Source organism: Pan paniscus, chromosome 12, assembly GCF_029289425.2.
Source record: "Pan paniscus chromosome 12, NHGRI_mPanPan1-v2.0_pri, whole genome shotgun sequence".
Lineage (NCBI taxonomy): Eukaryota > Metazoa > Chordata > Mammalia > Primates > Hominidae > Pan > Pan paniscus.
In genome coordinates, this window is record NC_073261.2 from 110,558,563 (window position 1) to 110,629,478 (window position 70,916).

A 70,916-nucleotide genomic window follows, 5' to 3' on the forward strand; every position below is an offset into this window, starting at 1 on the left:
GATGGTCATGGACATTTTTGCCATCCATCTAAGGAGAAATTGATATGATATGCTAAGTCCACAATTATCACCTAAAACTTTCATTACACCTTACAGATGGAGAAAAAGAAACATGGAGAAATGATGATAGCTGTGATCCCAAAGCTAGAAAAAGGCAGGGTGGGGACTCAGTTGCAGGATCCAGAGCCTGTGACCCACCTGCCAGACTATGCATTGACTCTACCTAGAGAAGCCTTCTTTGTTTGTCCACACCCAGACCGGAGTTCATGGGGATCAGTTGCACCTGGGAGGCCAGTAGGTAAAAGAAAGGCAGGAACGGGGGCAGATTCCTTGAGAAAACCCCAACAACAGGGGTGAAATCTCCCTGGGCGTGGGCTGAGGCTGACTGTGAACCTGGGCCTGCCACTGGCTCCCAAAAGTCACATGACCTATCTGCACCTGGCTGTCCTCAACTGTGGCATGCAGAGTAAATCCCATCCTGCTGGCCACAAAGTGGCACAGAAAGGATCAGGAGCCATTTGATGTCAGAAAGGCTTTTGCAAAGGGGAAAGCCCTGTACAAATGCGAGGAGTTGTTCAAACAGGGGAAAAAAAATTAAAAAGTAGAGTTTCAGTGAGATCCCCCTCCCTTTGGTCCCCCCGCCCCACCCCGGGAACATGACTACTTCAATCAAACACATTTCTGGGTAAAACAGTGCATGTTTCAGATTCCGTAATGATGAATTTGCAACCTCATTTAACCACTCTTGAAAAAGACCATGCCCAACACAGACTCACCTGGTTTCTTTGTGGGAGGAATCCAAAGACACATTGTGCATTGTTCTAGTTCCAGGCTCCAGCTACCCTTTTGCTCCCCTCGCCTCCCCAGGCACTCTGTTCCTACCATCCTCCAAGTTCACCAGCAGTCAAGGTAGAGACCTCTTGTTAAACAGAACACGCTCTATTTCAAGGTATGCAGACTGCTTCATTTCACATGGTATGAGTCATGATTCACAGCTCCAGAAAAGAATCAAAAGAATTCATTAAAACAGTAGAAAATGTCACATCCAGCATCTCTAATGTTGATTTTTCCTCTCTCATCTGGGGACCCAGGTACGGAGGGGCAAGAGAAGTGCCTGCACATAGGCCCATCAACCATCCTTCCTAGGCCCAGGAATTGGGAAGGTCAGGGTATAAGGCAAGTTGAGACAGTTGATAAAGAGGGAAGATGTTAGAGGGAAATACTCCCTACTCTGTCTCACCCAGGACTTTTCAAAGTTCTCAATAGGTTTTGACTGAAAGGGAAGTCCAGCTAACTCTCTAGTCCAAGAAGCATTTAAACAAAGAGAGGCTGAGAGCAAGAGAATGCATGCTGGTCAATAATGGCTGTTGCTGAAGAGACCCAGCTTATGGCCAGGGCCGGATCTCCAGTTTGAGTGATTTATGCAAAATAAGAAAGCAGGCCAGGTGCAGTGGCTCATGCCTGTAATCTCAGCACTTCGGGAGGCCAAGGCGGGTGGGTAACCTGAGGTCAGGAGTTTGAGATCAGCCTGGCCAACATGGCGAAACCCTGTCTCTACTAGAAATACAAAAATTAGCCAGGTGTGATGGTGGGTGCCTACAGTCCCAGCCACTCAAGAGGCTGAGGCAGGAGAACCGCTTAAACCCAGGAGGCAGAGGTTGCAGTGAGTCCAGATGGTACTACCACACTCCGGCCTAAGCAACAGAGACAGATTCCCTCTCAAAATAAATAAATAAATAAAAATTTTTTTAAAAAAGAGGAAAACAGACAGAACACAGTGTGGGTGTCTCTTTGCATGAGGCTGTGGGTAGATGGAGAGAGTTGGGGGAAAAGGGGAGAGAGTTAGAGCTGGCAGATTTCACCTCCTGGTGGATTTAGTCCCACAAATGGTGTTCTTGTAATCTGTGAAACTTGTCTTTCCCATCTTTGTCCCTGTCCCTCTTGAGTCACTGGCCTTCCTATGTAGGATGTCACCCCCATCCAAAGGCTGAGAGAGTGGGATAGTGGCCCCTTTAATGAGAGCCCCATCACCTGTGTCTAACCCACTCACAGCCCTGAACACACTGCATTATAACATTGATTCCGACTTGTCTGTCTCTCCCCGCTAGACTAAGCCCCCTAAAGACAAAGACAGACCTTTGCATCTCTGCAGCCCTAGAACTGAGCACAGGGCCTGGCACAGAGCAGATGGCCAATAACAATTAGCTGACCTGGCCGGGCGCAGTGGCTCACGCCTGTAATCCCAGCACTTTGGGAGGCCGAGGCGGGTGGATCACGAGGTCAGGAGATCGAGACCATCCTGGCTAACACGGTGAAACCCCGTCTCTACTAAAATTACAAAAAATTAGCCGGGCGTGGTGGCAGGTGCCTGTAGTCCCAGCTACTCGGGAGGCTGAGGCAGGAGAATGGCATGAACCCGGGAGGCAGAGCTTACAGTGGGTGGAGATCGCACCACTGCACTCCAGCCTGGGCGACAGAGTGAGACTCTGTCTCAAAAAAAAAAAAAAAATTAGCTTACCAGAGGCCCCCTGTTATGGAGTTGATTTGTGTCCCCCCAAAAAATATACTGAAGTCCTGACCTCCAGTACCCCAGAATGTCACTTTATTTGGAAATAGGGACGCTGCAGATGTAATTAGTTAAAATGAGGTCAAACTGGAGTAGAGTGAACCTCGATTCCATATAACTGTTGTCCTTATAATAAAAGGGAATTTTGGACAAAGAGAGGGAAGAGGCCCATGTAAAGACACAGAGATTTAGGGAGAACCGTGTCAAAGGAAGCCATGGAGCAGGAAGGATCACCATCTGTCACCATAAGCTACGGGAGACGCCCAGGGCACTTCCTGTTATGGTCTTCAGAAGGAACCAGCCCTGCTGACAGCTTGAACAGATTTCTACATTTCTGCTGCTGTAGCTCCCCAGTTTGCGGTACCTTCTTATGGTGGTCCAAGGGAACAAATACAGCCCTCCATACCCACCGCCTCCACCTCTTTCTGCTACCAGGGACCTATTCCTTATTGTGTTTTATTGCGTAATCTGGGCTGCCAAAGAGGGGCAGGAATTCGTGTTGTTTAATGGGGCTGATAATGTTTTCTAACCTAGAATATTTAGGTAGGTGAAATATTGTAGGATGTCATCAGAGTTCAAATCCCACAAGAAGCCATTTTTCAACAGCTAAAAGACCTAAAGAAACGCTCAGTATCTAACGACGGCCAATGCCCGTGTCTGAGGGGCTGGGGATGAAGGGCAGGTTCTCCCTCTTCACCCCCCAGGGGGATTTCCCTGTCTCCCGTCGTGGGCTGGTGCCAGGGCGGGGGCGGCCCCGGTGCTGAGATGACAGGAAGCCGGGTGGCATAATCTGTCCTCCACCCGACAAAAGACAGGAAATCCAGAGCTGAAGGTGGAAAATCTGACCTCAGCTCACCCCTGCATTGTGTTGGGCCCAGAATGAAAGAACGGGCTGCACAAAGGCCTCTAAAGAAAGCGATTAGGGCCTGGCCCCTGTGGCGAGGGAGCGATGAGACACTGTCCCCAGACCTAGCTGCCCCAGCTCCGAAGGGCTGGATGGAGGCCTGGCCACAGTGGAGCAGTCCCCAAGGAAGGCCCGCTCTGAAGCCCCAGAGTTCCCTGAGAAGGGCGTCCCATCCCATCAGCTCCTCAGAGAGCGCCTGGGGCCGCCTCCAACCAGACCAGCCTCCTGGGCATGAAGGACAGACGCAGGCCCTAAAGAAGCAGGGAGCACCAGCCTGTCCCAAAACGGGAATAGCCTCTACCCACCTCAGAGGGGGATTATCCAAATCAAATGAGCTAATGGATAACAATAATCCCTTCGATTTGTGGGGCACTCAACAGTTTACATAACCCTTGCAGTCGTTTATTTCATTTAATCCTCCTCGCCACCTTGTGAGGTAGGAATTTTCACTGCCTTTTACAGATGAGGTCACTGGCTCCAGAGTTCAAATGCCCACAGTGCCCAGAGGCGAGGAAGAGCAAGCTGTTTCCACCCCACAAACAACTTGTGTTGTGGCTCTGGACCTGGCTGGCCCCGGAGACTAAGCTTGGTGCTTTCTTGAGGACAGGGCTCCCCTGGCTCCTCTGTCTGGGCCTGGGTGCACTCTGCCAAGACAGGGTGGACTTGGAGTGAACTGATGACAGGTGAAGCTGCCAGGCAGGTTCTGGGTCCTGAAGGTGTGGCTGTGTCTGCTCAGGTTTATCCTGGACTCTCTTAGTTCTGCTGATTGCATTTTTTTAAATTATAAAAATAATCAGTAAAGCCAGGCACAGTGGCTCATGCTTATAATCCCAACACTTTGGGAGGCTAAGGCGGGAAGATCGCTTGAGCCCAGGAGTTTGTGACCAGCTTGGGCAACAGGGCAAAACCCCATCTCTACAAAAATATATTAAAAAAAAAAAATTATCCAGGCATAGTGGTGCATGCCTATAGTCCCAGCTACTCAGGAGGCTGAGGTGGGAGGATCACTTGAGCCTGGGAGGTGGAGGTTGCCGTGAGCCAAGATCGCACCACTGCACTCCAGCCTGGGCGAGACAGTGAGACTCTGTCTTAAAAAAAAAATTGCTAACACTTAACAAATATTTATTATGGGCCTTGCCACAGTATTAACTCTTTTACTCCTCACAATAAGCCAAACAGCTAGATGCTTTTTAGGAATTCCTATTTTACCAATGTGGATACTGAGACCTGCAAATAGCAGACACAGCACTAAGTGCTGGAGTCCAGACCTGGGCAGCGTGACTCGAGGGTCCCTGATATCTTAAACCATGCCAGGAGTCAGGGCCCAGCCTCCAATTATAGCTGTAAAAACCACTGCACTCCAAAAAATATGTCACAGAGCCACATGGCAGAGGAAACCTGGATCAAACCTGGAAGGAACAAAATTTCAGTTCCATCTACAAAATAATGCCCACTACAACAAGTGCCCTGTACCAGAGCTCACAGTCCATTGATAACACATGCTGTTTGATGTGATTGTAGGGCAGGGAGTGTACTTGGCCAGAACCTGCCTCTACCTGGCACCATGTTTAAATCTAGGCACTTGGATCCCTGTATTGACCTGCCTTCAGCCACACCTGGCCCCCAGAAGCCAAGGGGATGTATCTTCCAGGTACAGGATGAAGCTGGTGAAGTGGGAACTATAGGTAAGGTGGGGTGGGCTCCATTTGGGCTCTTTCTCCAGGGCCCAAATATTAGGTCAGCCTCCCTTTCCCTGACAACGCTGCAACATGCCCAGTGGACAAGAGGAAGCAATTCATTTTCCCAAGGGCGGTGCCCAGGTGTCTAAATTGAGTGACCAGGTAGATGGCAATGATAGAGACCAATACAGTGAATGACTCAGGAAAGACAGGTTTCAGGAGGAAAATGATGAGTTTAATTTGGACAAGTTGCATATGCATGCCTTTGGGACATGAGAAAGAATATAATAGGAGGTAGAAATTTGAGACTTAATAAAAACATACAGGACTGGACGTCATGATTCCCAGCCTTGGTTGCACATTGAAATCACCTGGGAAGTTCAGAAAACTTTCCTTGGTCTGTAGTATGGCCAGGGCACTGGGATTATTATTGTTATTTATTTATTTTTATTAATTTAACTTTTTTTTAATACTTTAAGTTCTAGGGTACATGTGCACAATGTGCAGATTTGTTACATATGTATACATGTGCCATGCTGGTGTGCTGCACCCATTAACTCGTCATTTACATTAGGTATATCTCCTAATGCTATCCCTCCCAGCTCCCCTCCACCACACGACAGGCCCCGGTGTGTGATGTTCCCCACCCTGTGTCCAAGTGTTCTCATTGTTCAGTTCCCACCTATGAGTGAGAACATGTGGTGTTTGGTTTTCTGTCCTTGTGATAGTTTGCTCAGAATGATGGTTTCCAGCTTCATCCATGTCCCTAAAAGGACATGAACTCATCCTTTTTCATGGCTGCATAGTATTCCATGGTGTATATGTGCCACATTTTCTTAATCCAGTCTATCACTGATGGACATTTGGGTTGGTTCCAGGTCTTTGCTATTGTGAATAGTGCCACAATAAACATATGTGTGCATGTGTCTTTACAGCAGCATGATTTATAATCCTTTGGGTATATACCCAATAATGGGATGGCTGGGTCAAATGGTATTTCCAGTTCTAGTTCCTTGAGGAATCGCCACACTGTCTTCCACAATGGTTGAACTAGTTTACAGTCCCACCAACAGTGTAAAAGTGTTCCTATTTCTCCACATCCTCTCCAGCACCTGTTGTTTCCTGACTTTTTAATGATCGCCATTCTAACTGGTATGAGATGGTATCTCATTGTGGTTTTGATTTGCATTTCTCTGATGGCCAGTGATGATGAGCATTTTTTCATGTGTCTTTTGGCTGCATAAATGTCTTCTTTTGAGAAGTGTCTGTTCATATCCTTCACCCACTTTTTGATGGGGTTGTTTGATTTTTTCTTGTAAATTTGTTTAAGTTCTTTGTAGATTCTGGATATTAGCCCTTTGTCAGATGGGTAGACTGTAAAAATTTTCTCCCATTCTGTAGGTTGCCTGTTCATTCTGATGATGATTTCTTTTGCTGTGCAGAAGCTCTTTAGTTTAATTAGATCCGATTTGTCAATTTTGGCTTTTGTTGCCATTCCTTTTGGTGTTTTAGTCATGAAGTCCTTGCGCATGCCTATGTCCTGAATAGTATTGCCTAGGTTTTCTTCTAGGGTTTTTATGGTTTTAGGTCTAACATTTAAGTCTTTAATCTATCTTGAATTAATTTCTGTATGAGGTGTAAAGAAGGGATCCAGTTTCAGCTTTCTACATATGGCTAGCCAGTTTTCCCAGCACCATTTATTAAATAGGGAATCCTTTCCCTATTTCTTGTTTTTGTCAGGTTTGTCAAAGATTAGATAGTTGTAGATGTATCATATTATTTCTGAGGGCTCTATTCTGTTCCATTGGTCTATATCTCTGTTTTGGTCCCAGTACCATGCTGTTTTGGTTACTGTAGCCTTGTAGTATAGTTTGAAGTCAGGTAGCGTGATGCCTCCAGCTTTGTTCTTTTGGCTTAGGATTGTCTTGGCAATGTGGACTTTTTTTTTTGGTTCCATATGAACTTTAAAGTAGTTTTTTCCAATTCTGTGAAGAAAGTCATTGATAGCTTGATGGGGATGGCATTGAATCTATAAATTACCTTGGGCAGTATGGCCATTTTCATGATGTTGATTCTTCCTATCCATGAGCATGGAATGTTCTTCCATTAGTTTGTGTTCTCTTTTATTTTGTTGAGCAGTGGTTTGTAGTTCTCCTTGAAGAGGTCCTTCTCATCCCTTGTAAGTTGGATTCCTAGGTGTCTTATTTTCTCTGAAGCAATTGTGAATGGGAGTTCACTCATGATTTGGCTCTCTGTTTGTCTGTTATTGGTGTATAGGAATGCTTGTGATTTTTGCACATTGATTTTGTCTCCTGAGACTTTGCTGAAGTTGCTTATCAGCTTAAGGAGATTTTGGGCTGAGACGATGGGGTTTTCTAAATATATAATCATGTCATCTGCAAACAGGGACAATTTGACTTCCTTTTCTTCTAATTGAATACCCTTTATTTCTTTCTCCTGCCTGATTGCCCTGGCCAGAACTTCCAACACTATGTTGAATAGGAGTGGTGAGAGAGGGCATCCCTGTCTTGTGCCAGTTTTCAAAGGGAATGCTTCCAGTTTTTGCCCATTCAGTATGACATTGGCTGTGGGTTTGTCATAAATAGCTCTTATTATTTTGAGATACATCCCATCAATACCTAGTTTATTGAGAGTTTTTAGCATGAAGGGCTGTTGAATTTTGTCAAAGGCCTTTTCTGCATCTATTGAGATAATCATGTGGTTTTTGTCTTTGATTCTGTTTATATGCTGGATTACATTTATTGATTTTTGTATGTTGAGCCAGCCTTGCATCCCAGGGATGAAGCCAACTTGATCGTAGTGGATAAGCTTTTTGATGGGCTGCTGGATTCAGTTTGCCAGTATTTTACTGAGGAGTTTTGCATTGATGTTCATCAGGGATATTGGTCTAAAATTCTCTTTTTTTTGTTGTGTCTCTGCCAGGCTTTGGTATCAGGATGATGCTGGTCTCATAAAATGAGTTAGGGAGAATTCCCTCTTTTTCTATTGATTAGAATAGTTTCAGAAGGAATGGTACCAGCTCCTCTTTGTACCTCTGGTAGAATTCGGCTGTGCATCCATCTGGTCCTGGACTTTTTTTGGTTGGTAGGCTATTAATTATTGCCTCAATTTCAGAGCCTGTTATTGGTCTATTCAGGGATTCAACTTCTTCCTGGTTTAGTCTTGGAAGGGTGTATGTGTCGAGGAATTTATCCATTTCTTCTAGATTTTCTAGTTTATTTGCATAGAAGTGTTTATAGTATTCTCTGATGATAGTTTGTATTTCTGTGGGATCAGTGGTGATATCTCCTTTATCATTTTTTATTGAGCCTATTTGATTCTTCTCTCTTTTCTTCTTTATTAGTCTTGCTAGCGGTCTATCAATTTTGTTGATCTTTTCAAAAAACCAGCTGCTGGATTCAGATGTTTTGAAGGGTTTTTTATGCCTCTGTCTCCTTCAGCTCTGTTCTGATCTTAGTTATTTGTTGCCTTCTGCTAGCTTTTGAAAGTATTTGCTCTTGCTTCTCTAGTTCTTTTAATTGTGATGTTAGGGTGTCAATTTTAGATCTTTCCTGCTTTCTCTTGTGGGCATTTAGTGCTATAAATTTCCCTCTACACGCTGCCTTAAATGTGTCCCAGAGATTCTGGTATGTTGTGTCTTTGTTCTCATTGGTTTCAAAGAACATCTGTATTTCTGCCTTCATTTCGTTATGTACTCAGTAGTCATTTGGGAGTTGGAGTCTTGCTCTGTAGTGCAGGCCAGAGTGCAGTAGTGTGATCTCAGCTCACTGCAACCTCTGCCTCCTGGGTTCAAGCAATTCTTATGTCTCAGCCTTTCAAGTAGCTGGGATTACAGGTGTGTACCACCAAACCTGGCCTATATTTTTCTTTTGTCTTTATACCTTTCTTGACTATATAATTTTTTTCATAAAGATCTTGATAGGGAGGGAGGGATTATTTACATTTTTCAAACACAAAAATATGTAGAAAAAGCTCTGGGTGAGGTTAGAGGCAAGAGAACAAGCTTTCTGCAGCAGGGAGTCTGGAGGTTTTGTGCAGAAGGTTCCCCTGAGCTGCTTCCTGGAAGACAGGTGGGCTTTGGACCTATGAGACCAGGGAGATGGATAGAGGAAAGAGAGAAAGCATGGGATAGGCAGAAGCTTGAGGTGGAAGAAACTTTAAGTGGTGGCCTCACTGAGCCAGGACCCACCCCCGCCCCCAGAGACCTAGGTCTGGGCTCGCCCCCCATCCCCAGGAGTGCTGGATCAGCACCCATGCAAAGCAGCTGCATGGTTACTTGTTACCAAGGCTGATGCACAGATGGAACTCTTTGAATTGATTCAATATGTCTATTGAGTGTCAATTTCTCCCAAAACCATGAGGAACTTCATCATGTTCCCCGTCCTGGGACACCATGGATGATTCCCCATTGCCTGGAGATGATCCTTAGACTCAGTCCATCTGTCTCACCTCATGCTCCAAAATGCACTTGAGCCCTGAACATGCCACGCACATCCACGCACCTAGGTTCAGGCTGCCCCTCAGCCCACAGGCTTCTCTTGTTTCTCCATCCAGCCAGTCCTTCTCCCTCCGTCAAGGCCACCTCACATATCATCCCAACCAGAGATGGCTCCTCTGGCCTCCTTTCCCACTTTCCATGCTTCCTCCTTACCTAGGTGATGCTCAGGGTCATCTGCACTCCTGGCTCTTCCCCCTCCTTCCTCCATCTCATCCACACACATATAATCTGCACTTCTAGCAGCACTGGATGGAATAGCATGGAGTTTAACATCTCGCTGTGAAGCCCTCTGGAAGCCTCTACCAAGGGGAAGTGTTATATGACTCAGGAGAATTTAGGGATTCTGTCATTCATAAAATTTACCATTTTATTTTATTTTATTTTAATTATTTATTGAGATGGAATTTCACTCTTCTTGCCCAGACTGGAGTGCAATGGCGCAGTCTCGCTCACTGCAACCTCCGCCTCCCAGGTTCAAGCGATTCTCCTGTCTCAGTCTTCCAAGTAGCTGGGATTACAAGTGCCTGTCACCACACTCAGCTAATTTTTGTATTTTTGGTAGAGACGGGGTTTCACCATGTAGGCCAGGCTGGTCTCAAACTCCTGACCTCAGGCGATCCTCCCGCCTCGGCCTCCCAAAGTGCTGGGATTACAGGAGTGAGCCACCTCACCCAGCCAAATTGACCATTTTAATTCAAAGAAATCAAAACAAAATTGCATTTCTTTGATCATGCATTGAGGTATCATCCTATGGGTGGGTGGGGAGCAGGGCACGCTCGGAGCTCTGCACCGGTGGAAAGCACTCCCTGCCCCCCAAAACTGCTGCGTTCTCCACCAAGATAGCTTTATGAAGTAGACTCTTCCAGGGCTCTCCCTCGACACCCCCGTAAGGGTGTCCATCTGCATATTGAAGAATCCCTACAACAAACTTTCATTCCCAAACTCCAGGCCCTTTGACCCTTCTCTTAATAATATGCACATGTCATTAACATGACAGATCCTATCCCCTTCAGGGGGCCCCGGAGCTGGGGAGCATCTTCAACTGTGTACTTCATACTCCTTAAATAGGATTTTCAGGATATATAAGCTGTTGTTGGCTGGGAGATAACGGCAGGGTTTCTCCCAAAAGCTAAATATATGTAAACACCTCTTTTAAAGGTCCCTAAAAGGTCCACTTGACTTTCCATCCTGTCCCTTTTGTGAAGGAACACACCTTCAAAGCCTGAGGAATGTCATCCCTCCACCCTCAACAAGAGATGTCAAAATGCTTTCACACTGCCAGAGCGAAGCAAAAACCCACCACAGGGAGCAGTTAACCTAATGGAATGTGCTAACAGCAAAATTATTCCATCGCCCTCAACCCAGGGAAACAAGGTCTGAACCCATTTCTAGGCACCTGAACTTGCAGCTTCTCTGAAGAAATGAGGCTCGACTACCTACAGAATCTTGGGGAGGATTTTATTCTGGATGCTTCCCTGGCTTCTCCCTAGACAAGCCCACACCCAGAGAGCTTTACGGAGGCCAATGCCCTTACTGCCTGCGAGGGGGTTAGATTTATTTATTTATTGTTGTTGTTTTGTTTTGTTTTGAGACAGAGTCTAGCTCTGTCGCCCAGGCTGGAGTGCAGTGGGGGGATCTCAGCTCACTGCAACCTCCGCCTCCGGGGTTCAAGCGATTCTCCTGCCTCAGCCTCCCAAGTAGCTGGGAGTCCAGGCCCATGCCACCATGCCTGGCTAATTTTTGTATTTTTGTAGAGATGGGGTTTCGCCATGTTGACCAGGCTGGTCTCAAACTCCTGACCTCAAGTGATCCACCCGCCTCAACCTCCCAAAGTACTGGGATTACAGGCGTGAGCCACCCTGCCAGGCCAATTGTTATATTAATTTGAAAACTGCTCCTTTTGGCTCCTTGCAGAGACCTGAATGAAGAATAAAGAGCAAAGCCAGTACCACAGTGCCTCTGAGATGTAATATTTGTCATTCATCAGAAGGAATAGAGTGGGGGGCGGTCAGTGGAATTCTGGTCCCTGGCATTTGTGCAGGACCTACTACCTTTGCACTCATTATTTCCTGAGAGGCCAACAGCATCTCAAAAGGAAAAGAGAGATTTTCCCTCTCTTGCCATCTCAGGTGCTCTGAGTCACTCAATGAGGTTTCCAGAGCTCAGATTCATGTGGTCTAACACCAAGACAATGTTCTTTCCAGGCTTGCTTGGGAAGGAGCACAGGTCTGTAAACAGCTTGGCTGACCCTCCCACACTGCAGCATGGTGGGGCCCTTGGCTGCCTGTGCTGTAGAGTTTCAGCCTGGGTCTCCAAGCCCACCACAGGGAGCCTTGTGAAGCAGGTTAAACTGTGGTGAGAAAAAGCAAACACTGAAGAGAGGGAAGAATTGGGGGGCGGGGTGGGGGTGGGGGGTTGGAGGGCTTTTTTTCCGATTGCCAGAGACTGACACAGGACACAGGACTTTCCAGTTTTGTTTTTGCTTTTGTTTTTGTTTGAGAGGGAGTCTCGCTCTGTCACTCAGCCTGGAGTGCAGTGGCACGATCTCAGTTCACTGCAACCTCCGCCTCTTGGGTTCAAGCAATTCTCCTGCCTCAGCCTCCCGAGTAGCTGGGGTTACAGGCGCCCACCACCATCCCCGGCTAATTATTATATTATTAGTAGAGACGGAGTTTCACCATGTTGGCCAGGCTGGTCTGGAACTCCTGACCTCAGGTGATCCACCTGCTTTGGCCTCCCAAAGTGCTGGGATTACAGGCGTGAGCTACCACCACCAGCCTGACATTCCATTTTAAAACCAGGACAGTCATGGGCAAACTGGGACAAGTCAGTCACCCTAGGTAAAGAGAAAAAGAAACAACATCCCTGCAAAGACACTCCTCCCCCTCAAATGAAGACACTGTGGAGAGAGCACGTGAATGTCAGCTAACATCTTATCATATATGCATTTCATGGCAATTTCCACTCCAGTTAGCCAGGCCTCAGCATCCCATGCCTCCAGTAAAGCTGGGGCTTGATGTGCACTTGGGCTAAATGCTGTTTCTTTTCTCCAACATTTGCACCTTGTGGCTCATCACGGTGGGCAAGTCCTCACGTCGCTGCCCAGCCAGCAGGACCAGTTGCCATAAGCGAGAAGGCCGCCTCCACACAGTTGGCGTGAGCTGCAGCAGGAAACTGACGTGCACATTTGTTACCCAGAGGAATTATCAAGTGAGGTAACACTCCAGGAAAAATAACCTCCCAGAAGTGTTCAACAGAATGTACTCACAGCCATCCCGGAAGTTTATAGTTGAATCCATCCAAGAAAACCTCAGGGTTCATCATTTTAATGAGATGTTTGAGGGAGAGGGCTGCCAGTAGAAAGACGATTTTCCCTCAAAACAGACTATAAAATATTATTTCAGCAAATTCAGAAGAAGGACCAACTTGGAATGAAAACGATATTTCTTTTGAAACCCAAACGTAATTAAGCTATTTATAATAATAAACTCAGGTCTCAATTCTGCCCTCTTTACCAACAAAAATGCATCTAACTAAAGCTTCCTTGGTTTCAAATCTCTAGTTTAAATTCCTTGTTCTTCCTGGCTTTATGCCAAAGAAAAGTGGCTAAACCAACCCAAGCAAAAACTCAGGGTGTTAGATGTCTGTTGCCATATTCTATTTCATTCGAGTAACCAAATTAAAAACCAGATTAATCATAGTTTTCCATAGTTCCAGATGAGACAAGCCTGTGTAACCAGTTTGTCTGCACACATTGAGTCTCTCTATCTGGCTTTGAACAATCAGTCAAGTCTTTTCATTGGTTGTCATTATTTAACAAACATTATGAAGCAGCTATTATGGGCATAGCCGTGTTCTAGGTAGAGGGGAGCACTCAGAGGTATGCTAATTGTCTTTAAAGGAGTTTCCCACCTGGGGAAACCCACTTAGAGATGAATCCAGAAAGCAAAACAGTGGAATGGGTGGGCCGTGCTGGACAAGGGCTGAATGTGTCAATATCGAGGGCAATGAGGGTTCTTAAAAGATTGCCCCATCTTCAAGTGCTAGCACCTGCCTCCTGTATGTCATTTGGTCCTTATGAGAACCTGGTGAGGTGGTGATTATTCTTGTTGTTTTAGAGAGAGACAGTGAGATTCAGAGGGAAGTGACTGACCCTCAGCCATGGAGTTGGTGAATTGCAGAGCCAAGACATGCCCCAGGGCTCCTATCTGAGTCTCTTCCCTGCTGTTGTAATAGAATGCCACAGACTGGGTAATTTATAAAGGAAAGAAATTTATTTATTTTTATTTTTTATTTTTATTTTTATTTTTATTTTTATTTCTTTTTTTGGGATGGAGTTTCGCTCTTGTTGCCTAGGCTGGAGTGCAATGGCGCGATCTTAGCTCACCGCAACCTCCGCCTCCCGGTTTCAAGCGATTCTCCTGCCTCAGCCTCCTGAGTAGCTGGGATTACAGGCATGCACCATCACGCCCAGCTAATTTTGTAGTTTTAGTAGAGACGGGGTTTCTCCCTGTTGGTCAGGCTGGTCGCGAATTCCCGACCACAGGTGATCCACCTGTCTCAGCCTCCCAAAGTGGTAGGATTACAGGCATGAGCCACCGCGCCTGGCCAAGAAATTTATTTCTTACAGTTCTGGAGACTGAGAAATCCAAGGTCGGGAGACCTGCACCTGGGAAGGGCCTTCTTACTGTGTCACTCCATAGCTTGAGGTGGAAGAGCAAGAGGATGCGAGAGAGAGAGAGAGAAAGGCTGCTTAACTCACTTTCATAATAAGCCCACTCACTCCTGAGGTTGTAACCACCCAGTGGGTTCACCTTGTCTGCTGTTTAGACACAGCCAATTTATAAAGACAGGGAAATTGCAATAGAGAAAGAGTAATTCATGCAGAGCCAGCTGTGCGGGAGACCAGAGCTTTCTTATTACTCAAATCAGTCTCCTCAAGCATTTGGGGATCAGAGTTTTTAAGGACAACTTGGTGAGTGGGGGGAAGTCAGTGAGCCAGGAGTGCTAATTGGTCAGAGATGAAATCATAGGGAGTTGAAGCTGTCATCTTGTGCTGAGTCAGTTCCTAGGTGGGGGCCACAGGATCAGATGAGCCGTTTTATCAATCTGGGTGGTGCCAGCTGATCATCAAGTGCAGGGTCTGCAGAATATCTCAAGCACTGATCTTAGGAGCAGTTTAGGGAGGGTCGGAATCTTGTAGCCTCCAGCTGCATGGCTCCTAAACCATAATTTCTAATCTTGTGGCTGGTGTTAGTCCCACAAAGGCAGTCTAGTCCCCAGGCAAGAAGGAGGTTTGTTTTGGGAAAGGGCTAAACTATAAACTAAGTTCCTCCCAAAGTTAGTTCAGCCTACGCCCAGCAAAGAACAAGGACAGCTTGGAGGTTAGAAACAAGATGGAGTTGGTTAGGTCAGCTCTTTCACTGTCTCAGTTACAATTTTGTAATGGCGGTTTCAAGGTCACTAATCCACTCCCCCAATAAGCACATTAATCCATTTGAGAGGGCGGAGCCCTCGTGATCTGATCATCTCTTATTAGTCCCCACCTCCCAACACTATTGCATTGGGGATTAAATTTCCATCATATGAACTTGACAGGGCACATCTTCCAACCAGAGGGTGTTGACAGACACTGCAGTCTTGCAGCCACCTTTAAAGCTGCAGCCATTGCAAAGGACCAATGACTCTGGATCCTCAAAGTTGACAGGGAGCCCCAGAGATCACTGACTTCAGCTCATTCTACTTATAAACAAGGAAACTGAGCAACAAGAAGTTACTTTCCTATTTCAAGGTTGAAAATAGTCAATAACTGATCTAAGACCCAATCCAGGGGCTTCTTCCAAACTAAGTGTTTCTGTGACTCAGGATTGCCTCCCAGTGAACCTGGAACATTTTTCCAGTGGAGGGACTGCTTTTTGTCCTCTCTCAGGAAGATGGCTGAAGATAGCCTGAGCCACAAAACAAGAACACACAAAATTCAACTGATGTCAAGCTTTGTGAAAGAGTGGGCCTGTTTCCCCCACCCTACCCCAAAGGTCTGCTGAGAATCTCAGGCCCACTGGAATGCAGAGAAAAGTTGATTTTGTGTTGCCTCTTCCAAGCAAATCCCATTGCAAATTGTCTGTAGCTATCGGAGGAGTTTGTGCTGTGTGTGCTCTCCAAACGTGCATTGTACCGATAGGTCTGTGTGCTTCAACCATAAAAAGGCTCTGTTACCTCTCCTGGTCAAAGGTTTCAGGATGAATGTCTTGTAGCTTGATACATCAATATCAAAAGAGATCAGGTAACCCTGGTCAGTGGCCTATGAAGAGATTTCCTTTACAAGTAAGGAAAACTAATAAACCATTGTAGAAGGCGTAGATGTTCTGCAGCACTCAAATTCCTAGGCTCCATCTTAAAATAGGCTTCAAAGCTCACATTCATTTGTTTCCAAGGTACCCGTTTTCAGGTTTTGTAAGGCCTCTTTTGAGGAACAAAAGTCTGCAAAGTTCTTGTTAAACTCAGGCTTGTGAATTTGTTCTACCGGTAAATGTTTTTTTTTTTAAAGGTTCTTTGCCCTGGTAACATACTGAGGAAATAGAGAGAGGAAAGAACCCATCAACATCAAATCATATTATTGAGCAGACTTAAACCACACCTGTCACATGCCAGACACTATTCTATGTGCTGTATATAAATCAATTGAAGGCGGGGTGCAGTGGCTTATGTCTGTCATCCCAGCACTTTGGGAGGCAAAGGTAGGAGGATCACTTGAAGTCAGGAGTTCGAGACTAGCCTGGGCAACATAGTAAAACCCCATTCCACTAAAAATGGAAAAAATTTGTCAGGTATGGTAGTATGCGCCTGTAGTCTCAGCTACTTGGGAGGCTGATGTGGGAGAAACGCCTGAGCCCAGGAGGTCGAGGCTGCAGTGAGCCGAGATCAGGCCACTGCACTCCAATCTGGGCAATCAGAGTGAGACCATTTTAAAACATATTAATAATAATGATGCCAACCCGCTAATAATCCCAGTGTTATCCCCTCGTTGTACCAGTTGGGGAGCTGCACAACCTGGAGCCTGTGAGTTTGGGAATCAAATTCAAGCCCAGGGAGTCTTTAACTTTTTTTTTTTTTTCTTTGAGATGGAGTTTTACTCTTGTTGCCCAGGCTGGCGTACAATGGCATGATCTTGGCTCACCGCAACTTCTGCCTTCCGGGTTCAAGCAATTCTCCTGCCTCAGCCTCCTGAGTAGCTGGGATTACAGGCATGAGCCACCACACCTGGCTAATTTTGTATTTTTAGTAGAGATGGGGTTTCTCCATGTTGGTCAGGCTGGTCTTGAACTCCCAACCTCAGGTGATCTCCCCGCCTCAGCCTCCCAAAGTGCTGAGATTACAGGCGTGAGCCACCGCACCCGGCCAAACCCAGGGAGTCTTAACTTCAGATTCATACCCTTTTTTTTGAGACGGAGTTTTGCTCTGTCACCCAGGCTGCAGTGAAATGGTGCGCTCTTGGCTTACTGCAACCTCTGCCTCCTGGGTTTAAGCAATTCTCCTGCCTTAGCCTCCCGAGTAGCTGGGATTACAGGTGCCCGCAACCACACCTGGCTAATTTTTTTGTATTTTTAGTAGAGATGGAGTTTCATCATGTTGGTCAGGCTGGTCTTGAACTCCTGACCTCAGGTGATCCACCTGCCTTGGCCTCCCAAAGTACTGGGATTACAGGCATGAGCCACCATGCCCAGCCCAGATTCATACTCTTAACTACTATGCTCAATGGTTTCTCCTCAAGACAATGAATGGAAATTGGTGGGGTACATTTACCAATGTCCAGAGGGAGATAAGGGAAGATTTTTTATTTTTTATTATTATTTTTTGAGACTGAGTCTCGCTCTATCACACAGGCTGGAGTGCAGTGGTGTGATCTCGGCTCACTACAACCTCCATCACCCAGGTTCAAGCAATTCTCCTGCCTCAGCCTCCTGAGTAGCTGGGATTACAGGCACCAGCCACCATGCCCAGCTAATTTTTGTATTTTTAGTAGAGATGGGGTTTCACCATGTTGGTCAGGCTGATCTCAAACCCCTGACCTTGCGATCCACTTGCCTTGGCTTCCCAAAGTGCTGGGATTACAGGCGTGAGCCACCACGCCCAGCCAGAGATAAGGGAAGTTAAGCACTGAACCGAGAAGCTTGAGGCCTGAGATCTGGTTTCTGAGAAAGCACAAGAGTGCCCAGGGCAGGACGCTCTCCCCACAGGCCCTGCCCTTCAGTTCCCAGGACCAGATGCGCCTTCCCTGAGCCTCCTACCTCCGCTGTTGGCATCCCTGAATTCCTCTAGCCTTTCTACTTATTTTTTACGGCATTTGCCACCATATTAGATGCTGTTTAATTTATTTGCTTATTATGTTTATTTGTACAGCTGTCACTCTCTCTTAGACTATAAACTTCAAGAAAGCAGAGAAGATTTGGGAGAGTTTTGTCTTTTTTGTTCATTGATGTCTCCCAAGCACTTAGAACAGTGCTTGATACATGGTAACTGCTAAATAAATATTTGTTGAGAGAGAGAATGGGAAAGAGGGAAAGAAAAAAAGAAAAAAGAACGCTTCCAGGCATGGCAGTGTGTGTGCACCTGTTGTCCGAGTTACCCAGGAAGCTGATGCAGGAGGATCACTTGAGTCCAGAAGTTCTGAGCTGTAGCACCCTATGCCTACTGGATGTCCACACTAAGTTTAGCATCAATATGGCAACTCCTGGGAGTAGGGGACCACCAGGTTTCCTAAGGAAGTATGAACTGGCTGGCCCAGGTCAGAAATGGAGTAGATCAAAACTCCTGTGCTGATCAGCAGTGGCACTGTGCCTGAGATTAGCCACTCCACGCCAGGCTAGGCAACACGGCAGGACCCTGTTGCAAAAAAAGAAAAACAAAATAAAGGAAAAATAAAATTCTCACAAGCAGACTGCAGGTGCCTCCCCTGAAATGGGAGAGTAAACTAGTTGGCTTCTATGCCTCTTCCAAATCAAACAACCTCTGATTTCGAAAACAACTCACATCAGAATTTCAAAACATAGCCACCATAGGGATTAATGAAACTAAAACTCAGAAGACCAGATTCCCTCACTTATAATGTGGGAATGTGATAAACTGATCAAAAATCCTCAAGGATTTTTGAGACTCAAGCATACAAAAACTTGGGAAGCTCTGCAGTGCTACACAGGGGTGGGAGGCATTGCAACCTTTTTCACTACGAGTGTAGACCATCTGTGGCCTGAGGCAAGTGTCTGAGCTGCCACAGGCCAGGCCAGGCATAGGCTCAGTGAACCCAGGCAGAGGACCAGCTTCCTCCTTCAGATAGCCCCAAACTCAGCCACTAGGCCCCTCATATGCTTTCATTCATCAGCCCCTCAACCCCAGTGCCTCTTGGTTTCTCTTCTTGCCTTCTATACAACCCCCAGGGCTTTAACTCTCTTGCAGACTGTGGGCTCCTTGTAGACAGTCTTCTATGAGCATTTTATCTTCACTTCCTCAGAACTGCCAGCATAGTCAGTACCAGACACTCATTGATGTCTAAGGGATGTCTTTTCCCATCTGAATTAGCCTGAGAGCTTGTGAACTGGAGTTGGTGGGAGACCCACCCATAATGGAAATCCTCTCCTCGCTCCTTCCTCTGTTACCGTCTATACTGCTGGCATCTGCTAAGGCTCTGTCACCTGTCAGTCACAGGGCAGGTGCTCAGAATCAGAGGCAAATGAGAGCCCTATCTGCCTTAAGGGAGCCCACAGTTTAGGGGGTCCAGGAGGTGCATAAGGCAGCTAGAAGATAAGTGCACAGAGGCCAAGGGCTGGGAAAGGCCTACCTGGGGGTGCAAGATTGAGAAGGATTTCAATTAATGGAATCTGGGTAACCTAGAAGGAGGGATGTGGTGAAACAAGTCACGGATGAGAAACAGCCAGAGTCCAGCACATGGAGGGCCATGGGCAATGGAGCTGGTGGGACTGGGTAGAAGTGCCTCTGTGCTGGGCTGGAGAGTCGGGACTCGATTCTGTAAATAGTAGGGAACTGTTGGAAGTTTGCATAAAGAGTAGGTGGTTTAGAAGGGTTAATATGGAAGCATGATGTAGGTGGACGGGCAGGCCAGGAGGTGGGGAGGCTACAGTGTGGGCAATGAGAAAGTGAATGTTATGGGAAGGGCACTGGGCGGGTCATAGGAGACACCAGCTCTAGTCTCCCTGGGTTAAGCCATTAATTCCAGGTGGGATCCCGCACCCTTATTCTGTGAAATGAATTTCAATGAGATGATCTCTGTGCTTCGTCTCAGCTCTATCGTTTATTGATCTAAATGATGTAGAGCTCTTCCCCGGTCTCAAAACTGCTCTTGGAATGCAGAGATGGTTTCTCATGTTATTGAAACAACTAGTTCAATTCTTCTGTGACTACAGCAATTACTTTATAGATAATTGCAGAGCTAAATTTGGTGACATTCCCTCAGCTAGGTCAGAAAAGGCAAATATGGGATTTTTTCACTTTAGTTTTAATCCTTTAGGTGCATATTTGTGGTCCACCTAATGCAAAAACGTTTCATGTTATATACTACATTATATACATTAAAAAGATGACTAACCTAACAATGGAAAACAAGAAACCATAAACATTTAGAAGAGAATGACCACTGGAGATGTTAGAGGGGGTGGAATTTGGCTCTGAGCTTCCCAGCAGCCCGAGCAAAAAGAGAGCATAGTAGGAATTGTAGTTTAGTGGCCTCATTCATATGAACAGTTTTCTTTCTTCACGGTTAAGCATTCCATTTCATTGGACACACTCAGGTAGGTTCCTTATGGGAATCACAAATAGAGAAACTGGGATGACTGAGCTGGGCTTCAAGAATCTTAGGTACACAATTAATGTGAGGTTGCTTAACTTTCTTTTGGCTCTTGCACACACAGAGGGGCAGAGGCCGTGAGTGATTTGGGGCCTGTAAAATGCAAATGAACAGAAGTTTTTTGAATGACAATTCAAAAAGAAAGGGTGCATTATTTTTTAGTCTGGGGATGGGGACTAGGAGAATTAAAGGGCATTTTATCTTATTTTCTACATGGCGAGACCATCAGAAAGATGTCCATGGTAGTATCACCAACGTCGTATCTCAAGGGTGTGCGATAAGCAGGATAAGGAGGACTGAGTTCTAAACTCCTACTTGCCTTTATAAAATGACCAAAGCGGCTGGGCATGGTGGTTCACACCTGCAATTCCAGAACTTTGGGAGGTCGAGGTAGGTGGATCACAAGGTCAGGAGATCGAGACCATCCTGGCTAACATGGTGAAACTTTGTCTCTACTAAAAATGCAAAAAATTAGCCGGGCATGGTGGCACACACCTGTAGTCCCAGCTACTCAGGAGGCTGAGGCAGGAGAATCGCTTGAACCCGGGAGGCGAAAGTTGCAGTGAGCCGAGATTGCACCACTGCACTGTAGCCTGGGCACCAGAGTGAAACTCCATCTCAAAAGAAAAAAATAAAAATGACCAAAGCAGACAAGGACACATGGCTTGGTGTCTCCCACATGGCTTGGTGTCTCCCATCTCTGCCCCTGACAAACTGTGTGTCCAGGCAAGCAAAGCTGTCTCATCTCTGGACCTGCTTTCTTCTCAGTGAAGCAAAAGGCCTTTTTCTTTTTGTTCGGCTACAGTTAAAAATCTGAGATGAACAAAACCCTAGAGAAATAACCGAGTACAACCTGACACTCAAAAGAGAAATAGGTTATTTGTACACTTTTAGTTCTGAGAAGCTGCTTACAAGCAAGGGTCTTATGTCCCAACAGGTAAACTATCTCCTTAACACACAAGTCTTGGCTCTGTCTTCTGGAGCCTGCAAGATTGATCCCATTTCCAAAGGGCAGCCCAAGTAGCCAAGACACTGCTGTGTAATAGGAATGGCAAGTAGAGAGCCATGCCACCCATATGGGTTCTCCATTGTGACCCCAGGGTCTCTCCTGCACCTGGTACTTGCTCTGGACTACATAACTGTCACTCGTGAATTACACTTTGGTGAATCAGGTTGAGTTCATTGAAGGGAGGAACCCATTTCCATCTGTTTATTCAGCTTACTATGCTTAGCCTAGAACCTCCACAGATCCTAGTGAATGTTTTTAACAATGAATTCTTGGAGACAAACTATGCTCTACCTTAAAATAGAAGACTGTCTGCCAATGGGACGAATACTACCAAAGCCCAATACAAGCGAGTTAAACAACCCTGTGGCTGTTTTTACTTTTCTTTTAAAGGGACTGATCTGAGGTCTCAGCTTAATTCCACTAAGGAGCCACAGTATACAGAAGTGCTCTGTAAATTATCAAATGCCATTGCTACAATGCACACAATAGTCGCTAATAACATCTCTATTCTGCATAATCTTGGAGAACTGCCTTAATTTCCCCAAACTCAGTTCCCTCCACCTTAAGTGGGGACAATGACTCATGCCCCCCAACCGGGATTATACAGGTGCAAAAAGGGCTATTTACAGAAACCAAATTCCCTCTATAAGTTATGGATTATTTATGGTTGCTCCTTAAGGGACAGAGTGTAATGCCATTAAGGAAAAGGTTGAGTTGCATCATTTAATTTTAAGCTATTTATTTTCATAAACATGAGGTATTTCAAAGTGCTATAAGATGCAGCACTAAATATATACATTTTGAAGAAATTAAACACAGAACTTTGCATTTACCCAGTTCTATGCACCAAACATGAACAAATACATTAACAGGAAGAAACAGGCTAGGAAAAAGGCATATATATATAGTAAATTTCTTTACAAAAGTTTCTTAGTTCAAAAAGTGATAAAGTAATATCTACTCAAAACTTTCACAACTCATTTTCATACGAAAATATAAGTATCAAATTTAGTTATGTATCAGCGTCATACTAAAGTATACAGGCAGTGTAAGAATTAGTACAGTACATAACAGAGATTAACAATATATTTGTATACAAAACATGCTCCTCAAACATTGAGGTATTATTACAGTACTTAGGTATGAACTTCCAGTCTAATACTGGCCGCAAAAGCCACCTCTCATTACCCAGGATGTATACAAAAGGCGGATGTGTCAATGGTATTTACAGAAATGTTCCCCAGGGGTATCAAATGGCAAACCCCTTATGTGGCATCTGCTGGAACTTAAGCACCATTTTAAAAAGAAGGAATGACTTTCTGTTGTTTGGAAACTTGGAACACACAAGGTGACTTCAACAGCCCCAGAGGCTCCCAACCGTCACCAACGTTTAGCGCTGTCATGGAGGTGAGGTGGAGGAGGCTGCAGGGCCACCCAGCATCCTGGGATGCAGGCTCTCCAAGGTCCCAGCAGAACCCCACACACTGGTGGTCCTACTGCCCACCCAGAGCCGAACTCGACAGGGGACCGATTTGAAAGTAAACCAACATTCTTAATGTCAACACAATGTTTGTTTAAAAAAAAAAATCAAAATGTGCAAAGTGGCAGTGACTGTCCAGTTTTGAGAAGCGTCTAGCAAGTCCGAGCGTGTTCAATTTTCTTTAGCAACTGCTGCTGTCTTGCCTGCAATTTTTCCTTTTCCAGCAAAAGCTGGTGCTCCTCGGCCTGGAGGGAGTGGACATACTCGGTGGCCTTTTTCAAAATGACCACCTTGGCGGCCTTCTCATTCTTTACCAGCTCCGGCACGTGGTCCCTGAGCGTGAGAAAGCTGGACCGAAGGTCGTTGCGGCGCTGGCGCTCCAGGATGTTGTGGTTTCTGCGACGCTCACTGTCCTCCGAGTCAGAGTTTCGGGGGCTCAAGCTCTTAGCCTTTGGGGGGATGACACTCTTGAGCGGACGTGGGGACGCCTCGCTCTTTATCTTCTTCTGTGGGGGTGCATCCTCACTCTCCACGTAGGGAGAGGGGGCGGCATAGTTGTGCTGCTGGTGGATGGGAAGGCATCGTTTGAGGATCAGCTCGCTGGACTGAGCCCTCCCGGGACCCAGGGCTGCGTTCTTGGGACGCACAGTGATGGTGAATGTGGTGACAGCCTTGGTGTTGGAGGAGGAACGCCGCTTCTCCACAGTGACCACGTCGATTTCCTCCTCTTCATCTTCCTCTTCATCATCTTCATCATCTGAGAGAAAGATGCTAGTTACTCTCATGTGAGAACCATTTGAATGAAATTCACATATATATCCATGTTAACATGTATGCTTATCTGTCTCTTCCGGCAGACCCTGGCAGACTGCTATTTTTATGGGTCCATCAACATAGATGTGGACAGTTTTGTATTTGTTTTAGATCTCTTTAAATTAAATATATCTGTAGGCCGGACGCGGTGACTCACACCTGTAATCCCAGCACTTTGGGAAGCGGAGGCGGGCAGATCACCTGAGATGAGGAGTTCAAGATCAGCCTGGCCAACATGGTGAAACCCCGTCTCTACTAAAAATACAAAACTTTGCTGGGTGTGGTGGCATGCTCCTGTAATCCCAGCTACTCGGGAGGCTGAGGCAGGAGAATGACTTGAACCCGGGAGGCGGAGGTTGCAGTGAGCCCAGATCATACCACTGCACTCCAGCCTGGGCAACAAGAGCAAAACTCCGTATCAAAAAAAAAACAAAAACAAAACAACCCCCCATACATACATACATATATGTATGTATATATATTTTTCTTCCCCATACCCCAACTGTGCTTTCAGCCTCCATTCAAGACTTTAGCAGGTGGTAGAAATAAATATAAAGAACTTGGCCTTTAGGGTCAGACAGAATCCTGGCTCCACCGCAGACTAGTTGCATGACCCTGGTCAAGTTACCCAGCCTTTCTAAGCCTCTGTTTCCTCAGCTATTAAATGGGGATGATACCACTTTGACAGATAACATGTAGACTTAGCATAGAGCTGAGCCTAGTAGACAGATGCTCAGTAAATGGTAGCTTTTATCATAATCACCAGTCTGCCCTGTGGACTTATTTACATTTCTAGCTCTACACTTAAAGAGTTGAGGCCTCTCATTTTAGGAGCCTCATTTAGCAGTTTACACATGGTTGTGTTTGATTTTAAGTCCTTAAACAAACTTGAGGAACAATTTAATTAACTGAAGAAAAAAAACAACTTTTCGTCCACAAACCTGAGTTTTATACAATAAGCAGTTTTTCATTTAACAAAGATCAAATCTTAACGACAAAGCCATAATCCACAGTTGGTATAAACCCCCAAATGGGAGCAGCTCTCCTCAAAGCCACCAATAATAACAGCAACAACAGAAACGTGTAGCATCATGTGCGCATTCTTCCCCTCTCTCCTCATTGACTACCACGCTGGGGTAGAAAATTATTGTTTAAAATACAAGCATGAAAATCAAAACATATCTTCTGCTTGATCTGAAGGGGACCGGAAAGCTGAACAATTGTGGGATTTGTTCTAAAGCCGAAATGTGAGGCTGTTCCAGTCTGTGGGTCCCTTTAAGCCAATGTTTTGGTTTTCTGCCAAGAAGACAGCTGTTGGAAGGAAGTGCTTCCTCACCGAAAGCTGTCAAGGCGCAGACATTAAAGGGACAGAGCCGTTTCAAACTGGAGGCTTATCACCAAGTTTCCTTCCAGGAGCCTCAAAGATCTCTCCTCAGCCCAGAAGTAAATTTAGGCTTGTTATCCACCTACATTCTGAAAACACTGGTTTTCAAAGTCCAAGGGGGGTCCCAGCTCCCTGCTCCAAGGACAAGGCAATGCCACTCTTTGGGTTGAGTTCTGTTCATCCAGACCCCCAGGGAAAGGCTTGGTTTTAACTCTTCCCTTCAGCTTAAGACACAGACAAATGAACACAATAGAACCAATCAGTGAGTCCTCCCAGTATGTGAGCCTTCCTGGAGAGGCTGCTGAGTGCCTGCCCTCACCTTCAAGGGCACTGGGTTACAGATACAACTCACATCTCAAATTAGGCCTGGAATTCCGGCTGGAAGACAAAACTACAGCCAGTTTCCACTGCACACTGGAAAGAGGAGGCCCCCTGAGAATGTACACAACTGCTGTTGCACTTGCAGCCAGCTGCTGAATGGAGGGAGGGAGGGTGCCCCCACCACCCCCAGCCTTTCAGATCCCGGGCCCGCCTGCTGGCCTCGCATATCGCCGCCTGCTGGCCACGCACCAGGAGCAAATAGCCCACCACCCACCGAGGATGGGGGAAGGGAAAGGTACCGACATTTGAAAAAAAAAAAAAAAAGAAAAGAAAAAGAATAGAAAATCGGCTCTAGCCATCTGTGCAACCCTCCTATAAGTTCCTGCGCCTTAAACAGGGCTTTGCACAGCCCTTGAATCTTCTCGGGATGTCTTTCCCTCCCCTGACCTGGGCCAGAGAGTCCCTTTCACCCCTGCGCTAACAGGTTTCTGTCCAGGCAGTGCACCCAGCAACCGCCTAAACCCCCACCCGGTTTAGCCACCAACTTTCTCCAATTTTATTCCTCAGACTGCGCTGCAAAAGAGAGGTGGGGGACGGGGTGAGGGCCCGTGATGGCCTAGAGGAGGGCTCCCCAGGAGATGGTGGAAGAACTTTAGTGACGGCGAGAATTGGAGAGCACCCCTTTTGCAGCAGCATTCTCTCAGCCCCTTCTCTTTACCCCGAGGAGAGACTTGGGGGAAACAGGACCTCTCTGCCCCTAGCACTGCCTCCAAAATGCTCCCCAGGCCAAGACATACGAGCACTAACAAAGGGGACGCGACCCGGGGTCCAGTGCCCCAGGGAGGCAGCCGGACCCGAGTTCGGTCTTTACCTGAATCGCTCAGGGTGTCCTCTCCGGAGGTACTGAGGGCCTTGTGGTCGCCGCCGCTGGTCTGGCGGCCGCCTGGGCGCGGAGGGGCGACCCCCGGGGCCCCGGCTGGGGAGGCAATACCCGCCCCCGAGGCGACCGCAGGGCCCGCCGCCGGGGCACTGGCCGGGGCTGCGGGCACGGGCGCTGGCTCGCGCTTGTTCACGGGAAAGGGGAAGACCACGGCGGGATCCACGCACTCGGCGGCCGGGTGGGCGAGCTCGGCGGGCAGGGCGGCCCCGGCGCGGCCGGCTCCCGCAGCCCCGCCGTGCCCGCGACCCGCAGGGCTGGCGGCGCCGGCTCCCGGGGACTGGGCGGTGGAACCGGCGGTTGGCGGCCCGCGGCCGTGCTGCAGCTTCTCGCTCACGGCGCGCTCCAGCTTCTCGCGGGCGGAGAAGCCGCTCCACATGCAGTCCTGGAGGATGACCGGGTTGGGGGTGAGGCCACCCAGTCCCCCCAGGCCGAACGCGTCCTCCTCGGCCGGGCTGCCCCACAGCTCGTTCTCAAGCAGCATCTCCGTGACCCAGCTCGGGGGCTCGGAGCTGTGCTCCGCGAAGCCACGGCTGGGCGACAGCGGGGGCGTGGGCAGCAGCTCAAACTTCTTCCAGATGTCCTCCCCCGGGGGGGTCGAGTCGGGGCCGCCGAAGTAGAAGTCATCTTCGTCCGGGTAGAAGCAGGGCTGTAGCGAGTCAAACTCGAGGTCTGGGTTCTTGCAGATCATGCCCGGCATGGTGGACGTGGAGCAGCTCGGCATCAGCTCGCCTCCCGGCCGGCGACTGAGGGCTTCTTTCCGCCCCGCTCGTTTTAATACCGGGGGTGCTTCCTTCCCGTGGGGGGCGCGGAAGGCGGGGGCCGGCGCCGACCTCCAACACTGCAACCGACAGACACACCGGAGAGGGTGGGCAAACGGGGCAGACCGAGGGGATAGGCAATGGGCGCCCCCTCTAACCAGGTTCCCCAATCTTCCCTCCAAGCCCCCCACTCTGCCCACTGCTCCCGAAGGTGGAGGAAGTTGTGCCTCTCGCTCCCTCCCTCCCTCCCTCCTTTTGTGTACAAGCTGTCTACGACAGGGGGTGGGAGGGGGCATGCAGATGCAGGGGGTGGTGGCGAGGCTCGGCAACTTTGGAAACTGCCATTTCATTCACACAAGGCACTGCCTGGGGGAGGGGGCTGTTCCTGGCTGCAGAATTCTAGCTCTCACGAGCACGCAGACAACCGCACTCGCAGCGGTGTGGGGCCGGCTGCTCAGGGGAAGCCCCAGGCTCTCCGACCCAGCTACCGGGAATGGTATTTGGAGTACCTTCTACCCCCTTTGTAAAAATGCAACCTCAGGAGTGCAAATGATAGCAGGGGATTTAGAAAACTTTGCAAATAAAAAAAAAGCCTTTCTCTAGACAGAGACCAACAACAGACACCCATATCCACAAATCCTTCCCCTCCCCAAATTTGAGCAAACGCCCCTCGGCATTCACCCGCTGCAGGGATACTCCTGCCAATAGCTTAATTGGAAGCTCTCTAAGCCCACCCCTGCTCTTCCAAACCCACGACAACGTCCTCTTCCAGGGAGGGAGAGGCTGAGCCCCTGTTCCCGGGAATGGCAGGGGCGCCCGCGCGAGGAGGGTCGCCGGGACAGCCGCCTCTCCTCCAAGCTGGAGCAGCCGTGACCCAGATTACGACCGCGGCGGCCTCGCCCTGCCTAATCCCCCCCTCTTCTTCCTCCAGGGGCACCCTTTGGAGAAGAACCCCAGCCTGGGGTGGGGACGCACCGGCTCTCCGACAGCTCAAACACAGACAGATCTTCTAGAGCCGAGGGAATTTCTTTTCGCAGAAGCCATTACTCCCCCCGGTAAGGGCTGCAAAAGGATTAGGGCGGGTCTCCTCTAGCCAGGATGCCTTCGGGGCTGGAACTGGCTTTTCTGGGAAAACCCAGAGATGGTTTTGTTTCGGAAGCAGAAACAGTCCCCCGGGCATATTAGGGCGCCCGGTGCGCACGTCGCAATCCCGTCCAGGGCTTGCCTTGCCCCGGCGCTCGTCGCTTCCCTGGGCGCCGGGCGGTTTGCAAGCCCTGCTCCTTACCTCCCGCCGACTGCAGGGGATCCGGAGGCGATTCTGCGCGGGTGTCTCCGGGTGGGCCGGGGGGGCGGGGGTGTCCTCGGATGGCTACAGTCTGTGCGCGCTTGCGCCTGGCTAGCGCTTGCTCGGCTCCAACACAGTTCCCAGGAGCCCCCCGCATCCACCCAGCGCGTCCAGACAGATGACTGTCACTGCCTGCGCTTTGATGCTCGGGGGATATTATTAACTGAAAAATCTGACACACCCGGGGGGCGGGGAGAGAAGGGGGCTGTGGCGCAGACAAGGGGGAGGGAGAAAGGAGAGGAAAGCGGCTTTACCCCGCCCTCCTGATTTCCATAAAAATCAGGGGAGGCGCCAAGGCTTTCGCGCCAAAAGCCACTTGCTTTTCTTTGCAGAGAGAAGGCTGCAAAGCTGGGAAGCCCAGGGTGTGCTCCTCCCGCCCTTTTGGACCCCCGGGCTTGCACCGGCTGCACTCTGAGAACCAGCTGCGCGCGGAGCGGTGCAATGCAGCACCCACCCTGCGAGCCTGGCAATTGCTTGTCATTAAAAGAAAAAAAAATTACGGAGGGCTCCGGGGGTGTGTGTTGGGGAGGGGAGACCGATGCTTCTAACCCAGCCCCCGCTTTGACTGCGTGTTGTGCAGCTGAGCGCGAGGCCAACGTTGAGCAAGGCCTTGCAGGGAGGTTGCTCCTGTGTAATTCCGAAAGAAGGCTAGTCCGAAGGTGCAAAATAGCAGGGAGAGGACGCGCCCCCTGAGGAACAAGACCTCTGGATGTTTCCAGTTTCAAATTGAAAGAAGAGGGGCGCCCCCCTTGTTTGAAAATAAATAAATAAATAAGTGCGAGCTACGAGGGTGGCGCCGCGGTGGTTTCTTCGGCCGAAGGCGACACCTCGCGGAGACTGAGCAGAAAGCGGACCTGGAGTGCGGCCACTCCGCAAGTCTCCCGCCGCCCCCGCGGGACTGTCCACGCGTCCTCACCACTGCGGAGGAGGAGGCGGCCTGGCTCTGCTTCCTAGGGGGAATGGGCGTACGTTCCCTGCAGCCGTCCCCAGGGCTCCCAAGTTAACCTTTTCAAAGCCACCATTCTCCCCAATTATGGGCAGGCGAATCTGATTTACCGAGATGGAAGTGCTGTCCACACCTCCTGAGACCCAACCTCGGCTCAAACAGCTTGATTCCAAACTGTTGAAGGGAAAAAGGAAAGCTGCTGTCACTACTTCGTTTCTTTGTGCCTCAGTTTCCTCAATTGTGAAATGGAGTTCGTAGTGCCTCCTACCTGAGAGTTATGAAAGCTCTTATAAGTCCCCAGCCCATAATAGTTGTGTCAGCTATTATTATGATGATGACCACGACATGCTATTCTTCCGGGGAAAATAACACCCCTCTGTCCAGCAGCAGCATTGGCCCCCTCCCTTCCCGCCACCATCAAATCCTGGCTTTACTTCACTCTGGTCCAGCTTTTCTTACAGGTGTATTTGTTTGCAGGGGGTCAGACATTATTGCCCCTGCCCTCCAAACTCTCCAAAAACAACCCTGATCTTCTGGACAGCCCCCTTCACAACCAAATACACAGTGAGGTGGGATTTTGCCTTGAAAAACATTCCTTAGGCTTGTTTGGAGAGAGGGGAACCTGGCCCTGGGATTGGGGTGGGAAGGCTTCCCCGCCTCTCCCTACTTTTTTCTCCAAACTGGAAATGCCATTCTCCATCGCCCCCACCTCTTCACCTCACCATTGGATCTAGTTAAGGAGGAGGATGCTGAGGGTCAGGGGGCAACCCATAAAATGCTCACAGATTAGCATTTGTGAAGGCCTTTCCAGCCCTGACCCTGGACGCCTACAGAGCTCTAGGGAGAAAGATTCCCAGAGTTCTAGGAAGAGGCCCATGAATGCGGATGAGCAGCCCTTCCAAGCACCTTTATTATTGTTATTTCCCTCACAAATGTAAAAGCCTTCATCTTTGCAAAAGCCTTTTACAGCCCCACTTCTGCTTTTCCCTAGCCCCCTAATCGCCACCAAGCCCTCCTGCTGAATTCTCGCCTAGCATCCTGTCCTTTCCTGTCCAGCACTCACCTCCATTTGTAATGATCCATGCCTGGGAGTATTTGTTTAGTGCTCACTTCCGTGACACTGTGGAAGACAGGCTCAGTCTCCCTCACTAACCTGTGACCTGGGTCAGTTTTGCTCCAGAGGGGATCCTTACGGCACAGCAGCGTACCTGTATATAGTAAGTACTCATGGTATTGCTCAAGACCAAGATCACTGAATGAGTCCTTCTAAGGTGGCCAGATCTTCTGTGGCAGGACTGTGAAAATAGGCCAGGATGGGTTCAGTTGCTCCGATTCAAAGTCCTACCTTTGTCCTTTCTCATCAGATGAATGACCATCACTAGGTCATTCACCCTTTGTCGAGGGACAAGGTGTAGCAGAAGAGGGGGACAGAGGGACAGGAGACCTGGTTACTCTACATGCCTTTGAGCAAATCATTTATACTTCCTGGACCTCAATCTCTAATCTCCTGCTTTTAATGCAAGCCAGTAATTACTGACAAGTCTGAATCTGAAGGTTAACGGAATGATAAAATTCAACAAATATTTATTGGTTACCTTCATTTGTAAGTAGAAAGATAAAAGACTTTGTACATGGAGAAAACATGCTAATGCTGATTCTTAGTCTGCTAATAGAGAAGCCTGAAAATCCCTCTTAAAAATGTTGAAATACTTCAACTATGTGAACACACACAAAACAAATCTTCATATGGTTTCAAAGCCAAGGTTTTGTTCAGTACTGCCGTGGTTTGAATGTGTCCCCCCAAAAAAAACATGTTGGAAGTTTAGCCCCCAGTGCAACAGTGTTGGAGGGGAGGTCCCCAAATGCCAGTGGGATCTAGACCCCAGCCAGTGTCCAGGCTCTTGACACCATCAAGAGAATGAATTCAAAGACCAGTTGGAAAATAGTGAAAGTACGATTTATTGCAAAGGGAAAAGTACACACTTAAGAAAAGGGAATATGGGTGTACTCGAGAGACTCACACGAAAGGGGGTTTGGGGCTGCTACCTTTACGGGTTTCTTTAACCAAGAGGTGGAATATTCATGATCATTCCTAGAAAAAGGAGGAGATTTCTCAGAACTGTGACACCACCTATTTTTACACCAAATATGGGTGTTCTCCGAAGTGTCATGATGCTAGTGGGGTGTGTGATTTAGTATGTTAATGAGCGTATAATGAGGTCCTAGGAGAAACCTAGGTCAAATCCAGTGCCATGCTGGGTTCAGTGGGTCTTAGCCAGCTTGGTCTACACTCTGTTTTTCACGGTCTTAGCCCATGGCCTCTGCAGCCATTTCAACAGTTTCCTTTTGCTAGTCATGTGAAATTGCTGCCCAAAATCTTCTATTATTCTGCAGCCACCTTGTATTATTCCTGTCTCAGGACCTAATGTGAGGTGTTTAGGTCATGAGGGCTCCACTCTTGTGAATGGATTAATGCTAATTATAAAAGGGCTTGAGGCTGGGAGTTTGATCTCTTGCTCTCTCTTCCTTTTTCCTGCCAGGGGATGGTACACCATGAAGGCCCTCAGCAATTGCTGGCACCTTGATATTGGACTTCTCAGCCTCCAGAAACATGAGAAATACATTTCTTTTCTTTATAAATTACCCAGTCTGTGCTATTAGGTTATAGCAACACAAAATGAACTGAGACAAGTACCCATCTATTACTGTGTCTGAGCCCCTGGGTGGGTTTGGAACAGAGGTAAGTTAAGGTGCAGCCGCAAGGAGCTCACTGTGGACCAGGGAAGGAGACCCACATCTGAAATGGATGCCTCAATCTAATCACCAACTGCTAGGATAGAGTTATACACAGCATTTGGTTTATAATTAAGGTGATTTTAGAGAGAGGAGAATATTTTAGTTTACAAATCTCCTCTTTACTAAGACACACACACACAAAGAAACAACACACACATACACACGTTGAGAAGGGCCCAAATCATGACTGGCTAGGAGAGCAACAGCCTCTAGATGGTTTTTCCAGATTGTGAATTAAAGATCTGCTGGGTTGGCCAGGCATGGTGGCTCACGCCTGTAATCCTGGCACTTCAAGAGTCTGAGGAGGGCAGATGGCTTGAGCCCAGGATTTTGAGACCGGCCTGGGCAACATGGTGAAACCCTGTCTCTACAAAAAATATAAAAATTAGCTGGGCGTGGTGGGTGCGTGCCTGTGGTCCCAGCTACTTGGGAGGCTGAGGCAGGAAGATCACCTGAGCCCAGGGAGATCAAGGCTGCAGTGTGCCATCATCACACCACTGCACTCCAGCCTGGATGACAGAGTGAGACCTTGTCTCAAAAGAAAAAAAAAAGATCTACTGAGTCTGTCTTCAGGGACAAGAGCACAGTTTCTCCTAGGATCTTCACACCTCCCTCAAAATGTGTACATTTTTACTGATTAAATAATTTAAAAATCCTTGGGATCGATTGACTTCATTTGGAAAACAGTAAAGCTAGCTCTCTGCCTAACCCAAATGCAAAAAAAAAAAAAAAAAAAAAAAGGGCAGGGGAGGGGTGGGGGTGCTGGATGTAAGAATTTTACTATGATAAAAAGATGACAACAGTAATAGAAAATACTTGCCATATATATGAGTCAAAGATTAGATCCCAGGTATACAAAGAGCTCCCACAAATTGAATAGAAAAAAATGGGCAGACAGAAATATGACTCTAGGATATGAGCAGGTAATTTACTGAATAAGAAATGCAAATTGTCAATAAACATATGAAAAGATGCTCAACTTCACCGGTAGTCAGGGGAATGCAAATTAAATCTCAGTGAGATTAACATTTTTGGGTCTAGCAGATTGGCCCAAAGTACTGGCCAGCCTGGGGAGTGGGGGCAGGGGCCTCACATACACTGTTGGTGTGCCTGCCCCAAGAGGAAAAGCAATTCCACTCTTCATGATCCATCCTACGAGAAATAATAAGACAAACACATAAAAGCATATAAACAAGAATGTGTGTGGCTGCATCATTCTCAATAACAAAAATACTATAAGCAATCTAAATATCCATAACAAAAACAAATTAAACAGGAGAATGGTATCTAATATATCCATGCAGTGGAATTACATACACCCACTAAAAATAATGTGTTAGATCTATAGTTACAGACTTGGGAAATGTTCCTGAACATGAAGGAAAATAAGCAAGGTATAGGTCAATCTGTCTGGCATTTTGGATATATATGTACTTAGATATATCTGCATCAACCCCCCAGTAACAAATTGAGAAGAATGTGCACAAAGTTGCTAACAGGTGTTTACTTCGAAGAAGACAATCAGTCAGGTGGAGGGAGAAACTTTCTTCTTGATATAACTTTTATGTATTTTATTTTTTTGAGACAGTTTCGCCCTATCATCCAGGCTGGAGTGCAGTGGCGTGATCCCGGCTCACTGCAACCTCTGCCTCCCGGGTTCAAGTGATTCTTGTGCCTCAGCCTCCCCAGTAGCTGAGATTATAGGCACCCGCCACTATGCCTAATTAATTTTTTTTTTTTTTTTTTGAGATGGGGTCTCGCCTTATTGCCCGGGCTGGAGTGCAATGGCACAGTCTCGGCTCACTGAAGCCTCCACCTCCCTGGTTCAAGTGATTCTCCTGCCTCAGCCTCCCTGGTAGCTGGAATTACAGGCACATGCCACCACACCAGGCTGATTTTTGTATTTTTAGTAGAGACAGGGTTTCACCGTGTTGGCCAGGCTGGTTTCGAGCCCCTGACCTCAAGTGATCCACCCACCTCAGCCTCCCAAAGTGCTAGGATTACAGGCGTGAGCCACTGTGCCTGGCCTATAACTTTTTTTTTTTTTTTTTTAAAGCAATGGGGTTATGAACAAATTTAATTTCTTTGTTTTTGTTATTTTTCAAAAATAATTTTGTTACTTTTCAGTAAAGTTAATCATTTCAAGTGATGTAAGGGACCCTTTTGTGAAGCCTAAAGTCACCCCCAAATTTCTCCTTTGTTTCCCAGGCCGGTTGGCATTTTTCCCACCAAACTGCTATTGAACTGAGTCAGCTGAGAGTGGGTTCAAAGAGACCAAGATGGACCAAAACGGGCACTGCTTTAATTAAGATTAGAATCATGCCCATCAAAGCCATTCAACTATATGATGTTGGATGTGCCCAAGGCAAAATGCATAGTTTTTTGACATCTGAGGCTGGAGGAGAGTTTGAGATCCACCGTTGAGAGAGTTTTGGAGGTGGGAAGTTTTATTTGTAATAGCATAATTAGGTTTAAAACAAAAATTATCTTCATTTAATGCCAGTAATTTGATTACTGATTTAGAAAATCGAAGTGTCCAGCAGACCCTGGACTGCCCTCAGAGACTAGTTTTGCATCCTTAGAGGCAACTCAAAGACCCCTTCCACCGTGAAGACTTCCCTCCAGCTTCATGCATTACGCAGACTTGAGAGAGGGCTAAGATGGAGTGAGTCAAAATGCACTGCAAACCATGAAGAGCTACGGGGAATGAACGGTGATACTGCTGCTGTGGAGTTGGAATTCTCATTTCCCTTAGTTTCCTTATGCTAAAAGTCAAAATGGGAAAGATGTCCCTGGAGGCAGCTGCTCAGGGCCAGGCTCCACAGGTATGGGGTTTGGGGAGAAATAGGTTTCCCCTTGTGGGCCTCAAACTTGAATTTGTCAGTGCACTGGAATGGCTCACAATTAGGGGATCCTCATCTTAGTAGGAACCTGTAAGGGCTACAAGGAATTCTGATGCCAGATCTGGCCTTTGAGTCCATTTGGCGCTGCCCCTTGAAACAGGCAGGCTCTCTACGAAGGACAGGGGTCTCCTTTTTCTGGGATTACTTTCCAGACACAATGACGTGCTTTGGATGTGTCCAGATCACCTCGCGCTGTGCTGAAGTTTTCAGATCTTCTCCTCAGGTGATTACTTAGTAGATGGCTGATCTCACCCACTGATTCTTGCTAATTTCATTTTCCTATAATGCTGGATACATTCCTGTAGCCCCATGGACGGCCCGAGCTACCTCAATATCTGAGTGGAATCGCTAGAATCTGCCTGCTGGCCCTTTCAGTTTCCTTGGACTCAGATAACAATCACTGATAAATATCAGTGATTCTATCTGCTCATTTCCAGAAGCTGCTACTTCTGGCCTAGAAAGTCTTTTCCTTTCATTTCTGCTTATTCAAATTCTTTCCTCAAAGTTCAGCTGGAGACTGTCCTGGAAGGAATCTCGTCCTCCCTTCCCCTAACCCTACTCATTCTCTGCCCCAAATCTCCATTAATCTTATACTGCCTGCCGCCAACAAGGGGGTTCTTTTTAAATTTTTATTATTATTTTTAACTCTTGTCTCCCAGGCTGGAGCGCAGTGGTGCAGTCTCTGCTCACTGCAACCTCCGCCTCCCAGGTTCAAGCGATTCTCGTGCCTCAGCCTCCTGACTAGCTGGGATTACAGGTGCGTGCCACCACGCCTGGCTAATTTTTGTATTTTTAGCTTTCTCCATGTTGGACAGGCTTGTCTCGAACTCCTGACCTCAGACGACCTCACGCCTCGGCCTCTCAAAGAGCTGGGATTACAGGCGTGAGCCACCGTGCCTGGCCATGGGGGTTCTTTATCAGATTCCTGTGTGTGTGTGCGACTCCCCTAACAGGATGAGCAGTTCCTGAGTGCAGGACCCTTTCCCATGCTGCCTTTCCATCTTCTACAGCATCCGGTGCAGTGAATGCTGGAAAGAACAGCTCTGACACCAGACATGCCAGCGAGTTCTGCTGTGTTGGATAGTCCAACTTTTCTGAGGCTTTATTTCTCCTTCTTTCTTTCTTTCTTTCTTTCTTTCTTTCTTTCTTTCTTTCTTTCTTTCTTTCTTTCTTTCTTTCTTTTTTTTTTTGAGAGAATCTCACTCTGTTGCCCAGGCTGGAGTGCAGTGGCACTATCTCGGCTCACTGCAACCCCCGCCTACCGGGTTCAAGCAATTCTTGTGCCTTAGCATCGTAAGTAGCTGGGATTACAGGCTCGAGCCACCGTGCCCAGCTAATTTTTTTTTTTGTATTTTTAGTAGAAAAGGGGCTTCACCATGTTGGCTTGGCTGGTCTCAAACTCCTGGCCTCAAGTGATCCATCCGCCTCGGCCTCCCAAAGTGCTGAGATGACAGGCATGAGCCACCACACCCGGCCATTTTTTCATCTTTCTTTTAGTATCATGTGAGGATTACACAAAGTAGCCATCTGGCTTATCATGGATGTCCAGTAAATGTTCCCTCCCTTCCTTCTAGTCCCAGCCCTCCTGCAGGGGCTCCCTGTACCCCGCAGCAATAGACCATAGCATGTGTGTCCTGGGGGAGCCTGCAGAAAATGGCTCTTTGTTTTAATAGGACTGTTGAATCATTCTTTCTTCAACTGGAAATCTCTCTGGGCCACACCCCTTTACTCTTCTTGGCTTGTCCGTAATCAAGTAACTTTAGGCTTGAAAGAAGGTACTGCAGAGTCAAGGTAGTATAAGGTAGTCCTAGTGAAGAACACAGGGTCACCTGGGGAGAGGACTGGAGTTCTTCAAGCTTAGAATTGTGTCTTACTTCTTGAGGAATTTTAGATCGGTCCATTAACTTCTCCTGGTTCATGAAATCGGAATAATGAGCCCTATCCCTGCTTTTATTCCATAAGGGAAAGATATCTGTAGGGCAGTGGGCTTAGATTCAGAAATGAAGTTTGATAACCTGGTTCTATTATTTCTATATGATCTTGGGCATGTCCATTTCCAACAGCCTCAGTTTTCTTACCTACGAATAGGGATAATAATATTCTTCTTACTGCCACAGAGAAGATAAGAAGTCTACAATCAAAATGGGGCCATGTATGTTACCTTGCTGTATATTATGAGCGCTAAGAAATTGTAGAGGAAAAAGGCTTTATTCTGTGGGGCAGAGGCTTGAAAAATGGTAAAACCTCTACACATGAACAGTGTGGGATCATGTATGGAGTTCCTAAAACAAGGCTGTTTGGGATGGACATGTTTGAATCCTCTTACAATGCTTATAATGGTCATATTTCCTGGTAAGTGGCATCAAATCCAAAAACCTGTCAAAGGGACAGATGGCATTCTTAGCACAAAAGAGGAAACCAATTAGAAGTTAAAATACAGAAAAATGTGAACTTGTAAATGCTAACAAATTGTTTCGATGTGGAGGACTGTGTTGTTTTCCCTGACACTGGCCAAGGAAGGTCTCTTTCTGGTCCAGCTATGTTCACAGGACACTGACTATTGAAGTCTGAAAGAAACCTTATGGACTCTCTCTCCTAACTGTCTTGATTTCAAGCTTGCATACCTAGCTCGAGTTGTTGGGCAGATGCTGCTGATTGCACCATGTCACTTTTACAGTGACAGACTGTGTCTTTGCAGCTCAGAAATGAGCTCTGAACAGTAGGCTTTAGGAAGCAATTTCTAAATACAAGCATTCATTTAGTCCATCAACAAACACTTGTATATGACTATATATAACTATAACTTCTGCTTGCAAGGCACTTATAAGCCACACAGAAAAATCCAATGAAACTTATTGTGTGCTACAATTAAGGATGGCCCAGAGGAAAGAGACTCCACCCCTCCTTGGGGGAGTGGAACGTGGTTTCACAGACTGGGAGGGACATTTGAGCTACAGGATGAGAAACAGTTTGCCCGGGACACAAGGGCGGATAGGATTGTATTAGTCAGGATGGGTGAGAGTATGCTGTAGTAACAAACAACCCTCAAATCACAGCGGCTTAATGCAACAAAGCCTTAGTTTTTGCTCTTGTTACACATTACAGCCTTCTTGTTAAAAGAGCAGCCCCTTGTGAAAGAGGGAAAACAGCCAGAAGGAACAAACCAAGTCAAGTATGCAGCTGTTACACTCTATGCTAAAACCCCCCAATGGATCAAGGTGGCCCCAGTTGGATAGAATGGTTTGTTTGGAGGGAAAAGACCAAGAGCATGGGGTAAGAAAGCTTCATAAACTGGAGGTGCTAAAAGTAAGTCTAGAGAAAAAAGCAGGGTCTTATTTTTGTTATTTGTTAAATAACCTTTTAAATACTAAGTCTTAATAGTGAAAATTTAATGGATTTTTATTATAATTATGATTTAGAGCAAACTGTTGAAGATATTCCTTTTTTTTTTTTTTTTTTTGAGATGGAATCTTTCTCTGTCACCTAGGCTGGAGTGCAGTGGCACAATCTTGGCTCACAGCAACCTCCATCTCCCCTGTTCAAGTGATTCTTGTGCCTCAGCCTCCTGAGTAGCTGGGATTACAGGCATGCACCACCACACCCAGCTAATTTTTTTTTTTTTTTTTTTTTGTATTTTTAGTAAATATGGCATTTCACTAGGCTGGCCAGGCTAGTCTCACACTCCTGACCTTAAATGATCCTCTGGTCTGGGCCTCCCAAAGTGCTGGGATTACAGGTGTGAGCCACTGCTCCCAGCCTGTTGAAGATATTCTAATTAATCCTAAATTAGTCCTGCAAGTTGTTTCATGAAAAAAGTTTTCTATATTAAAATACACATAGGTTTAAATAAAAAACGAGAGAGAGAATTCTTGAAGAGAATGGTGTCTGTAGCTACAGCTGATCGGAATGAAGTCGTTCAAGGATAGAAGCTTAGACTTCACTTCAAAATGCTTCCTCTGAACTGACTGCCGTGGAGTCACCTGTGCCCCCAAGCACAATCTCCTCAAGGGCAATGGCAGCCATTACTAGGCCTTTTTATTTTTCATGATGCATAGTTGTACCTGTCACAAAGGAGGTGCTCAAAAAATATTTTGTGGAATGAATGGACAGATTTCTCTCTGTTCTCCCAAAACAAGACTTATGTCTCTATGTACATAAGGAGAATGTCAGGGCTGGGTGCAGTGGCTCATGCCTGTAATCCCAGCACTTTGGGAGGCTGAGACAGGTGGATCACTTGAGGTCAGGAGTTCGAGACCAGCCTAACAAATGTGGTGAAACCCCATCTCTACTAAAAATACAAAAACTAGTGGGGCTTGGTGGTGGGTGCCTGTAATCTCAGCTACTATTTTATATATATATATATAAAGAGAATGTCAGGACCAGCAATCCATAGAAAACTGAGACAGCAGACTTGTAGTTTTCAAACTTGCTTGCAGCTACAAAACTTTTTATTTAAAAAATGCTAACTAAATATCTTTTACACTAAGCTCAATTTTTTATTTTTTTAAAATTTTTTTGAGACGGAGTCTTGTTCTGTTGCCCAGGCTAGAGTGCAAGTGGCACCATTTCAGCTCACTGCAACCTCCGCCTCCTAGGTTCAAGCGATTCTTCTGCCTCAGCCTCCCGAGTAGCTGGGATTACAAGCACCTGCCACCATGCCCGGCTAATTTTGTATTTTTAGTAGAGATGGGATTTCACCATGTTGGCCAGGCTGATCTTGAACTCCTAACCTCAAGTGATCCATCTGCCTCGGCCTCCCAAAGTGCTGGGATTACAGATGTGAGCCACTGTGCCCAGCCTCTCTGGGGATCTTGAAGGGTTTCAAAACCAGACTGAAAGCCACACATTCAGATCAATCAGATCACACAAACAATAAAACCCCAGCACTTTCTCATGAAACCAGGAGAATGTTCTGGCTTTTGTCTCTTCCACCTGTGGAAATCAGCAGTTGTCTCTATTTTCCTTTGGGGATTGGAGTGTTTGGTTTCTCCATGAAGGAATGAAATGTTCACAAGAGCAAGAACATGTGGCTCTCCTGAGAAGAGGGCTGGAAGAAGCCACCAGCTCCAGTATCCTCAAAAGAGCACCTCTGCAGCTCCAGGGTCCGGGGTTCCTCCAGAGGCACAGATGAACTAAGCGGGGCTCCTAGGGCCTCGGGAAGGTGAGATCCCTGGCATGAGTCACCTTTTCTGCAGAATCTGCTTCAGATGCCTCCATCTGAGACTCATTTCTCACCATCCATGCTAGTGGCGGGGCTGGGGAGAATGGAGAGGATGTCCTGTAGGTCAGCGTCTCCCTTCTGGCTGACTGAAGACTCCTGACCCACTATAGTACCAGACGAGGGTGACAGCACCCTCTCTGTGAGGGCCCCAGAGAGAGGCTGACATGGGCTGTCAGTTCCTCTCAGCGTTGCTAATCTGAGTCAAAGATAGCCAGACCCCCAGGATCGGTCCCCACCCTCCGCCAGATGCTGTCCAGGGGAGCAAGGTGTGTCTGTCCCTCCTGAGCAGGTCCCCTGACTTTCCCTAGGATGATGGGCTAGGCCGCTTGATTTGCTTTCTAAACATCATTGTCCTGTGCCAGCCACTCCCAAAGCTGCATAGAAAGATGAGATTTCTTGGCCAGGCGCAGTGGCTCACGCCTGTAATCCCAGCACTTTGGAGGCCATGGTGGGCAGATCACCTGAGGTCGGGAGTTCAAGACCAGCCTGACCAACATGGGGAAACATCATCTCTACTAAAAATACAGAACTAGCCAGGCATGGTAGCACATGCCTGTAATCCCAGCTACTCAGGAGACTGAGGCAGGAGAATCGTTTGAACTAAGGAGGTGGAGGTTGCAGTGAGCCGAGATTGCGCCATTGCACTCCAGCCTGGGCAACAAGAGTGAAACTTCATCTCAAAAAAAAAAAAAAAGAAAGAAAAAGAAAGATGAGATTTCTTGCCCTTTTCCTCATTTCATTCTATTTCATTATAACACGAGATCAGCCTTAGGTAATTCCAGACTGTCTGCCCACCTCTGAAACCATGAGGATGGATGAAAGAGATTTTCATTCTGTGAACTCCAGCACGAGTGAGTTCTCAGACTCCCTCTTCTGTACTCATGGAGCCCCCAACTGCCTCAATTCCCAGCCAAGGAAGAGCTCCTGTAGCCCATACCACTCTTCAGGGCAGTGACATGCCCCAGCTGGGACAGAAGTCATGGTTGCCAGCCCAATGCGGGTCCCACTTTCCCGCATTCACTGATTTCTAACACAGTGCCGGCTACATCACAGGGAGTCACAAAACACTGTGGACTATTTAGCCCTTAAGCCAGATGCCACAGAGCAGCATTCCTCTGAAATTGCAGAAGGAATCTCAGCTCTACTCGAGGCAGGAGGTCAGATGCCAAGGGCTCGCTTTGCTCCTTTTTATGGCTTACCCACTGGCCTAGAGCCTTAAAGAATCAAATTCCACCTTCCTCTACCTGACTCCCAACTCCTGTCCTTGCAGCAGCGTGTCAGCTTCTGTGAATCTCAGTTTCCTCCTCTTTAAAATGGGAATCGTGGGCACCTCTCTCCTTGCAGGACTGCAGCCATTGCCAAAAGCAAGGTAAGCTACAGAGCACCACGTCATTGTAGAGGTGGTTGTCAATACTACAAAAATGATTCCTGCTCATTCAGAATCCTCTAATTGTCTTATCCGGATTATCTCCCCACCTGCTGTCTGACCTCTGCCCTATTTTCGAGATGAAATAAACCTGAATTTTTCCGTTGTTATCCAAACTTTAGAATTGTGGACTTAGGGCAAACCTTACATTTCACTGACATTACTTCTTTTAAAACCCTTTTTAAAAAATTATTTATTTATTATTTATTTTTGAGACAGGGTCTCGCTGTGTCTCCCAGGCTGGAGTGCACTGGTGCGATCATAGCTCACTGAAGCCTCGACCTTCCCGGCTTAAGCGATCATTTCACCTCAGCCTCCTAAGTAGCTGGGAGTATTGGCGTGTGTCTCTGCACCCAGCTATTTTTTTTTTTTTTTTGTAGAGACAGGGTCTTGCTATGTTGCCTAGGCTGGTCTCAGACTCCTGACCTCAAAGGATCTTCTAGCCTTGGCCTTCCAAAGTGCTGGGATTACAGGTATGAGCCACTGCACTTGGCCAAAAGCCCTCTTTTAAAAACCCATCTTAGTGATACCTGGTGGTGGCTAGGTGCAGTGGTTCATGCCTGTAATCCCAGCACTTTGAGAGGCTAAGATGGGCGTATCACCTGAGGTCAGGAGTTCGAGACCAGCCTGGCCAACATGGTGAAACCCCATCTCTACTAAAAATACAAAAATTAGCCAGGCATGGTGGTGCGTGCCTGTAATCCCAGCTACTCAGGAGGCAGGAGGATCGCTTGAACCTGGGAGGCAGAGGTTGCAGTGAGCAAAGATCACGCCACTGTGCTCCAGCCTGGGTGACAAGAGTGAGACTCTGCCTGAAAAAAAAAAAAAAATAATAATAATAATATTAATGCCTGGCTGTGAAGAGGACGGAGCTGGAGCTCATGTCTATCATATAGTGTCAGATGCAAAAGAAGTGGCAGAACAATGTGTATGGCATGAGTTCATTTTTGAAGGGAATACGTCTTAACGTGCTTGTATAAGCATATCTGGAAGGTTGTACACCAAACTGTTTAGCAAAATTATTGGGGAATGGGACTGAGGATTGAAATGGAGAGATGGTGAAGAAATTTTCATTTGTTTTTCTATTGATGGTTTGAGTTTTTAAAATAACAATTGGGTGTCGTTACATTTTAATTTCACATTTTTAAACACTGACAGACACTTTAAACATATGGCCTTGAAATATTTTTTACTAGATTGTATATCTCTGTTCTTACTATTTAACTTTCTAAATAAATTAAATGAACATTCTCTCTTGTGTTTAAAATTAGGATCTACAAACCTGATCTTTCCATTTATTGAGTGCCTGCTATATCCCAGGCTGAATAGAGGTGTTTTTGCACTTAATACTCACTCCAGCCTTGCAAGGTTAATTATTTTCATACCCACTTTACATCTGAGGAAACTGGGGCCCATGGTCACACGGTTAATAAGTGGCACAGCTGGAATTCTAACACAGCACAACCTGACTCCAAAGTGCACATTTGTTTATGAAGGTTCCCTGATGCCGTCTTTAAGATTGCATTTAACCTCGTGCACATAATTAAATTTTTTTTATCAATACACACTCATGCATACAATTTGATTTTAAAATAAAATCTTTAATATTGTATAGTAATCCTCTTGGTGGTCCTGGGGGGTGCTCATCCACCCGAATGAGCAAAGCTTAGCTAAGACCTTAAGGTGTGCTGTCTTTTAAACAAATTATATCCAAGTGCAGCCACAAAAATTAACCAATCTATTCAGAAATCTTTTTAGAACAAATGTTTTTTTTTTTTTTTTTTTTTTTTTTTTTTGAGATGGAGTCTCACCTTGTTACCCAGGCTGGAGTGCAGTGGCATGATCTCAACTCACTGCAACCTCTCCTCCTGGGTTCAAGTGATTCTCTTGCTTCAGCCTCCTGAGTAGCTTGGATTACAGGTGCCCATCACCACACCCAGCTAATTTTTTTTAATTTTTAGTAGAGATGGGGTTTCACCATGTTGGCCAGGCTGGTCTTGAACTCCTGACCTTGTGATCCACCTGCTTCGGCCTCCCAAAGTGCTGGGATTACAGGCGTGAGCCACCGCACCTGTCCTTAGAACAAAGATTCCTAAAATACTCTAAGTTTGTAGACTTATAACACCACCGTGTGAAATGAAGTCCTCTACATATCTCCCAAGAGCTTTACCCTAATATAATCACCGGGGAGGAGAGTATGATATCTTGTGAGCCTTTTGTTTTTCTCTCTTCAAGGAGTCAATTCTTGGAGGAATCTTTCTATGGGAAATGGAATTTTGCTGTTGCTCCAGAAAGTGAAATTTACAGCTGACAAGAGGAAACGACAGGGAACTCTATTCCAGTATGACATAAGAAAGAATTTGGTAGCAATTAGAACAAGCCAATAATGGAGGGGGCTGTCTTGTTAGGTACTGAGATCTCTGTCACTCACAGGATTGAAAAGAGACTAGTGAAGCATCTGACTTGCTATAGAAGGGATTTCTGTCTTAGATAGGAAGTTGGACTAAGTTATTTTAAATTCTGTTTCTTAACTATTTTTGTTTTGTTTTATTTTGTTTTGTTGAGATGGAGTCTTGCTCTGTTACCAAGTCTGGAGTGCAGTGGTGTGGTCTTGGCTCACTGTAGCCTCCACCTCCTGGGTTCAAGTGATTCTCCTGCCTCAACCTCCCAAGTAGCTGAACTACAGGTGCACACCACCACGCTCTGCTAATTTTTGCATTTTTAGTAGAGACGGGGTTTCACCATGTTGGCCAGGCTGGTCTCGAACTCCTGAACTTAGGTGATCTGCCTGCCTCAACCTCCCAAAGTGCTGGGATTACAGGTGTGAGCCAACGCGTCTGGCTCAACTGTATGTTTTGCATTTTTCTTTCTTTTTTTGAGACAGAGGCTTGTACCATTGCCCAAGCTGGAGTGCAGTGGTACAATTTAGGCTCACTGCAGCCTCCGCCTCCCAGGTTCAGGTGATTCTCCTGCCTCAGTCTCCCATATAGCTGGGATTGCAGGCACATGCCACTACATCCGGCTAATGTTTGTATTTTTAGTAGAGATGGGGTTTCACCATGTTGGACAGGCTGGTATCGAACTCCTGACCTCAGGTGATCTGCTTGCCTCAGCCTCCCAAAGTGCTGGGATTACAGGCATGAGCCACCGTGCCTGGCCTTTCTTTCTTATTGATAGACTAGCATGTGGTCTTAAGGAAGATCATCCCTGAACTAATAAATGCTATGATCCAAATTAACCCCACAGTTATGGTATGGGTTATGAAACGGGTTCGTTTTTGAAAGTTTGGATTTTAAAGATCGTCAATCAATTGTTTAGTCCTAATTAATTTTTCCTGAGAACATCTGACATATTAACATAAGTACCAATTAAAATTGAATGTTGGTGTAATCACCATCTCAAATATTTGAACAATGTGATTATATAATATGTACCAACAAGGTTAAAAAAATACACTTAGAGAAGTAGATGTGAAGGAAAAGTAAGTATTGCTTCAGGGTTTGGAAAATGCAGTTTCTTATTCATCTGCCTCCCAGATTTCAAGATTCAAGACAAACTCTTGCCAGCCCCTCCTGCTGACTTCTGACAGCCCAGCACACCTAGGGAACTCTGAGCTGAGATATGCCCTCCAGGTGTCTGTGTCGATCATAATCAGACAAAGGATGTTCTGTGCTTTTCCTTAAAGTCAGTCTGCGTGAGGTCCTCCCAGTCACCTCCCAAGCTGGGCTGATGTGTTCACGTTAGGGGTTTCTCATTCAGCTCTGGGGTGTCAGCAACACCAAATCAAGACAGACTAGTTGAGAGCCTACTATGTGCCGACTGATACCTCACACATCTCTGTTTACACCCCCATCTTATTTCCTAGAAAGTCTGCACCCTTCTATTCAACACGGGCATAGCTTTCTGGAAATCCCAGAGATACACCACATCCAATGTGTCCCAAACAGAACTCATTATCTCTCCCCTGAAGACTACTCCTGCCAATGAATTGTCTCTTTCACTGGTACCCAGATCAGAAACCTGGCCTTTGGGCTGGCTGCCTTCTTTTTCTTCATCTTACATTTTTGCAGTGGCCATATTTTGTTATTTCTACTTCCATCCAAGCCTTATAGAAGGTGTCAGAGCCGGACGTGGTGGCTCACACCTGTAATCCCAGCACTTCGGGAGGCTGAGGTGGGTGGATCACCTGAGGTCAGGAGTTTGAGACCAGCCTGTCCAACATGGTGAAACTCCGTCTCTACTAAAAATATAAAAATTAGCCGGGCGTGGTGGCACATGCCTATAATCCCAGCTACTCTGGAGGCTGAGGCAGGATAATTGCTTGAACCCAGGAGGCAGAGATTGCAGTGAACTCAGAACGCACCATTACACTCCAGCCTGGGCAGCAGAGTGTAAAAAGAAAAAAAAGAAGGTGTCAGGATGTCTACACCCATTTTTCAAATACTAAGAACCTGCCACACAGTCAATGGAGAGTCACTGCTCCAATCTCCTGACATGCCTCTTTGCCCACCACTTCAGCCCCTGCCTCCAAGATCCAGCCCTTCCCAAGATCCAGCAATCAAATGGCTAATGTCTGGCACAAGAGGGGGCTTCCAGGAACTTGCTGCAACAAAAGGTCAGTTTTGTTTGGCTGGGGCCTGGCAGTCCCTTTCCTTACTAGGTGACCACTGCGCTCTGGGCCAGCTTCCTCATTGGACACAGTAGCACAGTGTCTAGGCCTACTGTACTTTTTTTTTTTTTTTTTTTTAAAGACGGGATCTCACTCTGTCACCCAGGCTGGAGTGCAGCAGCGTCATCTCAGCAACCTCTGCATCCCAGGTTCAAGCGATTCTCATGCCTCAGCCTCCTGAGTAGCTGAGATTATAGGCATGTGCCACTAAACCTGGCTAATTTTTGTATTTTTCAGTAGAGACGGGGTTTCACCATGTTGGCCAGGCTGGTCTCAAACTCCTGGCCTCAAGTGATCCGCCTGCCTAGGCCTCCCAAAGTGCTGGGATTACAGGCATGAGCCACTGTGCCCAGCCAACTATTAATCTTTCCTTAAAGGATGGGGTTCACAAGGGCAAAAGTGCGTCAGACCCAATGAAATCCCAGTGCATCCTGCTCTCAACTCCAAGCACTGCGCTCCTCCTTCTCGATGACCTCCTCCGTCCACTTCCTTCCTCTTTTGCTCACTTTTCTTTTTCCATCCACATTTGTTGATCACCTACTGTGTGTGCCAGTTCTGAGGATTCAGAAACAAGGAGGCCCCACTCGCTGCCCCTGGATGCTTCCAGCCCAGAAGGCACGAAGATGAAGACATGCCCAACTGCAGTACCCTGTGGTCAATGCTACATAGGAGCCCAGGAGTGCCAGAGAGAGAGAGAGAGAGAGGCCTGCTCCAGCCATGCAGGGTGAGAGAGGCCTCCCCAAAGACATGATTTATGAACCCCAGGAGACAAGCACCCCAGTGCCCCTGCAGAACTCCCCTCACCCAGGATGGGAAGGCACAGCCCTGGGGATGCTTTGGGATTTGACATTCTCTTCTCAGCCCTGTCGATGTCCACACAGCTGAACCAGCACTGTCTGAGATGGGTCCCCTTTTCCGATTTTAGAGGGCTAGTGAGGATTCACTCTTCATGGTATCAACCCGGGCTGTGAGAGCGTCTGGGTCCCTCGAGAGGACCAGCACTACTCACCTCAGAGGAGGCGGCCCCTGGCAGTGGAAGGGCCTACCTCCGGGGGAAGCAGGTGGAGGGGGTGCAGGCGACCACAGAACTCAGCCAGAGGCAGCTGTGTGTGCTTTGGTGCTCAAGGCTTCAGGGGTCCAAGGCTGCTGGGGTGGCCACCACGCTGGTGCTTAGACCTTAGCAGGAGGGAAGGCAGGGGTGAGGACACTTGACCAGATACGATGCTGGCTTGCTACCCCAGCAGCTCCCTGTTCTGCATCCCAAGGCAGCCTCCTTTATCTGTCTCCTCTTCTCCCCTCCACCCCATCCACACCATTGGCCCCAAAGGCTGGTCCTGCCCCAAGCATTTCCTATGTGTTCACACCTCTGAGCCTCTCCTTCTCCAGCTGTGATGTGTGACTTGGCCCTTGAAGCCCTCAAAGTTCTTCAGTGAAAGCCAACTGTATTCCTCCAGCTGGAATTACCTGTGACTTTCTCTGTATTCCCAAAATGTGCACAAAACTTATAAAGGTGTGTGGTGGCCCTTAGATATTTTGGTATAATTTAATTGCATGCATGTGTCTTGCTGCCTGGGTCAATTTCTTTGAGATCAGTGACTACATGTGACCTTTGCCTTCCCAGAGACCAGCACAGACCCATCAGTGAAGCCTGTTCTCAACAAATGCTTGTAAATGACTCACTCCTACTGGGGTCTAGAGGACGATGGATCCCAGATCAAGTTGCTTGTTGCCTCATTTGTCAAGTTCTGCCTGTACATCGGCTGTTCTTCCTTACGATAAATCTGAAGATCAGAAACACGGCGGAACAACAAGCACGCAGGACAAGTCCATCCTGCCCATAACACCCTAGAGCAGGCTCAAAGCAGGAAAACAGCATGAGTCACATTCAACAACAGACACACGGGGAACCCTGCTCTCCCCTCTACCCTGAGGAGAAACAACAACACCTTCCCTGCCTGGGGAAACTCCTACTCATGCTATCCGTCTCAGACAGCAGCTCCTCTGCGAAGCCATCTTCCACTCTCTCAGAAAGAGTCCATTGTTTCTTCCTCTGCGTTCTCTCTTGCCTCTATTAAGGTGTTCAGCAGATAGTATTGAAACGATCTCCTTGCCTATTTGGTATTTTCCACTATGGCAGACACATATGGGAATCAGTTGTGGGAGCACAATGGTTTAAAAGGAGGCAGACCACCAAACATCAGGAGAAGAGAAGTCAGGGTAGGGAAGGACCAGGAAACCTGTGTCCCATGAGCGGACTGAGGGTTGAGTTGGTCCCGGACATTGCTGTGTCTCGGTGTGATTACCAATAGCACCCATGTTCATTCTCAAAAGTGTCCTGGTTTAGTCCATCACATATATAATCACCCTCCATTTGAGAAATATGTAAAGAAGCCACAGGGATTTGACCCACGGGAGCCTTGGGGAGTCCATCACTGTCTTCAGTCATTCAGGGTGCAGCCGCATGCGCTGCGTGGCCTCAGGGGACCTGTGGGAGAGGATGATGTAACGAAAGCCTTTCCCCTAGTCTCTGTTTTGTTTACTGTTGGGCACCCAGGACTTGGCACCATTCCTGGAATATATTAATCTCTTGATAAATATTTGTGGGAGAGAGGAAGGAAGAGAGGGAGGAGGGGGGAAGAGGGTACAATCTGGCAAAGAGCTGATTGCATTACAGGCCTTGTCCCCTCAGTGGGGGCACCCGCCAGAGGCTGAAAGACCCCTTGCTGGGGATGGCACAGATGGTGTATGGGCTGAATTGCACCCCCCTCCGCCGAAAAGGATATGTCCAAGTCCTGACCCCCAGTGCTTCAGAATGTGACTGTATTGGAAATCTGGCTGTTGCAGGTGTTAGTTGAGATGAGGTCATACTGCAGTAGGATAGGCTCCTAATCCAATATGACAGGTGTCCTTACAAAAAGACTGTCATGTGCAGACAGAGGCCTACAGGGAGAAGTCCACGTCTAGACAGGCAGAGGCTGGCATGATGTAGCTACAAGCCAGGGACTTCCAAGATTGCCAGAATACCACCAGAGTCTAGGAAGAGACAAGGAAGGATTGTCCCAGAGGTTTCAGAGGGAGTCTGCCAACACCTTGATTTCAGACTTCTAGCCTGCAGAACTGTGAGAATACATTTCTGTTGTTTAAGCCATCCGGTTTGTGGGGATTGTTTATGCCAGCCCTAGGAAACTAACACGGAAGGAATTCTGCCTTGGGTGGGAAGATGCATGAGATGGATGATCTCTGGACTCACTAGGCTTCCATCTCAGGGCCAAGCAGCAGTGATGGATTTGCCTCAGGCAGCCTTGCAGACCCACTGTGTGTCCATCGAACTCTGCACTGGTGGTCTGCACCCAGGGAGCCAAGCACAGGCTCATCTGAGCTAACTGCAGCACCAGCATCCTGAAACCTCCCTTCACCGTCCAGCCGGTCATGGGCTCAGGGCTCTTTGGCTCCTGGAACTTCAGAGTGATGGAAACTCACAAAGACACCCAAGTCCACCCCTCCCTCACACTGCCAGATTCCAGGCTCAGAGGCGTGGGGGATACCTGGACTCTTTCCCTGCTCTGTGCTCTTTCCGTGTTGTTACAAGAAATAACTCTGTGGTCTACTCATTGTTTTCCAGATAAGCCCCAACCTTCCCACCTGTAGGAATCCCCTTTGCCAGAAATTCCTCACCCCAGCCTCCTCCTCTCAGCCTGCCAAGACACACTAAGATAGGAGACCACTTCCTTCAGCTGATCTCCTGTCCAGGGGATCTCTGCTTCCCTCCATCCCCAACCCTGCCCGCCACACAGAATCCTCTGGCCTCACTCCCAGGCAGTCCACCCTTACCTACCACTTGTCATGGGCTACTTTGCAGGGGGCTAATGACATCTTCTTTCACCTCTATTCTTGTTCCTGGTAGTCATTCAATCACCCACAGATATATATTGAGAACCTACCTTATTGCAGAAGTTAAATTGTCAATAAGAATAAAAAGACTATAGTGTTGTTGGGAACATGGATACTTCAGCATTCACTTACGATACAGAGTCCCAAGCAGAAAATTTGGAAAAATACAGGCTGCCCTTGAGGTCAGAGCTGGAGAGAGTGGTGGGGAGCTGTCAGGCGAAGTCCACAAGCCTCCTCCCAGACCTCACTTCTCACCACTGGCCCCTTTCTCTCTGCCCCAGCCACTCTGAATGTCTTGCTCTTTTCTCCACACTCCAGCTTTATTCCCACAGAGGTTTCACACGTATTTCCCCCAACCTTGAACATCTGTGTCCCTCCCATTCTTCTTTGCATGACCAGCTCCCTTACTTCCGTGCTCCCTGCGTACCATACCCAAAACAGCACCCTGCTGCTCTCTAGTTCCTTCCCTGCCGCACTGTGCTTCAGAACACTTGCCATTAACAGAAATTAGATATGTCATTTGTTGACACGTGCACTTGTTTCTTGGCTGTCTCCCTACTAGAATATAGCACATCTTTCAGAATATAGTGGGCATTCAGTCAATCCTGAGCGAATGAATGAGTGAATGAAATGAATGAAGTGACCGCCAAGCTGAGTTAGATGAACAAGGTTCCTGGCTAAGGGAAGTGCATTGAAAATGGAAAGAGTGGCACACTCAGGAGAGAAGTTCAATATGGAGGAAAGAGGAGCTGGAAAGTGTGAATGGACCCAAGATAGAGAAGCAAGGGTCTTCTGAGCCATGCTAAGCTTTTTCCCAGGTCCCTGGGAAGCCGCTGAATGTTTAGGCAGAGAAACTGAGCCATGTACACTGCCTACAGCATAGAGAAAAGGTTGGAAGACAACAAGAGTGCAGACAACCAATTAAGAGGCAGACATCCGGATGAGAGAAAAAGAGGGCCCAAGCTACAGTCATGGCCGAGGGTTTAAGGAGAAGTAGATGGGTCCTAGAAATACTCAGTAGGGGCCTAGCATGGTGGCTCACACCTATAATCCTAACACTTTGAAAGGCTGAGGCAGGCAGATTGCCTGAGCTCAGGAGTTCAAGACCAGCCTGGACAACATGGTGAAACCCCATCTCTACTAAAAATACAAAAATTTAGCTGGGCGTGGTGGTGAGCACATGTAATCCCAGCTACTCGGGAGGCTGAGGCAGGAGATTCACTTGAACCTGGGAGGTGGAGGTTGCAGTGAGCTGAGATCATGCTACTGCACTATAGCCTGGGCAACAGAGTGAGACTCCGTCTCAAAAATAATAATAATAAAATAAAATAAAAAGAAAAAGAAATATGAAGTAGGTAGAATTATCAGAACTCAAAGGATTGAAAGCCCGTGTGGAATGGCTCAGAGGCTGCATGCCACCTTTGATAGTGAGTTCCGTGAAGGCGGGCATTTGTCCGTTCTGAGTCTCCCATGGCTGGTATACTACCTGCTGAATGCATGTCTCGCGCTTCTGTTACTTCCCACTCCTTCGATGTGACATAGCCACCTGCACTAAGTGTTTGAGAGCAGGGATTAAAGGGGAGAGACAGCCTTCTATTTTGGTCTTGTCATTAAACCAGCTGCCTCAAATTATTTTTAGAAGAAGGACAGGTAAAAATAAACGTATAGGACTAGTCACATGTCTATGCAGGAATAATCACACATCTTTGAGAAGGGGAAAGCAGATGTAAGATTTATTTTCAAATAGTAAGGGCCAGCATTTTACAGCTGCAATATCCTTTATTCCTCAGAACAATCTCTCTGGTGTTCGGATTACTAGCTCCATTTTACAAAAGAGAAAGCTGAGGCTATGACAAGCTAAGTAACTTACCCAAGGTCATCCAGCTAGAGACCCAGGATTCACACCCAGCCCTTCTAACTCCAAAGCCTGGTTTCCCTTCACTAGAGTACAATGCTCCTCCCAGATTTCTGAAGTAGACACCGTGGGAAGTAGGGGGCAAGAAGAACAGTGGATTTAGAGAAGGCCTTACCCTGGAAGTCTCTGCCCTGGTATTTATTTCTAGCACTTTGTGTTCTTTGAGGTTCTGTGATAAAGGTGAGCTCTAGAATGCTCTCTCTGTCCAATCCCATCCTTTCCTTGGCCTATCCTAGCCCTGAAGGAAAGCTCCCATAGAAGGGACTGCCAAGTCCTCCTGTTTCTGTGCGAATGGGAAGCACACCGGCCACCCATGGCTTCCTTGGGGCAGAGAACTGAGAGCTCCCGACTAAGAGGCAGCCCCTTTTCTGGGCATGAACTGCCTGTCCTGCTAGTAGAAATTCCAAACTTGGGACTGACAGTGGCTCTCTCAAGTTCACTGAGAGTGCTGGACCTTTCTGAGAAGCAGGTCCGGTGTCATACTTAGACAGCAGCACCACTGCCTCCATGCCCACCCTGCAGCCTAAATGGGTCAGTCATACTTAAAAATGCTTCAAATGCATTTATTGAGTTCTTTCTATTCACTAGACTCTATGATAGATGGGAAGCCCTTGAGTTTTTTAAAACTGAACTCATTTATCATGGGTTGGGTTCATCACTGACTTGATCAGATTGGTTAATCTAGTAGAGCCCCATTTTCCCTCTGAGACAAATGGAATAATTTTAACATGCATCTAATCTTTATCATCCTTATAAGCATGCAAAGTAATATCTGCACAGTACTTGGCCCATAATAGGCAGTGAATGGTGGTTGTTATTATTATTAATAACTACCAACACATTGGCCACATAGTAGGTGCTCAATAAAAATGTAAGGATTGGAAATTAGGCTCAAAGTGTTCGCTTTAATTCCCCATTTGAATTCCACCCAGAGCAGGGAAGATATGGGAGAAGAAAGGGGAAACCCAACATATTTGGTGTTTGGAAACATGACATCCAAAAATGTCTGTTTTCTTTTCTTTCTTTTTCTTTTTCTTTTTCTTTTTCTTTTTTTTGAGATAGGGTCTTGCTCTGTGGCCCAGGCTGGAGTGCATGGCACAATCTCAGCTCGCTGCAACCTCTGCCGCCCTACAGGCACATGTTACCATGCCTGACTAATTTTTGTATTTTTAGTAGAGTTGGGGTTTTGGAATGTTGGCCAGGCTAGTGTTGAACTCCTGACCTCAAGTGATCCTTCCTCAGCCTCCCAAAGTGTTGGGATTACAGACGTAAGCCATTGTGCCTGGCCCAAAAAATGTCTGTTTTCTTTCTTTTTTTTCTTTTCTTTCTTTCTTTTTTTTTTTTTTGAGACTGAGTCTCACTCTGTCACCCATGCTGGAACGCAGTGGCGCGATCTTGGCTTACTGCAACCTCTGCCTCCTGGGTTCAAGTGATTCTCCTACCTCAGCTCCCCGAGTAGCTGGGATTACAGGCATGCACCACCACGCCTGGCTAATTTTGTATTTTTAGTAGAGACGTGGTTTCTCCATGTTGGTCAGGCTGGTCTCGAACTCCTGACCTCAGGTGATCCGTCTGCCTCAGCTTCCCAAAGTACCGGGATCATACGTGTGAGCCACTGCGCCCAGCCTAAAAATGTGTGTTTTCAAGTCACAACTATTTTCTTTCCTGCAGCTGTCGGGGGCTAGAATTACTTAGGAACTGTGGCCAGCTTTTTGAGAGGTGAGTTGGTGGAGGAAAGACCTACTTAGATGAAAAAGATAACACACCAGACAAATGGTCCCTCCAGTGCTTATGTCATCTGGCAGAGCCCCCTAAGTTAGGAGGAATTTCCCTTGTACCTGACAATAACATTTTTTCAAAATAAAATATGTTGAGGCTGAGAAGTTTATCTTGGCTGAGCATTGTACCATTAACTCAAGATTAAATGCATCCTGTCCAAATTCTTTTGCTACTTGAAATGGGTCTCAGGCTCGTGGTCTCCAGATGTTGATTCTATGTGCGCCCCAAGAAAAGAAGCTAATTGCTCTTTGCGGTAGAAGCATGGAAGTGGGGCTGTGGTGACTGTTCCGGTGCACTCCCTACGCCCCCCTGCAGAGCCAAGGCAGGACTCCCCCAGCCACCGCAGCTTTGCCTGCTGAAGTGCAGAAGGTTGGCGGAGGTTCAGCTGGGTCCCTCCCTTCACACTATGTTTAGCTGAAAGCAGCTGCCATGCGGCCCCTCCAGTGAGGTATCCCAGTCTCACAATTGACTGATGTGGGGGAACAAAAGCCTAGCCCTTCGGTGCTTCAGTTTGGGACAACTTCAAAGTGCCACCCCAGCTCCAGAGCTCTCAGCCCTATGAGACTGGCGGAGGCTGTTGCTGTGAGGGCTTCAGAATTGAACTTCTGGCCACACTTACTTTCTGTCTTTTTTCTTTCTTTTTTTTTCGAGACAGAGCCTCGCTCTGTCGCCCAGGCTGGAGTGCAGCGGCACCATCTCGTCTCACTGTGAACTCCGCCTCCCGGGTTCAAGCGATTCTCCTGCCTCAGCCTCCCAGGTAGCTGGGATTACAGGTGCATGCCACCATGCCTGGCTAGTTTTTGTACTTTTAGTAGACATGGAGTTTCTCCATGTTGGCCAGGCTGGTCTCGAACTCCTGACCTTAAGTGATCCACTCGCCTCAGCCTCCCAAAGTGGTGGGATTACAGGCATGAGCCACCACACCTGGCATATGTTTACTTTCTTCACTCCTCTGCAGGGAATAATTCAGAGGATGTTCCCTATAAACTTACCGCACGTGCATCTCTGGCTCAGAGATGTTGGTGCCAGGAAGGGTTTGAGGAAGCAGACTGTGTATGGGATTTTGAAGTTTGATCACTCATCAGCCAGTTGACCACGAGGACCCCATCCCTTGTGGCAGTGGAGCACAGATTCCCCCAGGCATGCTTTGCAATTGGTAAAACTTCCATGATACACTTGGGTGGAACAGCTATGGAAAGGAATGGACAGGAGGCGCAAGACTTCAGGAGTTTGAAAGGCTGGTGAGGAGGCGCGAACAATGGAGTGAGATGGCTGTTGCTGAGAACCGTCAATGCATTTGAGAAAGGCAGTGGAAGGCTGAGAGTGATTAATCATGAAGGTAAAGTGTGACAGCCATAGGACCTCATTGGTAGCACATAAAGAGGCCATCATCTCTCACAACTGGAGGGCGGAAAAGGCTGAGTATCAGACCCAAGATTGAATTTATAAGAGTTGTGGCACCCCAGAGATGGTCAAATTCTCAACCCTATGCAGTCGGTGATGCCAAGGTCAGGGTCCTTGTGCCAGTGCTGTGAGACTGCAGCACAGTTCAGTGCTTCCCTCCCTCTGCCTAGCCTCGCTGCCTTCACTCCTCACAAGAGCACCCCCACAAGAATCTTCCTGTACTCTAATCTCAATTTCAGAATCAGCTTCTCAAGAACCCCACGTTGGACAGGGCAGACGACCGTACCAACGATGAGTCATCAGTTCCCTGCCAGCAGGGCTCAGTGTGGGTTTCGATGACTTTTTTAGTTTCACCTCAGTCTTTGCAGTTACTATTCTCTGCACCTGAAACACTGTTTCTGGTCTTTCCACAGCTCTTCACCCAGGGTTCAGCTCAAATACTGCTTCCTCGAGAACATTCCTTGACCACTTATCCTGAAGTATTCCATGTCATGCCTGCTCAGTTTCTGTATTTGACATGACCCTGTTTTATTTGCTTCACAGCACTGACAAGCATTTGCAACTATTTGCTCATTTGTTTATTTTACTTTCCATCCCTCCCCCTGGAGGTAAGTTTCATGAAGCCCCAGGCCAGTGTTTAGTGTTGTGCTTGGGAGCTATATAAATATTTTTGAAGGCAAAATAAATAAAAAAATAAAAATTAAAGAAGGAAAAGGAAGGATGGAGAGAAGAAAGGAAAAAGGGAAGAGTACTGGGTTCAAATTCTGACTTTGGGTGGGGCATGGTGGCACACACCTGTAATCCCAGCTACTCAGGAGGCTGAAACAGGAGTATTGTTTGAACCCCGGAGGTGGAGGTTGCAGTGAGCCGAGATTGCGCCACTGTACACCAGCTTGGGTGACAGACCAGGCTCCATCTCAAAATAATAATAATAATAATTCTGACTTTGGTGAACCTGGAAAGATTCTTTGACTTCTCTCACCTTTTGATGCCTTCTATGGGGATCAAAAGGGGATACAAATTCTTTTTGAAATTCAATGAGAGAATTTGGGCAGAGAGCCCATATTTTGCTTTTTCCCCTGGACACATCTAGAATGTTCTCTTTAGAATAGCACTCAAGTCTTTCTTTCTTCTTATTCACTTTGCCCTTCTTTCACCTCTTGCTTCTCATCTAAAGGGGAGATGTTCAGAAAACTGAAGTCACCAAACAGGAGATGTTTTTGAGAGATTATGTCGTAAGCACGAAAGGCAGCCTGTGAGTCAGAGCAGGAATCTTACCCCAGGCTTCGCTGTTTTGTGTGTTTATATTTATTATCGTTATTGTGTGTGTAGGAGGGGCCGCAGGGGCCTAACCTTACAGTAGTCAGCGGGCACCGGTTCTCCGGAAGCCCAGCTGCTGTCCTGGAATGACTCCTTGGTGGTTTCCCAGGGGAAGGCTGCTTCTTCCAACGCTGTGTGCCAGGAACCTGGCCAGCGGCTCCCGTCTCTGGGATTTTCCATCTTGGTTCCTACCTTCTTTTCAGTCTTGTCCTCCACTTTCTTGAGAATTAGCAATGGGATGGGTTTTGTTCACCTGCATTTATTCACTCATTTATTTTATTCTTTATGAAAGTAATAAATGGTCTTGGAAAGACCCAGGACCAGTACAAATTAAACCGGGGGAAAATAAAGAGTTGAAATCACTGTTTTAATTTGTAGTCATGCTCTCCCAGGACTTTTCCCATACAGTTTCTTAAATTTAGTTTTATCATGTCTAAGGGATATTTACAAATAGTTGAAAAACCAGAGAGTGTTGGCTTTTGACAACAACCAGCAATCTAAGGCCCCAGACTTCCCTCCCGATTCCCACTCCCTAGAGGCAATGGTGATTATTCCCTTCAGCTGTCTCTGCTATTTACCTCCCTCAGTGTAAATACTATGCTTACATTACCATTTCTTCATCTACTACTTTTAGGTTTTTGCGTTTTGACTTCTAGGTGTGGTGGATGAGATTTTACACCTCTTCCTCTTGCCCTAACAGCTCAGCCTTACACCAATTCCCACTCCATCTTCCCAGATATATTCTATCAATTTGGCTAAACCATCATTACTCACATTTTCATGACTATATTAATATATTTGGAATAGAGCCATTTTTTGTCCATTACATTTCTTGTCTTATAGAACTTTTTTTGCTTTCTTTGCAATTAATAATTGCCTCATGCTGTTTACTAAGCTTTCTGTGTATCTATCTCTAATTCACCCCCCACCTCTTCAGTAGAACTGTATTTCCTCAGTACTTTTATTTATTTATTTATTTATTTATTTAGCGACAGAGTCTCACTCATTCAGGCTGGAGTACAGTGGCACAATCTTGGCTCACTGCAACCTCTGCCTCCCAGGTTTGAGCGATTCTCCTGTCTCAGCCTCCTGAGTAGCTGGGATTACAGGCATGTGGCACCACACCCGGCTAATTTTTGCATTTTTAATAGAGATGGGGTTTCACCATGTTGGCCAGGCTGGTCTCGAATTCCTGACCTCAAGTGATCCGCCTGCCTCAGCCTCCCAAAGTACTGGGATTACAGGTGAGCCACCCCGCCCAGCCTCCTCAGTATTGTAATGAGTGCCTTCAAACACAAAAGCCAGCTATGTCTTCCATTTGTTCCTTGGAAATGTCCTCCCTGGAGCATCCCATCCTCCTTCTCCAAACTGGAGCGACTGCTCTCTCATGCCCAGCTGGGCTCCAGGCCTCCTCTCCAACAACTCCGGAAGCATTCTCATGTAAGGGATTTTTTTACTCTTTTTTTTACTCTTTTTATCTTTAACAGCTTATTGAGGTATAATTAACAGACAGCAAACCTCACGTTAAAATGTACAATCTGATGAATTTTGACACATGCATACATTTGAGTAACCATCACCATCATCAGGATAATGAGCATGTCCATCACCCCCAAAGCTTCCTTGTGTCTCTCTTTTTTTTTTTTTTTTTTTTTTTGAGAACGAGTCTCTCTCTGTTGCCCAGGCTGTAGTGCAGTGGTGCCATCTCAGCTCACTGCAACCTCCGCCTCCTGGGTTCAAGCAATTCTCCTGCCTCAGCCTTCCCAGTAGCTGGGATTACAGGCACCCGCCACCACACCAGGCTAATTTTTGTATTGTTAGTAGAGACGAGGTTTCACCATGTTGGCCAGGCTGGTCTTGAACTCCTGACTTCAAGGAATCTGCCCGCCTCGGCCTCCCAAAGTTCTGGGATTACACAGGTGAGCCACTGCGCCTGGCCCCTTGTGTCTCTTTGTCATCCCTCTCTTCTGCTTCTCTCCCCATTCCCAGGCTTTCTGTCAATATAAAGTAGTTGGCATTTTCTATAATTTTATTTTTACTTTTTATTTATTTCTTTTCTTTTGAGACAGAGTTTCACTCTTGTTGCCCACACTGAAGTGCAATGGCACAATCTCAGCTCACTGCAGCCTCCACCTCCAGGGTTCAAGCGATTCTCCTGCCTCAGCCTCCCGAGTAGCTGGGATTACAGGCACCCGCCACCACACCCAGCTAATTTTTGTATTTTTAGGGGTTTCACCATGTTGGCCAGGCTGGTCTCGAACTCCTGACCTAGGTTGATCCATCCACCTAAGCCTCTCAAAATGCTGGGATTACAGTCGTGAGTCACAGTGCCCGGCCTAGAGTTTTATATAATGGATTCATACAGTATGTACTTGTTTTGATCTGGCTTCATTTACTCAGTATGTATATATATATATATATATATATATATATATATATATACACACACACATATAGAGAGAGTATATATATATATATAGAGAGAGAGAGAGATGAGGCCTTGCTATATTGCCTAGGCTGGCCTCGAGCTCTGGGCTCAAGGGATCCTCCCACCTCAGTCTCCTGCGTAGCTGAGAACAGAGGCCTGTGCCACGATGTCCAGCTCTCAGCATAATTATATTGGGATTTATCTGAATTGCCATTTCTTTTTTTTCTTCTCTTTTCTTTTCTTTTTTTTTTTTTTTTTTTTTTGAGACAGAGTTTCACTCTTGTTGCCCAGGCTGGAGTGCAATGGCGTGGTCTCAGCTCACCACAACCTCCGCCTCCCAGGTTCAAGAGATTCTCCTGCCTCAGCCTCCCGAGTAGCTGGGATTACAGTCATGTGCCACCATGCCCGGCTAATTTTGTATTTTTAGTAGAGACGGGGTTTCTCCATGTTGATCAGGCTGGTCTCAAACTCCCGACCTCAGGTGATCCACCTGCCTCGGCCCCCCAGAGTGCTGGGATTACAGGCATGAGCCACCGCACCCCACCTGCATTGCCATTTCTATCAACAGTTCATGGCGTTTTATTGTGGAGTAGTAGTCTCTTGTTTAGATGTCTTATACTTTGCTTATTCATTCCTATTGAGGACATTTGGGTTGCTTCTATTGTTTGGTTATTACAAATAAAGCTGCTATGAACAGCCATGTAAAATTCATTGCATGGCTATATGCCTTCATTTCTCTTGGATAAATATCTAGGAGCTAGGTCATATAGAGGTGTATTTTCTTATTTTATTTTCTTCTTCTTATTTTTTGAGACAGAATCTCACTCTGTCGCCCAGGCTGGAGTGCAGTGGCACAATCTTGGCTCACTGCACCCTCCGCCTCCTGGGTTCAAGCAATTCTCCTGCCTCAGTGCCCCGAGTAGCTAGGATTACAGGCGTGCGCCATTACGCCCAGCTAATTTTTGTATTTTTAGTAGAGACAGGGTTTCACCATGCTGGCCAAGCTGGTCTTGAACCCCTGACTTCAGGTGATCCGCCTGCCTTGGCCTCCCAAAGTGCTGGGATTACAGGCATGAGCCACCACTCCTGGCTATATTGTTGTTTTTTAAGAAACTACCAAATTATCTTCTATATTAGTCTGTTTTCACACTGCTGATAAAGACATACCCAAGACTGGGAAATTTACAAAAGAAAGAGGTTTATTGGACTTACAGTTCCACATGGCTGGGGAGGCCTCACAATCATGGTGGAAGGCGAGGAGGAGCAAGTCACATCTTAGGTGGATGGCAGCAGGCAGAGAGAGAGCTTGTGCAGAAACTCCTGTTTTTAAAAATCATCAGATCTTGTGAGAACCGTTCACTATCACGAGAACAGCATGGGAAAGTCCCGCCCCCATGATTCAGTCATCTCTCACCAGGTCCTTCCCACAACATGTGGGAATTATGGGAACTACAAGATAAGATTTGGGTGGGGACACAGCCCAGCCATTTCATCTTCCAAAATATTTGTACCATATTAGCTTTTCACCAGCAGTGAGTGAGAGTTCCAGTTGTTCCACATGCTTACTAATATTTGGTATGATCAGTCTTTTAAATTTCACGCATTCTATTCAGTGGTGTCTATTGAGGTTTCAGTTTCCATTTTGTAATGACAAACAATGCTGAGCTTATTTTCATGTGCATATTTGCCATCCATATATCTTCTTTATTGTTCATATCTTTTGCTCATTTTATTGTGAAGTTGTTGGTTTTCTTATTATCCAGTTTTGAGAATTCTGTGTATATTGCGAATACAAGTGCTTTATCACATATGTGCTTTGCAAATATTCTCCCCTAGCCTGTGGCTTGTATTTTGTAACAGTGATTTTGAAGAGCAGAACAGAAATTTTTTCTTTTTTTTTTTTTTTGAGACAAGATCTTGTCTTGTCACCCAGGCTGGAATACTGTGGTGCAATCATAGCTCACTGCAGCCTCAAACTTCTGGGCTCAAGTGATCCTCCCACCTCAGCCTCCTGAGTAGCTGGGAATGCAGGCACATACCACCATACCTGGCTAATTAAAAAAAATTTTTTTAATCTCACTGTATTACTGAAGCTGGTCTGGAACTCCTGGCCTTGAACGATCATCTCAGCCTCCCCAAACTCTGGGATTACAGGCATGAACCATTACACCTGGCTTGAAGAGAAGAGGTTCTTAATATTGAAGAAGTCCATTTATCTGTTTTTTTTTTTTTTCCCCCTCATGTATTGTGTTTTTGGTATTGTATCTAAGAGATTGTTGCTTAACTCAAGACCACAAAGATTTTTTTTTCTATTTTTTTCTTCTAAGTTTTTTGTAGTTCTAGGTTTTACATTTAAGTCTCCAATAGATTTTGAGTTAAATTTTGTGTATGGTGTGATGTATGGATCAATGTTCATTTTTTTTGCATATGAATAACCATTATTTTAACACCATTTATTGAAAAGACTATCTTTTTGCCCATGAATTAACTTTGCATGTCTCTTGAAAATCAGCTATCTATATATATATATGGGTCTACCTGTTTTGTCATGTTTAACTATTTGTATAGTTTGAGATTATTATCACACTGTCTTAATTTTTATAGCTTTACAAGTCTCAAAGTCAGGCAAGACCAGTTTCCAGCTTTGTTATTTTTCAAAATTACTTTGGTATTTTAAATTTTTAAATTTTCATATTAATTTTAGAATTAACATGTCAATTTTCTTTTTTTGTTTGTTTATCTTTTCTTCTTTGTTTGAGAGAGTCTCACTCTGTCACCCAGGCTGGAGTGTAGTGGCACAATCTCAGCTCATTGCAACCTCTGCCTCCCAGGTTCAAGCAGTTCTCCTGCCTCAGCCACCTGAGTAACTGGGATTGTAGGCATGCGCCACCATGCCTGGCTAATTTTTGTGTGTTTAGTAGAAACGGGGTTTCACCTTGTTGGCCAGGCTGGTCTAAAACTCCTGGCCTCAAAGTGATCCACCGCCTCGAACTTCCAAAGTGCTGGGATTACAGGAGTGAGCCACCGTGCCTGGCCAATATGTTAAATTTCTACCAAAGAAGCTTGCTAGAATTTTATTGAAAGTGTGTTGAGTTTGGAACAATTTAGTGAGAACTGACCTCTTAAGGATATTGGGTCATTCAATCCATGAATATATATTTCTCTCCATGTATTTAAGTTTTCTTTAATTTCTTTCAGCAACGTTTTGTAGTTCCCTGTATATAGGTCTTACACATCTCCTGTCAGATTTATCCTTTAGTACTTAACATTTCTGGTGCTATTATTGTAAATGGTATTAATTTTACTTCAATTTCTGCTTCTTTATTGTGAGAATCTAGAAATACCACTGATTTTTATATATTTAGTCTTGTGTCCTGCAACTCTGCTAAACTCACTTTATTAACATATGTCTTTATTTCTTTTGAGTAAATGTCCAGGAGTGGAATGTCTGAGTTATACAGTGGTGTAATTTTACCCTCTATATGGTAGTTCTAGTAGCTTTTATGTGGATTCAGAAGAATTTTCTATGTAGATGATCACGTCTTCTGTAAATAAACACAGTTTTATTTCTTCCTTTCCAATCTAGATACCTTTTAATACTTCTTGGCTTTATGCAATGGCTTCAACATTCAGTACAAATGTTACATAGAAATGGTGAGAGGGGTCATCATTGCCTTGAATCTGATTGTAAGAAGGAAGCATTCAGTCTTTCCATGATGTTAGCTGTAGAGTTTTTGTAGATACCCTTTATCTGATTGAGGAAGTTTACCAATGTTCCTGGTTTGCTGTGAATTTTTGTCAGAAATAGGGGTCGGGCTTTGTCAAATGCTTTTCCTCCCATCTACTAGAGATAATCGTACGCTTTCTTGCTTCATTTTGGTTTGGAGTTTAGTCTGTTGACGTGGTGGATTACATTACTTAATTTTCAAATATGAGAACAAACTTGTATTTCTGGAATAAACTGCGTTGGCTGTTGATGTATTATCCTTTTTATACATTGTTCGATTCGATTTGCTAAAATTTTGTTAACAGTTGTTGCATATGTTCATGAAGGAAATTCATCAAATTTTCTGGTAATGCCTTTATCTGGTTTTGATATTATTGAATGCTGGTCTCATAGAATCTGTTAGTAATTATTTTTTCTGATTCAGTTTTCTGGAAGATTTTGTTCATATGTTTCCTTAAAAGTTTGCTGGAACTCACCAGTGAAACCATCTGGGCCTGGAATTTTCTTTGTGGGAAAGTTTTTAACAACAAACTCAATTTATTTAAAAGGCTTAATGTCATTATGTTATCCATTTCTTCTTGAGTAAGCTTTGGTAGTTTGTCTTCCTAGAAATCTATCTATTTCATTTAATTTTTCAAATTTATTGGCATAGAATTGCTCATAATATTTCTTTATTATCCTTTTAATACCTAGAGGATCTGTAGTGATGTCACCTCACTCATTGCTGATATTGACTATTTGTGTTTTGTATATTGAAATCAAAATAAAGATGTAGAGCTGAATCTCTAAACTTAATGTTTTATTTGGGAAGAGAAAATTGTAATTTAGGGCATACACGCAGACCAGGTGGCCTTTGGTATGCCTGAAGAGCAAAGGCAAGGTTAGAGGTTTTATTAAAAAGAAGAAGAAATGTCACGTATTGCTCTTTGAGAAAGTTCATTGCCACTAGTAAAGGTTTGTAAAGTTGGGAAGCCCGAATAGGTGAGCAACAGTGATGGGCAAAATTAGTTCTAGAGTTGCAGCAAATTATCTCAGAAGCTATAGATAAAACTGGTTTTAGGTTACAACAGGCAGTTTCAGCAGCCATACTTACGAGAATTACATTCTCAGAGTAACGTTTTATACCCTGAGTGATTTTCCTCTGGTGGCTTCTTGACTCTGTTTTAGTTGGGAATGACAAGAATAACCCAATTCTTATGATCAGCTTTCATATTTATTTTTTCCTCATCATCTGGCTAGAAGTTTATCAATTTTATTGATCTCGAAAAGCCAGCCCTTGGTTTCACTGATTTTCACTATTATTTATATGATTTTCTATTTTATTACATTTTTTTTTTGAGACAGTCTCACTCTGTTGCCCAGGCTGGAGTGTAGTGGGGTGATCTCGGCTCACGGAAACCTCCATCTTCTGGGATCAAGCAATTTCTGACTAATTTTTGTATTTTTAGTAGAGACGGGGTTTCACCATGTTGGCCAGGCTGGTCTTGAACTCCTGACTTCAAGTGATCCACCCACATCGGTCCCCTAAAGTGCTAGGATTACAGGCGTATTTTATTGATTTTTTTCTTTGATCTCTCTTTCTTCTACTTTCTTTTCTTCAGTTGTTCTTGTCTTTCTAGTTTCTTAGGGTGAAAGATGAGGTCCTGGATTTGAGACCTTCTTTTTTATTTAATCATTTAGTATATAAATTTCTAAATACTGCTTTGTTTTCATTTTCCTTTAGTGGAAAATATTTTTAAATTTACTTTGAGACTTCCTCTTTCAATCACAGATTATTCAGAGGTGTGTTATTTAGTTTCCAAATATTTTGGATTTTCTAGCTATCTTTTTACTATTAATTTATAATTTCATTGTGGTCAGAGAATATACTTTGTAAAGACTTGAATTTTTAAAAATATACTGAAGGCCAGGGATGGTGGCTCACTCCTATAATCCCAGCACTTTGGAAGGCCGAGGCAGGCGAATCACCTGAGGTCAGGAGTTCAAGACCAGCCTGGCCAAAATGGTGAAACCCTGTCTCTACTGAAAATACAAAAATTAGCCAGGCGTGATGGCAGGTGCCTATAATCTCAGCTATTTGGGAGCCTAAGGCAGGAAAATCTCTTGAATCTGGGAGGCAGAGGTTGCAGTGAGCCGAGATGGTACCACTGCACCCCAGCCTGGGTGACAGAGCGAGACTCCATTACAAAAAAAAAAAAAAAAAAAAAGCATACTGAGACTTACTTGTTTTATGGCCTAGATTATGGTCTATCTTGGTAAATGTTCATGTGCACTTGAAAAGCGTGTATATTCTGCTGTTACTGGGTGGAGAGTTCTATGAATGTCTATTAAGTCAATTTGGTTGATAGTGTTTTCAAGTCATCTGTATTCACACTAATTATATGTTTTCTTGTTTTATAATTATTGAGAGAGGGTCAGCAAGTTCTCAGACCATAATTGTGGACTTGGCTATTTCTCCTTGCAATTCTATTAGTTTTTGCTTAATTTATTATTTAATTTAATTTAATTATTTCTCTTCCCATCAGAGAGGTAATGTGCCAATGTCTGAACAAGATTTGAGGGAGGCACATCTCACCCATGCACCTGAAAACTCAATCATCATGCTTATGAACTACAAAAGGGTCACTTCGTTTATTTTTTCAATTTCAAAAATTTTTCGAGACAGGGGTCTCACTCTGTCACCCAGGCTGGAGTGCAGTGGCACGATCTCGGTTCACTGCAACCTCTGCCTCCAAGGTTCGAGCAATCCTCCTGCCTCAGCTTCCTGAGTAGCTGGGACTATACGTGTGAGCCACCACACCTGGCTAGTTTTTTTGTATATTTTATAGAGATGGGGTTTCATTATGTTGGCCAGGCTGGTCTCGAACTCCTAGCCTCAAGTGATCCGCCAGCCTTGGCCTCCCAAAGTGCTGGGATTACAGGCATGAGCCACTGTGCTCAGCCACTTTATTTATTTTTAAGCTTGGTTATTAAGGCACATAAGTATTTAGGATGTTGTAACCTCTTGTGTATTGACCTGCTGTATACCCGGTAATATTCTTTGCCTGAAATCTACCTGGTTTTGTATTAATATTAATATAACCATTTCATTTACTTTTGATTACAGTTAACATAGCATATGTACTTCCCTTTTTTTGCTTTTATCTTATTTGTATCTATATATTAAAATAGGTTTCTCATAGGCAGTCTGTCATTGGGTCTTGGTTTTTTTTCACTTTTGCTATTATGGTAAAATTTACATAACATAAAATTTACCATTTTAACCCTTTCTAAGTGTACAATTCAGTGATAGTAAGTACATTCACAATGTTGTACAACTATCACTGCTCTCCATTTCCAGAACTTTTTCATCATCCCAAATGACTCTGTGTACCTATTAAATAATACCTTTCCACTCCCAGCCCCTGGTAACCTCTAGTGTACTTTCTGCCTCTGTGAATTTGACTATTCTAGGTACCTCATATAAGTGGAATCAGAGTATTTGTCCTTTTATGTTTGGTCTCTTTCTTTTTCTTTTTCTTTTTTTTTTTTTTTTGAGACAGAGTCTTGCTCTGTCGCCCAGGCTGGAGTATAGTGGCATAATCTTGGCTCACTGCAATCTCTGCCTCTCAGGTTCAAGTAATTCTCTGCCTCAGCCTCCTGAGTAGCTGGGATTACAGGCGCCTGCACCACACCCTGCTAATTTTTTGTATTCTTAGTAGAGATGGGGTTTCACCATCTTGGCCAGGCTGGTCTTGAACTCCTGACCTTGTGATCCACCAGCCTCGGCCTCCCAAAGTGCTAGGATTACAGGCATGAGCCAGCACGCCTGGCCTGGCTTCTTTCACTTAACATAATGTCTTCAAGGTTTATCTATGTTGTAGCATACGTCAGAATTTTATTTTTTTAAAGCTGAGTAATATTCTGTTGCATGTATATACTACATTTTGTTAATCCATTCTTCTATCAATGAACGTTTGGGTTATTTTCACCTTTTTATTTTGAGACAGAGTCTCACTCTGTCACTCAGGCTGGAGTGCAGTGGCACTATCTCGGCTCACTGCAACCTCCACCTCCTGAATTCAAGCGATTCTCCTGCCTCAGCCTCCCATGTAGCTGGGATTACAGGCACACACCACCACAACCTGGCTGATTTTTGTATTTTTTATAGAGATAGGGTTTCACCATGTTGTCCATGCTGGTCTCAAAACTCCTGACCTCAAGTGATCAGCCTGCCTCAGCCTCCCAAAGTCCTGGGATTATAGACCATTTTCACTTTTTGTTTTTTGTGCACAATGCTGCTATAAACACTGCTGTACAAACACCTGAGTTCCTGCTTTCAATTCTTTGGAAATTGAAATATGCCTGGAAGCAGATTGCTGTATCATGTGGTCACACAATGTTTAACTTTTTGAGGAAACTTCCACAGTGGTTGCGCCATTTGATGTTCCCACCACTGATGCACCAGGGTTCCAATTTCTCAGCATCCTTGTGAACACTTGTTATTTTCTATTTTTAAATTTTGTTTTGTTTTTAATTTTAACATAATAGTCATCCTAATGGGTATAAAGTGGTGGGTCTTACTTTTTAACCTAGTCTGACAATATCTGCTTTTTAATTAAGGTGTATGTTAGTTATCTACTACTGTGTAACAAATTACCGCAATACATAATAGCTTAAGAACCAAACATTTTTTCATCTTTCAGGTTTTGAGGGTCCAAAATCTGAAGCAACTTATCTGGGCAGATCTCTCTCCTAAGGTTACGATCAAGATGGGGCTGCAGACTCTGAGGATTTGACTGGGGCTGAAGAACCCACTTCTGAGCTCATCCAGGAGGCTGTTTGCAGGAAGCTATCGTTTCTTACCATGTGGGCCTCTCCATGGGACTGCTGTCAGCATGGCTTTCCCCATAGCTGATACTGATACTGGGAGAAAGAGGAAGAGAGAGAGAGAAAGAGACGAAAAAGGGAGAGAGAGAGAGAGAATGCAATGCTGCTCTGCCCTTAGAGAGAGAGCGAGAGAGAGAGAGAAAGAGAGAAAAAGAGAGAGAGAATGCAATGCTGCCCTGCCCTTTATGGCCTAGTCACCAATTACACATCATCCCACCTGCCTTATCCTTTGCTTAGTAAGTCACAAAGCTCAGTCCATGCTCTATGGAAGAAGCTCATATGGCGGTGGAAATACCAGAAGATGGGCCTCAATGCTGGCCATCTTGGAGGCTGGCAACCACAAGATATTTAGACCATTTACATTTAATATAATTATTGATATGTTTATGTTCAAATCTATTATCTTATTTTTTTTATTTCTACCACCTGTTCTTTGTTTCATTTTCCCCCTCTTTACACATTATTTTTAATTCATTGAATATTGTTTATGATTCCTTTGTAACAACTTTGTTAGCCTGGTGGCTATAACTGTTTGTGATGTTATTTTAGAGGTTGCTTTACAGTCTATAGTATATATCTTTAACTTCTACAGCTGTCTTCAAGGGATATTATACTACTTCATGTATCAGAACCTTACAACAATATACTTCTATTTTTTCCCTCTAGGACTTTGTGATATTATTCTCATATATTTTACCTGTATATATGTTAACAACAAACATCAAAATACATTGTTAATATTTTTGCATCAATCACTTTTACCTTTTAAAAATGTCAATAACAAAAATAATAATATTAGCCTTTATATTTATCCATGTATGTACCATATCTAGTGCTTCTCATTTTTTTGTGTAAATCCAGATTTCCATTTGGTATCATTTTCCTTCTGCTTGAAGTATTTCCTTTCACAATTCTTATAGTGCAGGTCTGCTGGTGATGAATTATTTCAGCTTTTATATGTCTGAAAAAGTCTTTATTTTATCCTTGTTTTTAGAAAGATAATTTCACTGCATGTGGAATTCTGTGTTGACAGTTTTTCCTTTCTTTCAATGCTTTAAAGATGTTGCTTCACTGTCTTTAAGCTTACATTGTTTTTAATAAGAAATTTGCTATTATTCACGTGTCTTTTTTCCGTTGTATACAATGTGCCCTTCCCCCATCCCTGGCTAATTTCAGGATTTTTCTTTTCATCACTAGTTTTAAACAATTTGATGATACTATGGCTTGGTATAGGTTTTTTTTTTTTCTCCATGTTTGTTTTAGCTTCTTAAATCTGTGGGTTTATAATTTTTATCAAATCTGGAAGGTTTTTGGTGTTATTTCTTTTGAAAATATATATATATATATATATACTTTTTCTTTTTGAGACACAATTTCACTCTGTCCCCCAGGCTGGAATGCAGTGGTGCAATCTCAGCTCATTGTAACATCTTCCTCCGGGGTTCAAGCAATTCTCATACCTCAGCCTCCCAAGCAGCTGCGATTACAGGCACAGGCCACCACGCCCAGCTAATTTTTGTATCATTAGTAGAGACGGGGTTTCACCATGTTGGCCAAGCTGGTCTTGAATCCTGACCTCAGGTGATCTGCACGCCTCAGCTTCCCAAAGTGCTGGGATTACAGGCGTGAGCCACCTCACCTGGCTTCAAATATTTTTCTGTCCCCTGCTTTCCTTTTCTTCGGGAACACTGGTGTCCAAGTCACTCACCATCACATTTCCCTTATCCTGTTCTCTGGAAGTCACTCACTAAGCACAGCTCACATTCGATGAGGGGTTTACATGACGACATGTGTAGCAGGAGCTGTGGATCATTTGCTGGTGAAGTATGTTTTATGGTAGCCCTCACTTATGTTTGATTGCTTGAAGTTGTCCTACACTTCACTAATGCTCTGTTTATTTGTGTTTCAGTCTTTTTTTTTCCTGTGTTTCATTTTGAATACTTTTTATTGATGCATCTTCAAGTTTGCTAATCTTTTTTTTCTGTAATATACAATCCGCCATTATTCCCTTCCAATGTACTTTTCGTATCAGATATAAAAAGTTTTTCTCTTTGGAGATTCTGTTTGGATCTTAGTTATATCTTTTGTCTCTCTACTAAACTTGTTCAATTTTTTGTCTAACTCCTTAGAGATGTAAAATGTGGTTATAACAATTTTTTTTTTTTTTTAAGATGGAGTCTCGCTCTGTCACCCAGGCTGGAGTGCAATGGCGTGGTCTTGAGTCACTGCAACCTCTGCCTCCCAGGTTCAAGCAATTCCCCCAACTCAGCCTCCCAAGTAGCTGGGACTATATGTGTGCACACCACCACTCCTGGCTAACTTTGTTGTATTTTTAATAGAGACAGGGCTTAGCCATTTTCCCAGGTTGGTCTCAAACTCTTGAGCTCAAGCAATCTGCTGCCTGCATAGGCCTCTCAAAGTGCTGGGATTACAGGCATGAGCCACCGTGCCTGGCCCTATAATGATTTTAATGTCTTTGTCTACTATTTCTATCATTTGTGCTATTTCTGGGTGAGTTTCCATAAATGAGTTTTCTCTTCAGTATGGGTTTCATTTTCCTTTAAATTGGATCCCAAATATTATGAATTTTATTAGTGTTGGGTGCTGGATATATTTTCATTCCTAATAATATTTCTTCCTTTCTTTCTTTTTTTTTTTTTTTAGAGACGAAGTCTCACTATGTTGCCCAGGCTGGTCTCGAACTCCTGAGCTCAAGTGATCATCCGCTTTGGCTTCTCAAAGTGCTAGGATTATAGGCATGAGCCGCCATGCCCGACCTTTAAAAATATTGTTGAACTTTGTTCTGGGATGAGGTTAAATTACATAGAAACAATGTGCTCCTTTTGGTTCTTGCTTTTAATCTTTATTAGGCTGGAACAAAGCAATGGTTAGTCTAGGGTCAACTTTTCTCCCTGACTGGGGCAAGATCCTCCTTGGTACTCTAGCTAATGCTTTATGAATTATGAGCTGTTCCAATCTGATGGAGCAGGCATTGGCCCCAGCACAGTTCCCTCTAGTGCTTTCTTTCCCTGACCTTGGGGAGTTT

The 70,916-nt window shown here is 45.6% G+C and overlaps 2 protein-coding genes, 1 long non-coding RNA gene and 1 other non-coding gene across 4 annotated transcripts; 1 reads left to right on the forward strand and 3 right to left on the reverse strand.

Annotated features, from left to right (window-relative positions):
• Positions 1-22,244: 22,244 nt before the first annotated feature.
• On the reverse strand, positions 22,245-27,394 carry MYCN (MYCN proto-oncogene, bHLH transcription factor). Its single transcript, XM_034952646.3, has 2 exons — positions 26,405-27,394; positions 22,245-23,772 (listed from the first exon to the last, which is right to left on the reverse strand). The coding sequence occupies exons 1-2, from the start codon at positions 27,192-27,194 to the stop codon at positions 23,168-23,170; spliced, it is 1,395 nt and encodes a 464-aa protein (XP_034808537.1). The 5' UTR covers positions 27,195-27,394; the 3' UTR covers positions 22,245-23,167.
• On the forward strand, positions 27,169-30,482 carry LOC100995589 (uncharacterized). Its single transcript, XM_024927738.4, has 3 exons — positions 27,169-27,727; positions 28,163-28,286; positions 28,909-30,482. Exons 1-3 carry the CDS (start codon positions 27,169-27,171, stop codon positions 29,267-29,269), a joined length of 1,044 nt encoding a protein of 347 aa, XP_024783506.4. The 3' UTR covers positions 29,270-30,482.
• Positions 30,483-32,065: 1,583 nt separating this feature from the next.
• Positions 32,066-48,882, reverse strand: LOC103783047 (uncharacterized). Its single transcript, XR_010109224.1, has 3 exons — positions 48,218-48,882; positions 47,584-47,713; positions 32,066-33,470 (listed from the first exon to the last, which is right to left on the reverse strand). It is a non-coding gene; the product is annotated as an uncharacterized LOC103783047 (long non-coding RNA).
• A 16,638-nt stretch (positions 48,883-65,520) lies between these two features.
• Positions 65,521-65,624, reverse strand: LOC112438999 (small nucleolar RNA U13). The gene has a single exon (XR_003027307.1). It is a non-coding gene; the product is annotated as a small nucleolar RNA U13 (small nucleolar RNA).
• Between the last annotated feature and the right edge of the window lie 5,292 nt (positions 65,625-70,916).

What these genes read in the sequence shown, in the direction of transcription:
- MYCN (XM_034952646.3), bottom strand. Translation starts at nt 27,194, where the DNA reads ATGCCGAGCTGCTCCACGTCCACCATGCCGGGCATGATCTGCAAGAAC. An exon ending in GGACACCCTGAGCGATTCAG is followed by an intron (nt 23,773 to 26,404) that starts GTAAAGACCGAA and finishes TCTTTCTCTCAG; the next exon opens with ATGATGAAGATGATGAAGAG.
- LOC100995589 (XM_024927738.4), top strand. Translation starts at nt 27,169, where the DNA reads ATGGTGGACGTGGAGCAGCTCGGCATCAGCTCGCCTCCCGGCCGGCGA. An exon ending in CGACCCAGCTACCGGGAATG is followed by an intron (nt 27,728 to 28,162) that starts GTATTTGGAGTA and finishes TTCTTCCTCCAG; the next exon opens with GGGCACCCTTTGGAGAAGAA. An exon ending in AGAAGCCATTACTCCCCCCG is followed by an intron (nt 28,287 to 28,908) that starts GTAAGGGCTGCA and finishes TTTTCTTTGCAG; the next exon opens with AGAGAAGGCTGCAAAGCTGG.